At 34.3% G+C, this 72,089-nt stretch overlaps 1 pseudogene; it reads right to left on the bottom strand.

Moving 5' to 3' along the window:
* Positions 1–24,039: 24,039 nt before the first annotated feature.
* LOC124103739 (ubiquitin-conjugating enzyme E2 K-like) lies at positions 24,040–47,581 on the bottom strand (annotated as a pseudogene).
* Between the last annotated feature and the right edge of the window lie 24,508 nt (positions 47,582–72,089).

The following is a 72,089-nucleotide window of genomic DNA, read 5'->3' as shown; positions in this document are numbered from 1 at the left end:
TACTCAAGAATATATTTTTTTAAAAACTGAGAATGTGGACAAACAGCTTAAATTTCCTATTAAACACAGACTCTCTTAATTTAGCAAAGAGTTCTCAAGAGGGTGCTTAACTGAAAGGTAAATTGCTCTAAGGCTTTCAGGAAGACTGTGCAGATTTCACTGAGTATCTAGAAGATGGAGAATGGCTGTGGGGCCAGATGCCTTTGTTGACATTTTTCATCACTTGAGCCAGTTGCACAAGATTATAAGGTCCTATAGGAGAATGTCTCAATCTGAAAATATTTTCACTGTTTGGATTTGAGGGTGAAGAAGAATATCAGCAAGTCTCCTGTTTTGTTGAAACCCACCTGGAAGAAATTCAGGATAAAATTAAACTGTATTTTTCTTTTCTGTGAACACAAGTGCATGATCAGATGAAGGGCCCTCTGTATGCGTCTTCTACCAGTCTCATAATTTGACTTCGAGAAAAGAGTTAGTACTTCTTGAACTGGAGCCTGTTCAAGGTAGGATAAGAGTCATACTCTACCCTTAGTCAAGTTTTAGATTTCTATGAACGAAGAGTTCCTGGCAATGCAGGGGAAATTGGTGAGTGTTTTGATGCGGATTTCAACTTTCTACACATGTAAACAAGTGTTTTTAATCTTTTTTAACAAACAGCTGGAACAGTAAGAGAGAATGTGTTGTGTTTAGTGGAAAACTGACACCTGTGTAGGCTTAATTCATTAGACCCCAAATTAAATATTTACACAACAACAACAAAAAAAAACAAGGATAGCTTCACACTAAAATATTATTAAGAATTGTAATGCAAAAATAAATAAAATAAGTAAATGTTTAAAAAATTGCTTTTAAGATTGAGACTTTTGAATTCTACATTCATCCAAAGATATTATAACATAAGGAATAAATTTATCCTTTTATATAGAAAAGTGGGGGGGGGGGATATGAAAAATAGTTTTCAAGACACTGGGAAGTGATCAGTCAGTGATCCCTTAGGATGAAGAGACAAATGAAGTGGGATGTGATTTTTCTGGCTTTCCTAATTGAGAGAGTTCCAAGATCACACATCAAACAAGATGATTTAGAAGATAAAACACTGAATATGGTACCAAATTGACCCTCTAAGATAAAGAACTATAATGTGAAGTGAATTATAGAAAGATAAGATCTGCTCACCTAACTTCCAGCAGAGGATCCAAGGCCTTTAACCACTCTAGATGGTCTGGGAATAGTATGCAAGATGTTCTGCCTTACTAGTGGCAGTGGTTCTCATTGGAGAGGATCAGAGGTGAAACTTAAAAGATGGAGCACACTTAGCTATAACTAATCTAAGGAATAGAAAAGATGACTGGAGAATATATTCCACAATTTTCTTTCACCATTACTGGAATGTTTAATTGAAATTGATGTTATATATGGAAAAGACAGTTTTTCTTTCCCTCAGACATGTGGAATGGGAACCTTTGGATTGCCCAAACATTCTTCTGTAGGACAATTAAGCAGTACAGAATCCCAAAAGTACAAGAGAGTCCTATTCTATCAAAGTATGATTGTAGTGAGAATATAAAACCCCAAGCTCATGGAAACCCCACCCTCATAGTCCATTGGTCTTTGATGGGATCCAAAAGAGGATCTCCTTATAACTCAAACCATAGTCAACATAATAAAGACTATCTAAGAAGAATAACAGACAAAAGATAATTGGTAGGCCATAGTAGAGTAGCCTTATACTTTCTTTCTCATACATACCTATTTGAAATCCAATCTGACATCATCTGGATTTTTGTGAAATGACTTTCAGCATGTATTTATGGCTTTTCCACAGGTCATTTAAATTCATCTTCTGTTGTCATAACCTTATGCAGTGCCATCTAAACTTGATAGCAATCAGGAGTGTGCTGATGACACACAGCTGAGCCACACGACTGGCCCAGAGGAGTTATGCCACCTGGAGAAACTAGAGATAACTGTCAAACTGTGAGAAGTAAATTATCATCTTTTCCTGACCCTGACACTAAACCGGAAGTCCAAAGACAGCTGGATCTTTTGGGATTTTGTAAAAAAAACAACACATTTCCAACTTAAGGATTCTATTACTCTCAATTTACAAAGTAACTGGAAAGAAATGAAATTTGAAGGAAGCCCTGAGCTAAAACAAGCACTGAAAGACCCTCTTGAACCTTATAGCCCGACAGACAGATGACTTCAGTCACATCTGCAACAAGAATGTACTTGCTGGAGCCTTTGGCAGAAACTGAATACTGTACTTGGCATAGATCACTGGGGATTAGCACTTAAAAGCTGCCTGATATAAAAGCACTTTCTGTGCCTTTTGAAAAACAGTTGCTAGCTTGTTACTGGGGGAACTGGTGAAAATGACCTCAATAATGGATGACAGCACATACAGAGAAGGAGAGATAAGGAGCGGCTCTACAGAATTGACTGTAAAATGAAATTATATTGAATAGCAAATGACAAAAAGAAATTGAGTAGATGTAAACTACCTCTATGAGCAGCTGACTTCACTCCTTCCAAGGCTAATGACAGAATTATGTGGATCTATCACTGCTTCTACCTCTCTGCCTCATTTCCTGTTATTATATGCTTTCAGGCCAAAGGAGGAAAATTGGTTCATTGATTGAACTTCCTAAATCAAGGGTCGCATTGTAATTGGAAATAGGTCACAAAACACCTTACAGATGGCAAAGTGCTGATCATGAAGGAAAGGGCAAATAACTGGCTAGAACAGAGAGCAGTTTAGGAATAAAACAGTAGAAAATATTAGGTTTGGACCTGAGTAAGATATTTGGATATTTATACACTCTTTTGCCAAAGTCAATATCATTTTGGTATGGCCCTAGAAAATTGAGCAGTAACTGTAGCCCTCCTCTCCATATGGAATAGTTAGTTTTAGAAGTTTCCATTGGGTCTTTAATGGAGGTAGCCAAATAGCTACCCAACAAATTACCAGATGCTGATTCAAATGGGGATAGGAATACTAGGGCAGATGTCTTATAGCTAAGAAGCTGATTCTCTCAAATAATGAAGTAAGTTATCATGAGGCTTTCTCGTCATGACCAGTTCGGCTAAATAGAATATACTACCTATATATTAAGAAAGCAAATGATATAGGAAGAACCTCTACTCATCCTAATTGGGGAAACTTCAAGTAATCTTCAATTAGGCAGAATTATTGATTTGGCCTTGGATTTATGTAGCTAGAATTAGAGGGCTTCAAATGGGCATTGACTGGAACATACTCTGCTTTATTTTAGTCTTTGCTTATTCTGTAAAAGAAGCAACTGGAGAGAATAAAAGGAAAGTTTAGGGGGCTGGGGTTGTGGCTCAGCAGTAGAACACTCACCTAGCATGTGTGAGACCCTGGGTTCAATTCTCAGCACCACATAAAAATAAATAGATAAAATAAACGTATTGTGTACAACTACAACTAAAAATAAATATTTAAAAAATACTTAAACATAAATAAAAAAGAAATCTTAGAAAAAAATGATTAATTATTTTGGTCATGAATGTGTTTATTCTAGCAGAAGTTCATATTTCTACTAGTATTAATATCCAAAATTGGCCTAGGAAAAATACTGCTGTGTAGCCATAGCACATATCAGATATTCCTTAGAGCAGTATTCTTATTAGAAATTGAGTTATCAATGACAATATCTGATACTTAAAATTTAGAATGGAAATTTTGAGTAAGCTCTCAAATACCATTGATTGTACATTTGCACAACCACTTCAAAAATATTTGTATCTATAACTTTTAAAGTTAAATATAGAATAACTCTATTCTCTGACTCTGAGATTTTACTCCAACAGAAGTACAGACATGCAGTGTACAACCTGATATAATCAGGACAGCACTATTCATTCCAAATGGGAAACAGTTGAGATTTTCATTGAGGGTAGAATAGATAAATTAAATGGGATGGGTATTTGTAATTGAATACAATAAAACACTGAACCACAAACTGTAACTTTGCTGGACAAAAACTGATAAATCTCATAGATATAATATGGAATAGAGAAAAATTAGAATAAAATAATAAGCATTATATGATCTCTACTTTAGAAAATTCCCCAAAAATAGGCAAAAAAAAAAAAAAAAAAAGGAAAATCAGGAATAAGAATTACCTTGGGTGGATTCAAGGGACATCATCGGGAGAATTCATGAATGAACAAGTAGATATTAATTATAGTCTGTTTCTTATCCAATTTTACATAGTTGGTACCTGGAAGAACCAAGTTGACTTAGGCCAACTAATTCTAAATTCTATGTATTATTACCATACAACATTTTCACAAACTTAAAATCCCTTCATCATTTCATTACTGAATTTTAATTATCAAAATTGCCATATGTTTTTTTTTTTTTGAGAGAGAGAGAATTTTAATATTTATTTTTTAGTTTTCGGCAGACACAACATCTTTGTTTGTATGTGGTGCTGAGGATCGAACCCGGGCTGCACGCATGCCAGGCAGGCGCGCTACCACTTGAGCCACATCCCCAGCCCAACCATATGTTTTTAAGTAACCTAGTTTTAACTTTTGTGAACATTTTGGAGCATCTGCATATTACTATTAGTAGATGGCCAAGTGGTTCTCTATGTAGCCTCTCTTATGACTAACTTTTCCTCTCATCATGGCAATATTGTAAATAAGTATCAGGCTGGAATTCTGAATTTCTATTTTTAAAAATGGTGTAAAAATCTTCCCTGATTGAATATTTATTTATTTATTTTTGTTCTTTTTAGGTATATAAATAACTGTAGAGTGTATTTGGACATATTATACATACATGGAATATAACTTATTCATTAGGATCATAGCCTTGTGGTTGTACATGATGTGGAGATTCACTGTCATGTATTCATATATGTACATAAGAAATTTATGTCTGATTCTTTCCACTATCTTTCCTATCCCCCATCCCTTCCCTTCACTCCCCTTTGTCTAATCCACTGAACTTCCATTCTTCCCCTACCCATACTTGTTGTGTTTTAGCATTCACATACCAGAAAGAACATTTGACCTTTGGTATTTTTGGATTGGCTTATTTCACTTAGCATGGTACTCTCCAGATCCATCCATTTAACAGCAAATGTCGTAAAGTCATTCTTTTTCATGGCCAAGTAATATCCCATGGTATATATGTACCACATTTTCTTTATCCATTCATTAATCGAAGGGCACCTAGGTTGGTTCCATAATTTAGCTATTGTGAATTAAGATAGTATAAACTGTGTCATCATAGTATGCTGATTTTAAACCCTTTCAATATATATGGAGGAGTGGGATAACTGGGTCAAATTTAATTTTTGCTTCAGCTTTCATCTTTCAGTGCATGAAATATGTTCTGTTACATACTTCACCTACCATTTGTCAACATATTTCTATTTCCAAAATTTTGCAGCAAAAAACAAAACCAAAAAATTCTAATCATCTATTTTTGTTTAATAAACCATTTTAATGTAATGGCATGAAATAAAAATATGTTATTTTGTCTGATGATTTTGATTATTTGGATTCCCCTGTGCTGTGTTTTTTTCTTAGATTCTCCCAGTATTTGCAGACTGAAACTGTATGGAGTTAAAGTTATCTGAATGTCTGATGAGGTAGATTTTCTAAAGCTATCTCCTGTTACATGTCTTATGCTTGGGCTGGAATTTCTGCAACAACTGGCAGTAGGTTATTCATCTCACCAAAAATCTGTGCCACATGGCTAACTTGAGCTTCCTCATATCACAGAAGGCTTCTTATATATTGGCCAGCTTCCCTGAGAGAAAAATTTTAAGAGGTCACAGAAGAATCTTTAAGGCTTCTTTCTACTCAATTTCAGTCATATACTCCTGCTTCTATCACATTTTGTGTTGGTCTCCTCAGGTTTAAAGGGATATTGACAACTGCACACAGATGAGAATACATATACTAGATGTTATTTGGGGGCTGATTTTTGAAACTAGCTAACAGTACATCTTCCAGTTCACCAATAAATCATTTCTTTCCTACATTTCAAATATACTCACCACACTTGGGAGACCTCATTACATTATGTCATCGGGTTCAGGATTTAAGTTCAAGATGTCATTATCCAGACAGGCACAGTGGTGCAAGCCTGTAATCCCAGGAGCTTGGGAAGCTAAGGCCCGAGGATTGCAAGTTCAAAGCCAGCCTCTGCAATGTAGCAAGGCCCTAATGAACTTGGTGAGACTCTCTCTCAAAATAAATAAATAAATAAATAAATAAGAAAGAAAGAAAAGAAAAAAAGAAAAAAAAAAAAAGACTAGAGATGTGGCTTAGGAACACATGATCTAAAACCCAATTTCTCAACAATGTTCAATTTTGATACAAAGATAAGACAATCACAATAAACATTCCAATCCAAAAGTGCTGAAGGTGGGTAGGGGGAGGCACAGAATATTTTGCTCCCTCACAACAAATTAAAATCCAATCAGACACATACCACAAGTCTGTTGATTAGGGGCCAATCCTGCTTCTTAAGAATGATTTTTCTGTTGCTCAGAACTGCCTTCCTGGCTTTTGTTTCAATCTTCAGATTTATTTTTATTCAAGGAGCTGTAGCCCTCTGTTTATAGGTTGGTATTCTAAAATCCCCTTTCCATTTTGTCCTGTCTGTGACCTTATTAGTCAAGCTGCTGGTGCTTCTGTGAATATAATTCTCCTATAAACGCCATTGTTTTTGAAACATACACAGATTTACTTCATTAGATAAATGATACCCTAAAATATTTCTGATATGGCCTTTTTCTTTATGGATGCTGTAGGAGTTTGCTTTCTGACAATGCCTTTGGAATTCTCGAAACCTTCTTGTTTAATAGGGCTTCTTTGAAGCAAAATTTTAAGATTACTATACAGAAGGAGATAGCAGTGGAAATGGTGGATAAAAGCATCACCCAAAACTCTCTCTTCTCTAAAAGCAATAAGAAAACTGCGGCAATAAGATTTTTTTTTTTTTTAAGTCCAGAACTCTGGAAATTAACCAAAGACTTTCAGCAACCCAGAATATATTAATTCAAGAAAACTGGATGAATTTTGGTAAGAACAGAAAGATTTGTGGTATTTTAAGTGGCTCTTATTTCATTTCATTTTCTGCAATTCTGGAAACAATAGTCACTATTTGTTGAAAAACTCATGACCTGGCAGCAGTGGGGCTGGAGCTCTTTCAATGCCTCATTCCCAAATAATAGCCTTTTTTTTTTTTAACCTCTCTAGAAACCCGATTTTTGCAGCTGTCTGTTTTAACCTGATTCAGTCTTCCTAACAGTTTGAAAACCTTCATTCCCAATGGGCACTTGTGAAGTCAAATACATTGTTAAACAAATTGTTAACTTCATGACTGCCTGAAGCACTGGGTAAAAACTGGGAAAACAAATCACTAACTGGAGGGTCTCTGAAAAGCTCCAATGTGTTTCTGGGAATCCAGATGTTCTCATGAATGGGTAAGACAGTGTATATGCTTAGCAAGGATCAGAAAAGGTCCCAAGCTCTCATCTTTTCATGACCTTGGCTCTTTGGACAGCAAGAAGTGAAGAAAATTACCTGGCCGAGCATTGATGGCATGCCCCAGCTTTTACTCAGAGCCCCCTCAAAATGGCTGGAAGACTTAGATTCTAGACATTTAAAAAAGTCCCTGTTCAATGAGCTGACCACTAAGTTAACCATCAGAGGCTTAGAGGCCACCCACAACAAATAGAGAGACATCACAGTTCATTTAAGAAATGTCACTAAGTAAGTGAACAATTACTATAACAAATACAAGTACCAACAAACCCTAAAGAGGGGAGAATCTGATTTTAAGGAGTATAATAAATATTTTATATGCTCCTGGGTTTTCATTACAAGCCTTTGGTTGATGATATTTGCATGCATTCATAAGAAATATTGGTCTGTGGTTTCTTGTAGTATTTTTTTTCTGGTTTTGGTTTGAAGGTAATATTAACCTCAAAGAATGAACTGCAAAATGTTTAATTTTCTTCTGCATTTTGGAAGAGTTTTTGATAACTTCCACACTTAGGTATATATAGTCAGGAGAAATGTGACATATATACTGATGCAAAAACTTGTAGAAAAATGTTTTTAGCAGTACTATTCATAACAGCCTAAAAGAACTGACAACCCTAATGACCATCAAATAATGAGTGTATAAACACATGTTTTAATACTCGTGAAATGTGTTTGTTATTCACCCAAAACCATAAAAGAAGTATTGATACTTGCTAAAACACAGATGGGAATTGGGGAATATTATGTAAGGGAAAAAAGTCAGACAAAAAGACTAAATATGGCATTCTGAAATTGATACAAATTTCCAGAATAGGTGAATCCAAAAAAGAAACAATGTAGAATGATCATCTCCATAGCAAGTTATAAAAAGGTAAAGAGGGATTGCTAATGGGTATGGGATTTCTTTTTATTATGATGAAAATGTGGAATTAGGTAATGAAGAGAATTGGACAAGCTTTGACTATATTAAAATCAATTATATAATTTTTTGTGTGTACGGTACTGGGTTTTTATTTTAAACAATTTTTTAGTTGTAGATGGACACAATATCTTTATTTATTCTTATGTAGTACTGAGGATTGAACCCCGTACTTCACGGGTGCAAGGCAAGTGTTCTACCACTGAGCCCTGGTCCCAGGTTTTGAATCGAAGACCTAGTGAATGCTAGGCAACCATTCTACCACTGAGCTCCATCTCCTGTACAAATTTTATGATATACGTATTAGTTAGAAAACCCTCTGTCTAGTCACAATATTCTATGATGTACGTAGATCTTCTGAAGTAATAGCAAAGGTGAACATTATACTCTATTTGGGGTTCAATCTTTACCCTGAAGGTTTTTCTTCATTTGACAATATTTTGTGAAGAAATTGATGAAAAGAAGTCATCTTTTTTTTTAATTTGGTAAATAGTTTATTTATATTTACCTTAATATTTTTGGAACTGTACATTTCCTTATGGAATCCACTGTTTCTTTTCAATATTTCGTATTAGTCATATGGAAGAATCCAAATATCATGTTCTACACTTTGGGAAATCTCATCAGAGTGATCCAGGAATCCATGAGATACCCTTTCCATTTCCATGTTACTATAAGTAACTGTGCTTCTGATGCTTTCTGCTATTACCTGGAATACATTTCCCAGTCCCCAATAGCATTGTTTGTTTATGCTGTAAAGACCCATCTCCTCTTGGCCCATTTAGCTCTCAAGGAAAGTAAACTTGAGGCTCTTATGTCAGCCACTCAATTTGAAAGACGATGCCAAATACCTTGGGGTTTTCATATATTTACTCTTTACTTCCAGGTCCCAAGTTCTTTTCTGCTTATCTATTTTGATACAGCAATTTTCTCTAAAACTTAAAACACCAAGTCACCATTTTGTTATATCACCATTTTGTGTGTCAGGAATTCAGGTAGAGCTTGGCAGGGTGAATCTTTGTTCCACAAATGATAACAATCTGAGATCATCTACTGGTACTTTTTAGGCTAGTCTTCAGCTAGCGGAAAGTCTTGGCCATCAGGGTACCTCTTTATAATCATGTCTACCCATTTGCTAGCTTGGGCTTCTTGTTTTCTTTTTTTTATTGTTTTAGTTGTCATTGGATCTTTATTTATTATATGTGGTGCTAAGAATCGAACCCTGTGCCTCTCACATGCTAGGCAAGTGCTCTACCACTGAGCCGCGACTTCAGCCCCAAGCTTGGGCTTCTTGACAGCATGATAATCTCACAGGAACCAGACTTTGACCTTGAATGACATTCTGAGGCTAAAGCAGAAATCTTCTCAATATATTTTTCCTCATGGGATTTGTTTCTTTTTCATGGGCATCATAGTATTTCTAACATAGCATATTCTTTGCAAACCAGATTTAAGGATTAAAGATAATGAAAGTCTGTGACTATTGGGAAATACGTTTTACTTAAGGATATGAGCAGGTTTGTAGTGACTAGCAACCTCAGAATATTTTCGTCTAAGTACTTATATTTATATGTATATTTCAAATATTATTATCTTGTATACATGTACGCACAGGGACATATATCTTCCTAGAGTTATGTTCTCAGCCTCCTTTGTCCTTAGCAGCTGTCTTCAAGACTGACCATTGTTGGGCCTCATTGTAAAATCCACGCCCTACATCTTTTTTGGTGTCATCAGGATTAATCAACGAATTATGTAATCCAGATATCATTGTATCACACACAACTCAAGGCTATAGATTCTCTGTAACATCGAAAGAACACATCTTTCTCTTGGATCAAACAAACTTTAGGGGTAAAAATAATAGTTGACTTTCTTAACCATAACCAGAAAATCCTACAAAATATACATGCTCCATTTCAAGGATCCCTTTTACACCAGCTGTAAACGTTACAATTTATTTCCTTTATAAACATTGTAATAAAATATATTTGAGTGAAACAAATTCAATCAACTCACCTTATGTATTATAGTTTTGCTACAAAAGAAAACACAATATGTGACCATTTTTAGAAAAAGGTCACTTGTCTCAGAAGTAAATTTTCCATTTTTTGGACATTTTCTTATTTTGGAGATTTGTCATATCTGACCTTTACCTTAAAGGTAGCTTTTGGCCTTTTTCTGCTATGAGTTCACTAAATACTCACTTCTAAAAATAAAATAGAAAAACGTAGCTCAGTTTGCTTGCCTTGCATGTACCAGGCCCTGAGTTCAATCCCCAGCACCAAAAAAAAAAAAAAAAGACTGCTCAGTCGTTAAGCATATCTGGGTTCAATTCCTTGTACAAAATAACAAACAAACAAATAAAAAAAATATGGCATTTGAAGGTAAATGAATGGAGTTGGAGAATATTATGCTAAGGGAAATAAGCCAATCCCCAAAAACAAAAGGCCTAATGTTTTCTCTGATTACTCAATGCTGATCTATGATGGGGGAGCATGAGAAGAATGGAAGAACTTTGATCAGGCAAAAGGAAGGGTGGGGAGTGGTTATGAAGGTAGGAAAGATGGTGGAATGAGATGGACATCATTACCCTAGGTAAATGTAAGATGCATGAATGGTGCATCTCTACACCATGTACAACCAGAGAATTGAAATATTGTGTTCCATTTTGTATGAGCAAAATGTACAACTGCCATGTACAACTGAGTAGAACAAATAAAATAAATAAATAAATTATGCTAATTTCATATTCTGGAATTCCCTGATTCCAGAAAAATAAATAAATAAAAATAAAATAAAAATACTATAGAAAGTAGCATATTTAGGTATATGTAGCAATGAAAATGTAATGCAAAAAATATAAAAGTAAGTATAGGTAATTTTGTATACTGGTATACTGTCTAAATGATTCCTAAATGACACACACACACACACACATAAAACACAATTTAATGAATACTTCTTCCCAATCTTTGTGTTCATAGTTCTCTGTGTGTGTATGTGTGGTAATTTAATTGAAGTGTTTTAATATTCTTAATATGGAAAGAAAGTTGCAAGGAAATCTGTGTGTGAGCATATGACTCTTCATAAGTGTAGAGTCTCCTAAAAATACAGATGGACATATTTTTCAAAACTCAGTTTTTACAAAAGAGAAGAAAATCAGTGACTAGTGATTATCTAAGGAAGGATACTAGTATACATCCTGGGAGACTAGATGGATAATATTGAACATAATGTTTATTTCTTGAGTCACTTAAAAACTCTTTGAATCTGATAATGAGAAGTTTGACTTATGAATGAACAAACAAATAAAGCTTGGTGTGAAAAAGCAAATATATGTTATAAAAATTTTGAATGTTATAATATTACTATTAGGAATAAAGTGAATAACAACAGGAGCTAAATCTTAATTTATTTTCATCATCTCTAAGTCATTATGTCTTTACTTTCATGTGTTGAGACACCTATTGCTACATAACAAAATGCATCAAAATTGAGTGTCTTCAAGCAACTTTCACCATCTGTGTGTCAGAAAATTGGAAATGGCTTAGTCAAGTGCTTCTTCCATCAGTTATTAATAATAAAACTGTTGGAGACTGTGCAGTGGCACATATCTGTAGTCCAGTGACTCAGGGAGTCAGGCAGAGGAACACAAGTTCAAGCTCAGTCTCAGTAATTTAGTGAGACCCATCTGAAAAGAGTGAGGATATAGCTTAGTGTTAAAGCACTCAGGTTTTAACTTCAGTACTAGGGGGAGAAAAGAGAAAAGAGAGAAAGAAAGAAAGAGATGTAATGATGTTGATGATGATGGCTGCCATCACCCAAATGCTTGATTAGAGAGTGCAGAAACCATTTTCAATCTCAAGCATATGGCTATGGGCAAATGGCCTTGGTTCCTCTCTGCATGGGCCACTCCATGGACTTTCTCCAAAGTCAGTGATGAAATAGAGAGAACAAAAAAGAGGTTGCTGTGTCTTCTATAACCTCATTCGGAAGGGACACACTGTCACTTCTGCAATACTATTTTGGTGACACAATTCAGATCAACTAAGACATAATGTGGGAGAAGACGATCATAAGCTCTGAAGAGAAGGAGAGTGGGTCACTGAGAATCTGCTTGAAGTTGCTGTAATCTGAAGTAAAATATTTACAATGAATACATCTCATTTAGTTTTCCTAAAATATTTTACTCAATTTGTCTTTTTATAAACATAATAGAAATTTAAAGATGTGTTGTGACGGCAGATATAAATGTATATGTACATATTTAAACACAATTATAAAATTCTTATATATGCAATTGTGTATGTGTTTTTACTGTTGAATTTTTAAAATTTATTTTCATGTTTGTCCTTGTTTAAAAAAAAAGAAAAAAGGAAAGTTCATGTCATATAAGTTTTTATGTTCTAATAGGAAAATATAAACTATTGCTTGATCAATGTGTATATTTACTGAAAATCATTGCCACAAACTAGATAGTACCTTAATAATTATATCTGTATTTTATTTTGCTTTCTGAACAGACTAAAATGATAAATGGTGGCTGGCAATTTCTTCTGCCATGTGTCAAAGTGTACTAAAGCAATACCTTTGTTCTTTGAAAATAACATACATTTTAACCTGAAATCTCATATTAAGTGATAATCTTCTTACATTAAATCAGTAGTTCATGACATATCATTCAACATGGACAATTTTACACACAAACACACACACATATATGTTACTTTATTCTCTTTATTTGAGGTATTATACATTATATAATGCTTTCAGATTCTATAATTTGGTTCTGGAATGTTACCAAAGGCTGCTGTACTGAAATCTTGGTCCTCAATGCACGAACTTTTAGAGGTGGGGCTTTGGGGAAGTGATTGAATCATGAGGGCTCTGGTCTCATAAGTGGATTAATCCATGCATGAGTTTATAATTAAGGACTGTTGAAAATGAAAGAAACTTAGGAGATGAACCTATATGTAAGAAACAAAAAACTGGGAACATTCCTGGAACAATTTCCATGTATATTAGCTTCAACAAACTGTAGGAATTGTTACCTTATCGCACTGTAGCATTGACTCTGATGCCAGGGTTGTTTTTAATCAGTACTTTCTTTCTTAGAGTCCCTTGACATGACTTAGACACCAGTCTACTTTGTCTCCAAATTAAAAGATAGGCATTAAATCCTCCAGGTAATGAGAATCAAGCACTTAATTTTTTTTATTCATTCCTTTTAGTTATACATAACAGGAGGATTCCTTTAGATATGATTATGAATGCATGACATATAATTTGTACTAATTCAATCCTTAGTACTTCCCCCCACACCCAACTTCTCTCTCCCCCATTCCCTTCCCTCTGTTCTAAAGCACTTTACTTTTAAATTCTGTTTAGGATACATTGATTTATGACCCTTCCTCTTAGAGGTTGTAATTGTTAGAACTCTCTAGAAACAATTTTAAAAACTAACCAATCAGATTTCAGTTCCCTGAACCCTTTTATACCGTTTTGAGGGTGAGGGATTTTTTTTGATTTTTTAAATGTTTACTTTCTTTTGTATGTTTTGCTTTTCTATCTATTATTATAACTTAATTTACATCATTCCTCACCTAATATCTTCATTTTAGCATTTGGTTAGGATGAAAAACAACAGCAACAAAATCTGAATAAAAGAACACAATAAATTACTGAATTTATTTCTGAAAGCATCCTTTGTTGGATTCTTCCTTTTTTTGGTGTTATTTTATTCTCTTTATTTGAGGTATTAAATAAAAGAATTTTCTGTTAGTGATAATTATCTTCAGAATTTGCAATTTCCTTTTAGTTTGAGACAATAGCCATGGCAGCAAATTTTCAGGCGAGCACAGGAAGTGAACTTTGTAGTGGGGAGAATACAAGGGGTTGGAACCACCTATCATAAATTCAAGGATCCCTGAAATTACATGGGAAGGTACAGAATTTATATTTACAGTTGTCTAATATTCACAATCAACAGTTAACTATGAGATTAATATATTTTGAGGAAATTTTAAGTTTTATATTTTGATGAATAATTTTGTTACTGATATAGAATTTAATAAGATATGACCATTTCAGCTGTCTTTAGGAAACTAGGCAATTCACATCTATTTTTATTATTAAGATCATCATCATTGTTCCATTTTTAATTAGACATATAAATGATATAAAATAGTAGATGTAATAAGAGATAATTAAGATAAGGCACATCTGTTTATTTGGTTTTTCCTATAATGATAACATATTATAGAATGATACATTAAATGCTCCCATATATTTGGTCATTTAAAAAAAATGGTTTTAAACTACAATGATTTTAGGTCCATTGTTTAGAGGATATATCTATACATTTCAATACAAATAACAAAAGGAAAGACTTTCATTATTGATCTTGTGTTAGGAACTTGACAGAGCTTTGTTTATATTTTGTCATTTATTACCACAGCTCTATAAAGTGTTAAAAGTATTATTTCCATTTTCACATGAAAAAATTAAGATTTAGTGAAGCAAGAAATGACCAAAAATCACACATGTAGTTCAGTGGAGAAGCAGGATCTCACACTTGTTTCATACAAGGGCAAAGCATGCATTCCTACTGACAACATTTGCAAGTCAATAGATAAGCTCAAATTAATGGCAGGGTGTTTTAAGGATTTTTAAAAAGTTGAATTTATACTAATTTTATTAAATTATGCACATAATTATGCAGATAGTTCAAAGCATAACTTAAGTTATCAAATACACATAACAAATTATTGTTCAAAGATAACTTATGCTATCTATCTATAAATCTATACATATAAGTTAACACACCCTGACAAGGTATTATCTTATTCATTCATTTATTATTTTATTTATTCATTTTTAAAACAGTGATTTAGAAATGACAGAGCTCTTACTATTTGAAATTGGAATAAATATGTTGATTAGTCAATCTTCTTAATTTTTGTGCAATTATGTAACCTTAATACCATTAGCGTTAAGGAAAAATACACAACTAGGGAATGATGATTTAGTGAAGATTGTACAAATGAAAAATGAGATTCTGTTTCAATCATCTGAGCTAAAAGAATTACCAGAATTATAATGATACCTGCAACATTTACATATGATCTGAATCATTTTTTGTTCTGGTATATAAAGCAGGGAAACTAATGTGATATTGTAGGGGAAAATCCACATAACAAGCCTCTAAAGGGCTTCTATTATATGTCTTGGATTTCATTTCTGTGTAGCAATGAGGTGTGAAAATTGTTCTTCAGTTGTTTTAAGTATCAGTAAACTGCATCATACCACTTTTCTTTAGGACTTAATGGAAATGGGTGAAATTCACTTTACACTTAATTCCTGAATTGAAATGAAAAAGGTAATATCCAAAATGGTGTTGTACTTTCTGTTCAAGTGAGCTTTTCCAGTGAATGATTCATTAGCACTTTCAAGTCTAGTTAACAATAAGTTCTGTTTTGTAATACCTTTTATACACTGATGAGCTTTCCAAGTCACTACATCTTTGCACAAATTATATTCAATGAAAATTAAATTAGCACATGAAACATTTTTATTTGAGTTGAAGCTAGCCAGACCCTTATGAAGTGATAAAATTTTAAAGCTCCAGTTTAAGGACAATGTTAAATTCCTACAAAACAAGGATAAAAAAATACTATATATATATATATATATATATATATATATATATATATATATATATATATATATATTTTTTTTTTTTTTTTCTTTTTGAGACAGTGTCTTATTGTGTTGCCCAGGCTAGTATTGAAAGCCTGAGGTCAAACTATTCTCTTGCCTCACCCTTCTGAGCAGCTTGGGCTACAGACAAACGTCATCATGCCCCACACAAATGCAATATTTAGTAATTACTGAATATAAAGTTTTCTCTAATGTCTAGATCTGTAGAATTTGACTTGTGAAGTTGTTTGACCCAGTTCAAAAGACATTAGTTTAATATATATTTTCTTGTTTATTGAGTGCTTAGTCCAAAGGAAATTAGAATTTCAATCTTCTAACAATTTAGCTTTCTTTTACATCTGAAGTTAGATTGCTTTCTCACCCTTCTGTTGTATTGGTCAATGCATTTAATTAGACCTTAAGATTCTGAGCAATAGCCGTTCCTCAGCACATTTTTTTTTTCAAAAGCAATTCAAAGATGACAGTGTTTGGCAATATCACTGGACTTTCCAGAAAAAACATTTCTGGCAATTATTCACACAATAATCTTTTTGAGATCATAGTTAAGCCAGGTGCTACTTACTGTTTATGTCTGAGATACTAAACGAAGATTAAATTCTAACCAAAAAATAGTGAAATACTTATTGCTAAAAATAATGATATTAATAACTCCATTCCTTCCTTGCCCCTTCTATTTTTCATCATCTGCCTAAAGTGAAATGTTATGTATTATCTAGAATGATGCTCATCTGGACATATTTAGTACATAGATTTGCCACAGGCTGAAGAGGGCCTTTCCAGTAATCTGAACTTGAGAAGATAATCAGTAATGTTAATAGGCATCATAGTGAATAACTAGAAAGCTTACCAAAGTTCTGGAATTATGGCCTTTGTCCTTCCATGGCTTTAAAGCTTCTTGTGATTAGTTCTAAATTAGAACTGCTTTGTTTGAGAGAATGTTTTCCTTTTCAAAGAAGTGGGCTTCCTCAAGTGTCAAGGAAATGAAGTCTTTGTTAGAGGAATGAAATTCTTTTCTCTCCAGGATGTTGCAGTCACCTTATAATCTTAAATTTCATGAAATATTATTAATTGTTCTTTGAACCATGTGGAGTGTCACCTCTAAAAAAATCTGAGGACAGTAACAACAAACAAATACGTCTGAACCATCCTGGATGAAAGAAATCCATGATTTGTGAAATGATGTACTGGTTAAACAAAAAGTCTTTGTAAATCAACTCCAGTAAATAGGGGGCATTATACTAGAGACGACCGTTTGTGGCTAGAAATGTGAAACAGCAATAAAAAAAAATAATAACGTTTTTGAGTTGCACCAGGGGCAGTTTTTCTTTAATTTAGAATCAGAAACATTACATTTTAAAGTATTAAAAGCTATTTTGCACAAAGATTCTCAGATATAAATATCAACTCTCATCTTTGCCAAAATACATATTTATTGCAAACTCATTGTTCTTTTAGGAATCAGTCATAATAAAGATGCATTGCTCCTGTGGCTTATCAGGAAGAGAAAGAAAACCCTGAACATTCTCCTTAATATCCAAGACACAAGCATTGTTTATGCCAATACACAGAAATAATGGGGGAATAATAAAACATTAGTATGCATTCTACTGATTAGGTAAAGCAAGCTCTTTCTAAGACTTTCCATTTCTACATTTTCTTTTCTATCACAATTATAATATTTAGTTATCCTCTTTTGCCAGTCACCACAGTCACTTAAATATGTTGCTTTTATTCCCTGTACTTATGATTAATATTCTTTCCATGTGCTATTTCAACCTCACATAGATGATAGATTTAATATTCATCGTGCATCTATCCATGGGTGATAATGAAAGTTCATAACTTGTTGTTATATGTGGTTTTGCTGAAATCCCAGTTTGATTCATGTATTCTACAAATTGGTGTGATTGGGCAGGTCAATGGATTAATGTTGTTACCTAATGGAGTCCTTATAACTGAATCTCATGCAGGTTTTGGGTTATTTTCCCCTATTAAAAAAATCTTCTCAAATTCATGTACTTAAAGAGAAAAAAAACTTTTTTAATTAAATGGGTACAAAATGGTAACTAATATTTAGTTAATATTATACAATATATACATATTAAAAAAATTGAATCAAACTCTCATAAAATACTACATTTTATGGCTATTAGAATTTTCCACGATATACTACTTAGTTTAGTGACTTGATCCTTGTAAGAATAGAAACTTTTTCTTCTATTAGGAACATGACTTTATCTTCAATTTAGAATTTCTCCCTTCACAGATATCTGATAAACAAATCAGACCTGTGTACTCTGGGTTGTCTCCAAAAGAATCTGTGGAAGATCCTTTACTGTGATTCTGAGAAACCAGCTCATCAGTCACTTGCTTTCACATCTTTGTTCCTTTCTTTTTCCTGAAAAAAAGTTACTTTTCAATACATTTATTTTAATATTTAATTAATTTGTCTCATCATAAAATTATGTTTTGGTTTAAATTGATTCTAAGCATATTTTAAGCTGCATTAAGTGAAACCAAGGAATTACTTGACATAAAAATGGATCAGGAAGATAAAATGAGTCATTGCTTCTGGAAAATAAATTATTTTTCCTCTTGCTTTCATATAGTGACAATAAAAGTTTACCAGAAGATTTTGATGATGTAGTAAAGAGAGGTTTCTACCTGAGGACTTTCGTGAAGCATATCCCATTTTTATCCCTTCACAGATGAGTAAATTCAATAGTTATGGGGGGAAGTAAAAACAAATAAAAACTAACAATGACAGTGGTTGAATACATACACATAACATTTTCCATGGTTTTGGTAAAATTAGAGGTTTATGTTACTTGTGTAGTTTTCTATATGGATATAAAATGTATGAACCATTATTATCAGTTTATTTTTTTCCAAAAATTAGCAAAATTTCTTAATACAAGTGATAAATTCAATGCTGAGTGTCAGGGAAAATTAAATAGATATAATTGTCTTTATATTCAAACTAACTCAAAATAGGAGTACTAAAACATTTATGAGGTCTATTTTCTAAAGATTGTTACACAATAACCACAAACATTCTACAGATGAGAAAACCACAGGAATATACTAAAGAAAACAAATACTCAAATTACAGAAAGGTACTGTAGACACATGTAAATATTATTTTTGTCACAAAAGAAAGAGCAGGGAGGATCCCATGAAAACAGAAGTGAGATCAATGGAGTAGAGGAAGGGTTTTTAAAGGGCGGGAGGAAGGACAGGAAACGAGAGGAACAGTAGAATAAATCTGACCAAACTTTTCTGTGAATATATCGGACTAAATTTCACCTTTATGTATTTCCCCAATGTACTAATTGAAAAAAATGAATGAATAAAAAAAATATCAGTAGAGACAGGGAACATGGAGAGAAAGGAAGGAAGGGAGAGTGGAAGTACTAGGGACTGAATTGGAGCAAATTATATTCCATGCTTGTATAATTATGTTAAAATGAAGACTGGTATTATGTATACACATAATGAACTAATTTGAAAGGAAAGATTTTTGGAGCAGTTTTTGTTGTGAATCTTTTTTGTTCAACATAAAATTTTGCTTTTAAAGTCAACATGCTACTATAGGCAGAATTAATATTGTCAAATGGCCATACTACCAAAAGCACTACAGATTTAATGCCATTCCTACTAACATTCCAATGATGTTATTCGTGGAAATAGAAACAGCAGTCATTAAACACATTTGGAAAACTGAGAGGTCCAGAATAGTCAAAATAATCCTTAGTGCAAAAGTGAAGCAAGAGGCAACATAATACCAGACCTTAAATTATACTACAGAGCTATAGTAACAAAAATGTCATGATGTTGGCACCAAAACAGACACGTAGACACATGTTACAGAACAGAAGACACATAGACAAACCCACACAAATACAGTTACCTCATACTAGACAAAGACACCATAAACATAAATTGGAGAAAAGATAGCCTATTCAACAAATGGTGCTGTGAAAACTGGAAATCAACATGTAGCAAAATAAAATTAAACCTCTATCTCTCATCCTGTACAAAAATCAGCTCAAAGTGAATCAAAGACCTAAGCAGTAGACCAAGACCCTGTGCCTAATATAAGAAAAAGTAGGCGCAACACTCTGTCTTGTTTGGCCTGGAAACGGAATTCCTTAGGACTCCTAAAGCACAAAAACTCAGAAAACTTAACATCAAAAAAGCAAATAACCCAATCAAAAAATGGGCAAAGGAACTAAATAGACACTTCAAAGAAGAAGAAATACAAATGGTCAACAAATAATAATAAAAAAATGTTGAACATCTCTAGCAATTAGAGAAGTGCAAATTAAAACTACACTGAGATTTCATCTAATTCCAGTCAGAATGGCAATTATCAAGAATAAAAGTAACAATAAATGTTGGCAAGGATGTGAGGGGAAAGGTACACTTGTACACTGCTGGTAGGAATGCAAATTGGTACAACCACTCTGGAAAGCAGTATGGAGATTTCTGAGAAAACTTGGAATGGAACCACCATTTGACCCAGTTATCCCACTCCTCAGTATATACTCAAAGGACATAAAATCAGTATAGGATAGTGATTCAGGCACATCAATGTTTATAGGAGCTCAATTCACAATACCTAAGCTATGGAACCAACCTAGGTGCCCTTAACAAATGAATGAATAAAGAAAATATGGTATATATACACACAATGGAATATTATTCATTCATAAAGAAGAATGAAATTATGGCATTTGCAGGTAAATGGATGGAACTGGAGACTATCATGCTAAGTGAAATAAGCCAATCCCAAGAAACAAAGGCTGAATGTTTTGATATGCAGATGCTAACATACAATAACGAGGCTGGAGGAAGAATAGAAGTTCATTGGATTAGACAAAAGGGAATGAAGGAAAGTAATGAGGGATGACAATAGGAAAGATAATAGAGTGAATTGGACATAATTTTCCTAAGTTCATATATGACTACATGGCCAGTATAACTCCATATCATGTAAAATCAGAAGAATGAAAAGTTAAAACTCCATGTATATGTAATATAGCAAAACACACTCTACTGTTATGTATATCTAAAAAAACAAAGAAAAAATCCTTTCATGATAAAAATAATCAACATGCTAAGAGGAAAGCAATAAATATATTCAAATATTGCCTAGTCAATCTTCTCCTCTAACTTCCTCCTCAAAATGTCTCCCAAAAGGGCCTGGTTTGTGGCTCAGTGATAGAGCACTTGCCCTGCATGTGTGAGTCATCGGATTTAATTCTCAGCACTGCATTAAATACATAAAATAAAGGTCCATTGACAACTAAAAAATTAAAAAAATAAAAAAAAAGATGGCCCCCAAGGACCTCCTCAGAACCTTCAGGGCTAGAATTCAATTTCCATCTCCTCCGCAGGTACATACTTGAAAATATAATTGGTCACACCTACATTCTCTTAAAAATTTATTGATCCAAATCTCTACCAAGGTGAATTTCATTGTAAATATGTCCCAAAATGTGGGTACTTGAGTAAAATTTCTGATGGAGGAAAGAGAAACTTGCAAGTAAGTGAAACATCATTAATTAAATAGTTACAAATGAAAGTGGGCAGGTTTTACAGACCCCAGTTCTAATGAGATAACAGTGCCAAACAATGATGAGGATCAAGAGGCTGGGGTTCATTCCCCAGCACCAAATTAAAAAAGAAAAGAAAAAGAAAGTAAAAAGAATTTCTGATGCAATCAGATAATGGAAATCCTTGCAGGTCACACAGAATATTTTAGAGTTGGGGTGTCAGGAAATACAGAAACATTGGAAGTTTTTGCATAGTATGATGAAAGATGAATTTTACTGTAATTTCTAAAGATGCTGGTATGTAATTTGTATGTGCTGATGGATGTGAAAAACTAGCCTTCAAATAGTCAGCCAAATAGCATTAAAATTTATCTTCTGTCTGGCTTTTGTATTTTTATGGGCTTCTCAGTGCATTGCAGATGACATTTGTTTGTTCTACCTGTATCTATGCAAACCTGCTCTGAAGTAAGGTACCTAGCCCAGTAATGACATTGGGCAGTAGGCTGGTGGCTTTCACACTTTTTGAATAATCTTTTTATCGATGGTACATATTTACTGCATTTCTCTTTTGGCAGTCACCTGACATTCTTTTTATATTTTATTTTTCTACCCAGTGATTCTATAACCTATATCCCTTACATTTTGAACACTGACAACTGTTCATACTCTATATTTGAACCTTTTTAATAGTAGCTATCATATATACCTAACAAACCAAACAGAAAACAGACTTATTGTTTCACAGCCCAGTTGCTATAGGGACATACTATTTAAGGCACAAAGAAGGAATTCCCGCTTGTATGGCATTAGCTCCCTCCCTGAAATTGTCTTCTTTGGTGGGAAATAGAAACTAACTGCTAGAGAAATATCAGTTTGAGGCTTAAGCAGGGACTTTAACTCAGAGAAGAAGTCATAACTGCTAAAAAGAATATGGGTTTTGTGGTGTTCTTCATCATATTGAGCATAACATTTAACAATAGTTTTTTCAGAAATGGAAAAATTCTGGTTTCTTCTCTAATTAAAAATGACGAGTTCTTAAAGCCCTCTTCTCATGATGTAGTTCTAATATATATAGCATTACTTTAATTCAGTCTGATTTCATTACATTTTTGTTATCTTGCATTGGTCCTGAAAATTGAATAAGTCTTGTATTTCTGTGTGTAGAACTGCCTGCATAAATCTACTTCAACCTTCATAAAATGGTCAAATTACGTGTTTGAGTTTGCAAAATTAATAATTTTCAAACTTTTGAACTTAGAATGAAATATAATTTTAATGTGAATAGAAAGTCTGACTATGTACAAGATAAGGTAAGGTTTTCAATTCCCATATTATCAGAAACTTCATTAAGAAATCCAGATTTATAACACACTTCTATTTCTATGTGTATTTGAAGTATATACAATAAAACACCAACACAACTTTCATGTGTTAATATGGGGATGAGCAAGCAAGAGTGACTTTTAAAGTATCTGATAAAACAATCTCTATGAAGCCCAAGATTAGAAGAAAATTGCCAGCTCCATTTTTATATTCTTACTTACAAGAGTGTTTGAAAAACTGTGACAAAATATTTCAAATTTATGACCTAAAATTGGAGGAAGGGACATTGTCCCCAAGCACATTTTCCCACCAAGTACTGAGAAATTTAGCATCAGAATATTATCTGTATGTGGTAAGAGAGGGAAAATAGATATAGTGTCCCCAGTCTGTCAACAGGAACATAACAGCTCTGAATAAGTCACCATCTCCAATTCTGGATAAATCTAATATTTGAGAATTTTCTAATGGTGGTCTTTTCAGTTACCCATCCTAAGAAGTCAAGTACAAGAATGCAAGTCAAGTACAAGCATTCAAGTAAGTTCAGAGACACAGGGGATCCGTGTTAAAAGCAATGAAGGTAGCTGTGATGCAACACCAACAATTCAGTGGTCCTAACACAATCAAAATATTGTCTTCATTATTCAACAAAATCCTAAAGCAAACTCCTGCTACTCTCGTTACACTGCTAAACACTAAAGTAGCATGCGTTCTCGATGGTTTTAGCTTAGCTCGAAAATCTTTACACTATTAACGATAGGAAAAAAAATAAAGTATTTCCCCCTTTTAAATTTACACAGACGCTTTATTTACAGAGCAGGGAATTTTTTTTTTTTTTTTGTCTCCAGTGGTGCCAAGGTAACATCCTTATACAAGAGTGCCAGTTTAAAAGAGATCAATGCAGAATTCTAAAAGTAACAGATGTTGATGCTCCTCAAGAAGAGGCAAGTTTGCCTGTCAGCAGCTCTCTCCAGGCCTCAGTTATTCAGAAGCAATTCTATTAGTCACCACACCCCATGATTTTAAAGACAAGGCCACTATTACTGCATTCCTGTAGAAGCCCATAGCACATATGTTTTCTATTGTTTTGGTGTATTCTGGACTAGAAACTGTTGATCCAGCATGTATGTGTGCCCAAAGTCGAGCTGTTCGTTTGAGCATTTCAGGATTTTGTTTGTACTGATTTGCTACTACTGCATCTTGTGGATCATCCGGTTCTGCAGCTGCCAATAATGCTTGCATAGAATCACTGCTGCTGCCCATTGATCTTTCAGGATATACAAACAGCCCCTGTGATGGAACTAATATTAGGATGCCATAGTTTACTGATAAACCGGACCTTAGGGGGATTGCATGGATATGTTTCTAGTATTTTTTTTTAATTTATTTTTTTATTGGTTGTTCAAAACATTATAAAGCTATTGACATATCATATTTCATACATTAGATTCAAGTTGGTTATGAACTCCCAATTTTACCCCAAATACAGATTGCAGAATCACATCGGTTACACATCCACATTTTTACATAATGCCCTATTAGTAACTGTTGTATTCTGCTACCTTTCCTATCCTCTACTATCCCCCCTCCCTCCCCTCCCATCTTCTCTCACTACCCCATCCACTGTAATTCATTTCTCTCCTTGTTTATTTTCCCATTCCCCTCACAAACTCTTATATGTAATTTTGTATAACAATGAGGGTCTCCCTCCATTACCATGCAATTTCCCTTTCTCTCCCTTTCCATCCCACCTCATGTATCTGTTTAATGTTAATCTTTTCTTCCTGCTCTTCCTCCCTGCTCTGTTCTTAGTTGCTCTCATTATATCAAAGAAGACATTTGGTATTTGTTTTTTAGGGATTGGTTAGCTTCACTAAGCATAATCTGCTCTAGTGCCATCCATTTCCCTGCAAATTCTATGATTTTGTCATTTTTTAGTGCTGCGTAATACTCCATGGTGTATAAATGCCACATTTTTTTAATCCATTCATCTATTGAAGGGCATCTGGGTTGGTTCCACAGTCTAGCAATTGTGAATTGTGCTGCTATGAACATCGATGTAGCAGTATCCCTGTAGTACACTCTTTTAAGGTCTTCAGGGAATAGTCCAAGAAGGGCAATAGCTGGGTCAAATGGTGGTTCCATTCCCAGCTTTCCCAGGAATCTCCATACTGCTTTCCAGATTGGCCGCACCAGTTTGCAGTCCCACCAGCAATGTACAAGAGTACCCTTTTCCCCACATCCTCTCCAGCACTTGTTGTTGTTTGACTTCATAATGGCTGCCAATCTTACTGGAGTGAGATGGTATCTTAGGGTGGTTTTGATTTGCATTTCTCTGACTGCTAGAGATGGTGAGCATTTTTTCATGTACTTGTTGATTGATTGTATGTCCTCCTCTGAGAAGTGTCTGTTCAGGTCTTTGGCCCATTTGTTGATTGGGTTAGTATTTTTAACTCTAGTTGATTTCTTCCTCCTTCATATGATATGTCTGGAGTTCCTGCTATTTCTTCTCTTCTGTAAAATTCTCATCTACAAGATCAACTTTAATTTGATTTCCTCCTGGGCCTCCTCCCCCACCGCTAGGATCACTGCCTTGGCCTCTGCCCAGATTCAGACCCCAGCACAGGAAAAAAACGCTCCTGCTGCTGCGCCCCTTCCGCTGAGCTCTCCTCAGTGTGGAATCATCTCCGTGCCTGGAAACGAAAATCTGCTTTGGAATTTTTGAAAGCACTAACTAAACTAGGTCTTATTTACAATATCAAGATCCACTTAATTTAAACTCCCAAATACTTCTTGGAATTTTGGATTGACTCCCGTTGCTTATAAACCAATTTTCTAATTTGAACAGAGTGTAACAACTTCTTCAATGCAAAATATATTGTCAGAATATTTATTGATTGCTATGCTACACATTCTAAATACTACCATATTTAAAGTGAAGTGATGCACAAGAATAAAAGTCTCAAAAGGTATACTTTTTAGACTTTTTGTTTCTATTGAAGAACTCTCTTAAATGTAAAATATAAGATACATATTTTTAACTTCTGAATGGAACACAGTGAGCTTGAAAATTCAACAATTTTGTATCATTTTTAATGCAATGATTAAAAAAGGAAAGAAAAAAACAAAACAACAACAACAAAAATGTTCTTAGTGGGTAACAGATTTATTTCCCCAAACACTTTTTCTGTGAGCCTCTTAGACATGCAGAGAAGTTCTATGTCTCCTTTTTCTTCTTCTTCTCCTCCTCCTCCTCCTCCTCCTCCTTCTCCTCCTCCTAGCTGTAAATAGACACAACACCTTTAAATTGTTTATTTATCTCTATGTGGTGCTGAGGATATTGAGCCCAGGGTCTCACAGGCGTAACACAAGCACTCTACAGCCACACAACACCCACTATGTCTCCCCTTTTCTACTGTGTCAACCATGAAAAATGGAGGAACTTGCCAGTGATGGCTTTCCTGACAGGAAAACAATGCCTCATGGCAGTCAGAATGTTGTCTTTGGCAGACACACAAACTTCTGTTGTATGTGGAGATCCTTACTTTTTTAAGGCTGAGTAATATTCCATTGTGTATATTTACCACATTTTCTTTATCCATTCATCTGTTGAAGGGCACCTAGGTGATTCCATAGTCATAGTTTCACTATTTTGAGCTGAACTTCTATAAACATTGATGTGGATTTCACACTGTAATATGCTGATTTTAAGTCCTTTGAGACTTAAAATGGTCCATTCCATAGAAGGAGCTGGTGAATATCATGCTAAGTGAAATAAGTCAATCCCCCAAAACCAAAGACCAAATGTTTTCTCTGATATGCAGATGCAATTCACAGTAAGGGGTGGTTGTGCAACTAGGGAAGAATAGTTACTTTAGGTAGAAGGGGGTGAAGGGAGAGGAGGGGGTATGGGAGTACAAGAATAGTAGAACAAATCAGATATTATTACCCTATGTACGTATTTGACTATACCACCAGTGGCATTCTACATCATGTACAACCAGAAGAATAAAATATTATACTCCATTTATATATGATGTATCCAAGAACATTCTACTGTCATGTATAACTAATGAGAATAATTTTTTTAAAAAAGATCCTTAATTTTAAATGATAATTAGAGGATATAATGTATCTAAAGAACTTAGTATGGATCCCTGACAGTACATTTAAACAATGTTAGATAATTTTTAATTATAATTTTTTTATGACAGTTAGTAGCCTTTTATACTTTGAAGGATTTTGTTCCATCTGCAGGTCTGGTTCATGAATCAAAATCAATTACTTAATTTCCCAAATTATACTAGGTCTCAAAATCAGTATAAGACTAGTTCACAGAAAATTCTGATTTTTTTTTACATCTCATATAATAATACACAGTTTTTAAAGCCTAGGTATACTAATATCTTTTATTATACTCACATTACTCATTTGCAAGGATGTACCATATTTATATTGCAATGTTGCATTCTCCAAGGCAAATGATCACATATCTTCAGGGTGAAATATTCCATTTTGAGAGGTAAGAGTCAGAGTGACCAGATGATGAAAGTGTACTGAACCCCAGGAAGCTTCCTAAGGTGAGAGAGTGACCTTTCAGCTATGGCTCATGCACAGCTCTCCTTGGTTTTTCTGATTAAGTAGAAAGGGGTCAAATGTAATATTGCCTACAAGCAATTCTTTTATTGCCAGTTTTGATAAATGCAATTGATGTTCATTTTACATTATAATAAACTTTTTTCACTTTTATATGTACTTCAGTGATAGTGTTCCAAATAAAATTAGATTTTATTCATTTTTATTATTTTATTTATTTTTGTGTTGATAATGTGAAAAAATAGGTATTTTTGTGGTCCCTTTCATTTTAAGTTTGATTATAATGAGATCTAAAACAATACATGTTTGTAAAGAACTGATCATCATAGTGGATTACAACAAGGAACAAATTTACAAAACCAAGTTATATTCCATCAGTACAAAACTGGAATATTTGATAAGCTTGTAAAGAAAATTTTCATCAAGTTTTCCAAATTTGTCCTTAACTTAAAAAATCCTTGAAAAAAAATCTAAATTTACAAATAATTCCAAAAGACTAGATGAGAGAAATTTCTGTCATTTAAATAGAATTTAAATGTGAATGAATAGCATGAAAAATACTCAGTGATAATAAAAATTTGGTTATCTATTTCAAAATGCAAAGTATCACTAAATGAGATATAAATTTATTTTTGCCTATACTAAATAAATACTTCTCTTACAAAGTAATAGATTTTTAAAAAATTTTATAAGGACATAAATTTTGATTAAAGTTATAACAATTTGCAAGCTATGCAATATTTGAAATCACCATGTTATGCATTTCTGAATAATTTATTGAACACAATCATAAGACTTTTAAAGGTGTTATAGAGAATATAAGGATGAAATAGACATGCCATCTGTTCTTCAGTAATATACAATGTAAAATAAATAAATAATTATGGCACAATGCACAAAAGATGGAAAAGCAAAGTATCATTTAAGTTCATAGGAGAAAAAAAGCAAAATGTTATTCAGACTTTAATTTTAAATAAATCTTAAATTAAACATAAAACAGACTGTAAAGGATGAATGGATATTTCTCGCAAATAAACAGAAAAAAATAAAAGGTTTGGGAGTATGACTTGGGCATGGGGATTCATGAATATTTTAAGGATTAAAATGGAATTTTGAAGTCTATGATGAGAGCTTGATATTAAACTGCAGAAACTATTAAATTCTAGACCAAGGAATTGCACTATTTTGTTTCAATAGTAGTAGATTTAATAGTATTGGAAAGAAGTTTGGATTATAGAGTTTCCTCTGCTCCAACAATACACACACATTATGCAATATTTAGGACAAATACTAGGTAAACAACAACAGCAACAACAAAAACTCTAAAACAAAAGAATGAATTTCCTTTCATTTAGATCTCTAAGATCACGTATTATTATCATCTTCTTCAGGGCTCTATTAAAATTTTATTTTATCAAAGAGGACCTTGACCACTCTATTTAACACAATAGTGTCCACTTATGTCATACTGCTTAACCAATAACTTGCTTTATTTTTATTCATTTTAGTTATTACTAACAATATTTCTGCATTTGTAAAATTGGTTTGTTTCTTCTCATATTAATTGAGAAATCCAGAAGGATGGAGTCTTTTTATCATTCTTGTGTAGTCAAGGCTGATAAAGAGTATGGTAAGGAGGAGTTTGATAAATATTGTTGCATATGTGAAAATTGGATCATACTGCTCTTGTTGTTTAATTTTCTTGTCTATTACATATTTAGATGATTAGAACCATGTTATTCTAGGGTCAGCTTATTTAGTGATGAAAGCTAAAGTCTAAACTTCTAACTTCTTAGAAACCCATCTATTTTTTATTATTATATAATTCTCTAAAGCAGCACTTAAAATAGTTATAAAGTATTCCATTGAATAAATGCAATGCAATTTATCTACCAAACATCTTCTTTTATATGTTGTGGTAGCTTTAAACTGCAGACATTTATAAACAACATTGTGATGAATGAATTTGCAGGTAATACTATGTCTTTGTTGTAATCATTTCCTCAGGATAAATTCTGAAGTCAACATGAAAAATGTTATTGATCAAATACAGAGATCCTAAGGGCAACCTTGCCAGTTCAAATGAGACTTTAAGATACATTGTGTTTGAAGAAAAGACAGGAAACATTCTAAATCAGCAATTTTTTTTCCCTCTTGCTTTTTTTTTCTTGGTGAAAGATGATCTCTGCCTAAATTCCACTGTCACTTATAGTCAGCTATTATTTATTAATGGTCCTGCATTCAATTGTTGCTATACAAATTCCCTTTTTTATTAATATTCACTGTTATTCAGAGTCTCATAATCAATCTTTTGGTTTACTTTAGTTTGTCAACATATGTGTGGAGATAAAAATAATAACATACACTTAAATACAAAAATATATTAATCCATATTTAATATGAGAGCTATTCAATACCATCCTTGCAAACTCATTCACAACTAGCAAATATCAAAAAATTATAATATACACACACATATTGCATAGTGTATTCTCTTTTCTTATTGAATTTATAGGCCATACCTCCTCGTTAAGGGCTTTTAGAATTATAATTAGTTATTTATTACAACTGTCCTAACGATCATATTTATCTAGCGTTAACTTGTTTACAGAGAAACAGCATTATCTACATGATGGGAAAAGACTGAAAACAGAAAGGGTAAATACTAGAAATGCATTTGGGAATAAATTTCCTAAGTGTAAGGTAATTTAGTAGTATGGATTTGTCATTATTTATTCATATTTGTGCATTTCAACCTCTCCGTTATGAACTATAAAGATGATACGCTTTGTGACTCCTCCATTTGTATTTGTGATGTTGAAAGTTGGTCTAGTCCATCACAGTTCACTTGGTACTAAGGAAATGACAAATGGCTAGATTTTGTTCGTATGATATTTCCTCATCCTACATCCATACCAGAAGTGATATTACAATATTCTCCTCCTGAACACAGACCCAAAGTCAGTTACTCTTTATAACTCTTACATGTTTACCAGAATTGATACATGACCTGAAACTTATTATTCACTTTTTCTCTGGTTAAAAGTTATTCAATGATTTTGAGTACATGAGAGTTAAATTGTTTGATTTACTTTCCATTATCAACAGAGTCTATCCAAGATGAGTCATTTGTGTTAAGATCTGATCAAATAGTGTTAATTGAGAGGAAGGAATTTTAGACCAGTTAAAATATTATGAAATTATGATAGATTCTTTATGGCTTATGGGAAAAAGTTCCATATCTAGGATAATGTTATGGAGAAAATTGTAACCCTTTGGAACGGACATGGACTTCATATGTCATCTAGTATAATCTCTTTAGTCTTCATATGGAGGAGCAGAGATTTAGAGAGGTTCAAAGACTTTCTCAATGGTCTGCATCTAATGAGTGGCAGAGGCAAGATGACCAGTGTAGTGCTTCTCTTATGACCTTATATGATTCACGATAGTACCAAACAGGGGTCAACAACTCTGGTCTGCATTTCACAATTGTGCAATTCTTATTTTTGAATCACACTCTCAGGCTGTGACAAAAATTTTGATTAAAGACTTGGATTCAACCTACTTTGGGAACACATTGAATACACCTAGAAATATAGGTTCTGTTCAGAACTCCAAAAGTATCCGACAGGAATGTGATGAGTGCTGAGATTTTTAACTTTGAGTGCTCAGAAAGAAATGTCAGCCTGTTCTTTTAAAATCTGCTTCACATCTGAAGTGGCTAAAGTTTAGTTGAGTACTTATTAGCTTAATTCATGTTTATTTTCAAGGCATTCATTTTCTTTTTTGTTTTTCTTTTTCACACAATCCCTAATTGTAGTGCTTACCCTTTTATGGTTTTGTGCATTTGACACATCTTAGAATATTTCCTAGAACTCAATAAGTGTTTCAGAAGCTTTATAATGATTTAAAAACTATGTGTCAGTGTGTAATTAACACTAGTCAAATATGTCTTAGTCTAAGGAACTGCAATTTAAGAGAGCAGAATGTAAGAAGTGAGGGGGAAAGGGCATTTTTACATCACAGCATGTATTTTCCTCCCTTAAAATGTGTCCCCACATTGCAATCAACTATTTCATCACAAAGTGTTGACATGTTTAGTAGAAAAATAAATTGTAAATATCTGAAAATTATTCAAAGGTAAAGCATAACAAAAATCAACAAAAATATAAAAGACAGGTGACAATTCAGCTTTTTCTTTCGAACCATGTACAAAGTGTGAATTTTAAATCAGGATACAAAACTAACAAAGCTTTAAATTCTAAATGCAGAACTTTAAAATACGCCCCCAATCAGTCTATGCCCTCCATCTCCATTGCTATCACTGGACTGTTCACCTTTCTCGACACAATAATGCTTTAACTGATCTTGCTTTTTTCAAATTCATTTCAAACTCATCTTCGTCCACTTTTCTCTTCACATCCAGATTTACTTTTGACTCTTTCACTTAAAACTATCCCATTCTTGGTTTCCTGAGAATAAAATTCAGAATCTATTATAGCCGTCTCACAAGACCCAATATCAAGCAGCCTCTATTTACTTCTTTCACTTGGTTTGTTGCCCCCTCAAAACACATATTGTAAATGGAAATCATCTTGTGTAATTTTGTTAATTGTTAATTATATATCTGTCCTTGCTAGAATTAAAGTCCATGATGCAGGTATCTGTGTGCCTTCTTTTCTATTGTTTCCTTGGGATCCATATCAGTGCTTAATATATATTCAATACACAAGTGTTTAAAAACTATGTAAGGGGTATTCATTATTTCCCAGTAATTGAATTTTATACATTTGCTCTGTGAAGCAAATCTACATAGAACTGATAAAGCACTTAGTTTTAAAATGGTATTAAAACAATTATTTTAATATCACGTTATTAATAATTCTTCAAAATTGTTAAGCTAGATGAGGAGGGTATAAACATGTGAATACTGTCAGGTGGTTCCTTTTTTATTTTCAACATGTACACATAATATATACCAACTATGTTTTGGAACTTGCATTCACAGGGAACATAAGTGGTAGAGAAAGGGCAGGCCAACCAGATGACTAGGTTGAAAAGGGGAAAAAATAAAAATTTGAAATTTCTCCCATTATTCTAGTAGTTTTTTTTTTCTTTTAGGATTTTTTTCCTGCTGTATACTTTGTTTTGTTGGTCAAAGATACTATGTGAGTCACTATGCAAAGTTAGGAGCAATTTGACTCAAGCTTTTCAAGAAATGGAAAGTCATACTATTAGGTAATCTGAAATCATATAATGCTATCTTTGCACAAAATAAAACATTACTTTTCAAATGAAAATTATCCCAGTTTTCAAACAATGTTTCTTTTGTATTCTGTATTAAAGGTGCATAGTTTTATTTCAGCCTAAGATTACTAAATTGTTAGAACAAGGCCTTCTCTCACACAGACAACATTACATAATCAATTTTCCACTCTTTTATCTACTATTCCTAAGGACTGACTGTGCTACAACTAATAGTTGAATTAAAGCTTCTAACACTATCAAAGTTCTGCACGCATCAATTCAACTAAATGTCATAGTAGGAGCAATATCTTACTGTTTTAAAGTAGAAAAATATACTATGTTGATAAAAATATATCAATCAAATCATGAAAATGGAGATAATACCTAGAAAGTGATGTAAATGCAGTGAACATGACCTTTAAATTTTTAACCTTTATTTATTTATTTTTATGTGGTGCTAAGGATTAATCCCAGTTCCTCACACATGCTAAGAAAGCATTATACCACTGAGCTACAACTCCAGCCTGTGAACATGATCTTTTGCAAAGAAAACCCTATTGTTTTAAGGTTGAAAACATTTTTTTGAATATTATTTCTAGAGAAGTCAAGGAATTGTAGACTATGCAAATACTTGTCTAGGTGTTTCTGGAAAAGATAGTTTGAGAAGTGCTTTTTGTTTATTTTATTATTTATTTAATCAATTTAGTCTTAAATCATCTTAGCATTCCTTTCCTTTTCTGTCTTAGATCAGTAAGTGGCAAAAATGTCTTTGGGTATCTGCTGAGTACAAGAAACTGTGTTATAAAAAAGATGATTAGGACAATCAATTTTCTCTCATGACAAATTAGAGGTTATATTTAAACATGAAGTCAAAAAGTTATATTGTACAAATATTTAAAATTACAGAATGCTATGATAGGAGATAATAGTGGGTACAATAATGAAGTCTCTTAGATGGACAGAAAAATCTCTAAGAATTTTAAATTTAAGTTGAAGCTGGCATAAGGATAGAAGTCACTCTGTTTACATCTCAGTAAAGATTTCTATGCAAGGAACCAACAATTAAGTTCTTGTGATGGGAAAGCTTAGTACAGAACCAAGGAACTAAATGATGGCTAGGGTAACTAGACCATACAACATAGAGTAGAAAGACTTTTGGATGAAATCATGTAGATTAGCAGAGCCCTGAAAGATTTATCACAGAGTTTAATGTAGTGTTTATCAATAAGCCAACATTTTTAATGGCATAAGGAGATCATTTCAATATGATCCCATTTGCATTTTATCTTCTAGAAAGTTTATCTTACTAGATATGCAATCTATTCTACTTAATAAAATAATATAGAAAAAAATAACTATTTTTCACAGAAAGTGTCAGGCAATAAGAAATTGTGGTGGCTGGGGCTGTTGTTTAGTGGCAGAGTGCTTGCCTAGCTCAATTTGCAGTCCCACCAGCAGTGTATGAGTGTGCCTTTTCCCCCACATCCTCACCAACACTTATTGTTGTTTGTCTTCATAATAGCTGCCATTCTGACTGGAGTCAGATGAAATCTTAGAGTAGTTTTGATTTACAAATCAAATTTCTCAAATTGTTAGCAATGATGAACATTTTTTCATATATCTGTTGATTGTATATCATCTTCTAAGAAGTGTCTGTTCAGGTCCTTGGCCCATTTATTGGTTAGGCTTTTTTTTTTTTTTTTTTTTGGTGTTTAGCTTTTTGAGTTCTTTTTATACCCTAGAAATTAGTGCTCTATTTGATGTGTGATGGGTAAAAATTTGCTCCCAAGATGGAGGCTCTCTATTCACTTCACAGATTGTTGAAATGATAATTTGATGGCACTGTTTTTTCTTTTCCTATAGGACATTAGCTGACTCTGTATGCCATCAAGAGGTTGAGAACTGGGTCTTTTTTTCAAGGAGAAAAGAGCATATTTTGAAACTGTATGAATAAGCAGAATGTTGTTTTCATAGTCTTGTTTAGTAAGAGTGACAAAACTGGACTTGAGAGTCATTGTTTTGACTATTTTCTTCCTGAGAACATTTGCTAGTTATTGAAGCTTCCCAGGACAGAAAAGACTGTTAAAACACCACTCTACAAGTAGAATGGTGACGTAAGAGTCTCCCTGTCCTGTGGATTCAAGGAACAAGTTCAGGGTGTGCTTGGGAGTGGCGAACTGATGAGCACTTCAGGGAACCAACCCTGAAAGGCTAAGGCTTAGGTACAGTACTAGTTTCATCAGAAGTAGAAGGGCACTAATGAAAATCTTGAATTCAGCTTTGTGCTCGATTAGATGAAGAGAAATAAATCCTGCAGGAGAAGAAATGGTAAATCTTCCCTGGAAGAAGATACATCATTGGGTACTTCTTCAGATGTTTCCATACACTACAAATCTATGATGTTAGAAATCAGAAAAGAGTTTTGACTGTGGCTAGTGTCAGGATGGGCATTTCTGAATAATTATAAACTGGTTTTGGATATTGTACTTCTTATATATTTATCATTCAATTTATGAAATTTGATCAGCCTTTTTACTAAATATTTTTATACTTTTATATATGCTGTTATTTTTTTCAAAAGCTTACTTTCAAAATTACACACAGACATACACATACATATACATACACAATAATTTTAATTCTAAAGGTCCCTATGCTTGCAGCAAATACTGGGCTTTGTAAATAGTTGAAGTAATAAATTTCTGATACAATGATTATTTTGAGATTTTTCAAAATGTTTTCAGTTAAACATAATAGTGGGGCTCATTTTGACATAATCATATACACATGGAATATAATTTGTTTAATTTCAGGCCCTAGTATTTCCTGCTTTCCTCTTTTCTTGGCTTTCTCTGTTCCTCTTCCCTATTCTATTGGTATTCCTTCTATTTATGTATTGTTTTAATTGGTGCTTTATAGATATACATAAAGATGAAATGCACTGTGGTATATTCATACATGTACATAGCACATTTTGGCCAAATTTATTCTGCAGTTCTTTCTTTCTCTTAGTCACCAAGAATGAGTTTAAAATATACCTTACATAACAGAAATTGCAAAAATGTGCACTTTCCAGAGCCTGTGGAATGAACGAATCTTTGGCTCCTTTAAATACACAATTGAGCAGTCATTTGTTCAAAAGCATCATCAGAAAACTCTAGGAGATAAATGAACAGCAACAGCTTTAAGAAATGCACCTGATGTATCAAATTCTCATTTCACTCATGCGCAAGTTTCTCACAGTCCTGGAATAAAATAAAATAATTATCAAAATTTCCTTCTGTTGCTATCATTAAAAACTACCCCATACTTAGTGATGTGACAAATAAATACAACAGCTTAAAAATCAGTAGCTCAAAAGTCCTAAAGACTACCAGGCTGATACTAAGATGTCTGTAGGCTTTGTTTGCTTCTAAAGACTCTTATAGTTGTAGATTAAAGGGTTGAACCATAGAATTCAGCATGCTGAGGTTGTAAGAACATGGTCATCATTTTCGTGCTGGCTGTTGACTCATTCTTGGTGACTAAGTTAAAGCTAGACTGTAGCATACACTCAATATCCAACAACAATGAATATAAGGTAGTGGGGAAGGTTCAGGGTAAAACAATGTTTCTGATTTTTAATATTCAAAATTAATGGACGTAGGTTCATTTTGCATAAGTACAATGAATACTTTAACAATGCATTATTTTCATGTCTATTGGAAAAGCTGCACAAATAACATGATTTTAAGGAAAAGAAAGAGAAAGAAGGAAAAACTTCAAATTGAATACTTTTCATTTTGTACCACTACAACTAAAAAGGAAGTTAACAGTTCATCAACACAAATTTAGTGCCTATCATTTTAAGTCTGACTAGGCAGTTATTTTAATGACTGTCATTATCACAACATCTCTGTCAATATGAGCTCTGTAACAGGCAATACAACTCTCTCTTAATATGATGCTTCAAAGAGTGAATGTCTATATAGATTTAAACTTGGGATGAAATCCATTTAAATGATGGCTCACAGCATTTAATAATCAGTTTCTTTTGTATTTAACATGTACTAAAAAGCACCATTCTTACAAAAAAAGGTCATTTATTTCTGGCTCCATATATTTTACTTCTTGTCAAGCTATCTAGCATCCAAGCCTCTGTCTGGTGTATACATCTTTACAGTCCCTACACTTAGCAAACTAAATGATGCCTTAGTGGTTAGAAAGAGTTAACACAGCTTCCTACACATCTAATTTTATCTATGAGAGTGACTTGGGTACTGATGATGCGCTAGCTCAATATATATTATGGAGAATCAGTCATCTTGTGAAAGTAGCGGTTAAATACACTTTAATTGAGATTCTTGTTACAAGTGGGAAGTTTTAAAAGTGCTGATGAATTAAGAATTCCATTTAGAGTCAGAGTTAATGTTTGGCTATAGGGCTAATGTCTAGGGTATATTTAAAGCACCATGAGAGTGAATGTAGATATAAGTAGGAATAATTCATGCATCTGATGGATGGTTGAACTAGATGACTTTAAGGTCCTTTTAAACTCTGATAGTGCATGATTCTATGCATATTAGAAATCTAGCATTGGAACAAATATGTATGAGCAGTTACACTATAAAATCAAAGTATAAAGAAGAAACTATAAAAATAACTAGAGTGAGGGGGGAAAAGATGGACAGCTAAAATAAGAGCCATGCTTTGAATCAAGGATTTAAAATAACTTGGAAATATTTAGTCTAATGTCCTTTGACTGGTGGTTTCCAGATTTTAAGATGGGGAGTTGTTTTGCAGACAATTTTAGTATTTCCTGAGATGATTGCACTATTATTACTTGTTAAGACAAGGCATAATGAAAAAAAATCATGCTTTTAAATTATTTTAAATTCTGAAAATACTTATGTTTGTAATGCATTATTTATTTAGTCATCAATAGGCTAAGTATACTTATGGTTTTGGAGAAATATCCCTGGACACCCACAGGAGTCCAGAACACTGACTACAGACCATTTCTTTAAATTGTCATTTCTTAAGAATAGAGATCAGTTCCTCCATTGAAATTTAGTGAGTCTGAAGTTCCTAGGCACCTGGTAAGTCTTGAATATTGTTAGAAAACATACACACAAATCAAGAAAGTCACTGATATGATATGATAGCCATTTGCCACAAACAGTATCTAGAACTACATGCCAAATATTGCAAAGTCTTAATTAAACATCACAGAATCTTAATAATTATTTTCATGGTTCTTTTACAAATACCAAAACATGAAATAGGGATGTAAGATAATTCACTTAAAGATAAGCTGATTTTTACTGTAGTTTGTCTGTCTATTCTGTGTTCCTATTGCTACATGATGATAATGCATATATTTAAATGCATGATATATATTAAAGTATCACCAATATTAGAAAATCTACATGAATATATTATAAAATGCTGTCTTGTTTGCCAACAGACAAAAGTTTGATTTTACAAGTGTGCATGTCCTTTCAGTGATATGAGGCTTTGGACTTTGGACTTTTTCTCATTGATGCTATCACATGGAGTAGCAGATAGTGAGACATTTTCTTCTTTCTAATGATTCATATACTCCTTGTTCCACTGGATTTTTTTTACACATTTTAATATATTAAATTATTACAGTGACTTTTAAAATTAGTTTTATCTTTATTTTACACATGAAGGTTCAGAGACATAAAAAGGCTAAATGGTACCCCATAGTCTTAAAAGTAATAAGTAGCAGAATCATAATTTGAGCTTAGGTAGTCTAATTCTAAAGTTTTTTTCTTTACTTATTGCTTTTAGCTATTGTATGGAATGTTTGATTAAATACCAAAAATATGCAGAAGAATATACCTGGCAACCAATGGCACGACCTGGTTTGCAACAAACCCAATTTTTCATCATCAGGCTTCGCAATCAAGGACAAGAGGAATATCTTGCCTTGAACTAGACTTTTACAGTTTTGATCACAGTGAAAATCCGGGATTGTGTTTCTCCTGAGAATGTGTTCTTCAATAATAAATTTAGCAAAATAAATTATATATATGTATACATATATGTGTAGGTGTGTCAAGAATAAAATATATATTGAAGTTTAAGTTTCTGTAGATTTATTTGTTCCCTTCCCGTCACCCTGGATAATTTTACATGCACACGTGCCTTTTAGGGACTATTAGAGGAGTATACCTAGAGTTTTGAGTTAATGGGGCAATGAATGGAGATATGGAATTAGGGAAGCAGAGAGGTCAAAACCTATGCTGGAAAGAGTGTAAACACCTAGAAGCAGAGGACTTAAGACAGCAGAAGGTACACAGATGGTCACTAGGATTGGGAAAACAGGGATGTGAGGAGAGACTTTTGGCACACAGAAGAGGGAGACAAGAAGAGACCTGAGCACGTATTTTGAAGAATAATTTTGAGGAAAGAAAGGAGATTTACAGCTGTTTATCAATGGTTTGGGAGATAAATGTGTGTCTGTGTGTGTGAGTGTGCACAAGCAGGGTTTCAGGGTTTTTTTTTTTAATATGGGTTTATATACTTTTATAACATTTGGCATGTTTGAGCTCACCTTAAACCTAAAATCTAGAGGTTTTGTTTAATTCTGGTTAAAATATAATGGACATGGCAAGAGGTGTGTAAAGCCTTTTTCTAATTTGCTCTGCATTAGTGTCCACTGATTTCTTGGTGCTTTTGCTTCCCTACTAAGCAGCAAAATTGCCATCACTATCTATCTCGGTATACTGTGGAGATGAATAAATCCTCTTAAATGGCATTCTAACTCTCATAGTATATTGCTCTCTGATTAGATTACCCTTTCATATCCCCATTAAGCCCAATAATGCAACTTTTTACCGATCGTTACACAAGATGCTAACCTGATTTCAGCTATAGAACAGACATTTCTTTGTCTCCTTTGATAAGGAAGATGCAATATCTTGTGTATAGAGAACAAATTGACCTTGTGAGTACTATAGTTAATTAAGTGAAGACCATAATCGAATGCCAGTTTGCACTAAAAAATGGTCTGCCACCTTCTGAGATTCATCTAAGAGCAAGTAAGACAGCCAATGCAGAGGTGTTTATGGGCTGGACATTAGGTCATTGGAAGTGTTCTGCTGGCAATTATTGCCTTTATTATGCTGCTTATGAAGGGCATTAAGTTTTCTTCATGCTGGATGTGCATATTACCTAATATCATAAAAGTATGCTGAGTATTGAATTAAAAGTTACTTTGGGTTCAAGTGACCTATAACAACTAAGTGGTTGCGTTAGAAAGGATTATTTAAAAAAAAAACACTACAAGTTGGGACATGAACATTTATCATTAGCAATAAATTCTACTGATGAAAACAGGGAATATTTATAATGTAAGTATTTATCTTAAGGAAAATTTGCTAAAGTAGCTAGTTTCGTCTTCTAAGATGCTTGCTTACTAGCAGAGAATAAAGATGAATAATTATATCCATTTGTTTAGGAACCCTGCTATGTCTTCCTATGGAACATACATCTTTATGGTCAATTTGGAGAATAGATTGTCACTGACTAAAAGCGCATTGTGTTTTTGTTTATTTTAGGAGATTTTATCACCAGGAACATATAGTATCTTCCCAGCCATATCAAAGAAACATGAGAAAGGAAACAATCAATACTAAGTTTCTGGAGTGTTGAGGGCCATAGCCGAGTTGGGATGACGCATGGCATTTTTGCCAGAAGTAGTGGTTGAGAGGTGACACCAGCGAGTTCTCGCGGAGTTCTCATTGAGTTCCAGTTGAGCTTTCGCAGGGATTCCCGGGGAGTTCCATTGGTTGGGGAAGTGCCGGAGGAGGGATATTTCTGGTTACTGGTTCCTAGATGGGCGCGTGGTTCAGGAGGATTCCCAGGTAGCGTGTGTGGAGTGTGCTGGTGGAGTTCAGAAATAAAGTTTGTTCCTGCTTCAGTGGCTCATGATTTGTGCCCAGCCAGACTGTGGCACTGGAGTTAGTAATGAATGTTCACCTGTAGCCTAATAGTAAGAAAACTCTTCATCAAAGTTCCCATGTCAACATATAACTATCCTGAACATGAACAAGAAAGTTCCACTCTGTGTGCCATGTCCACTGAGCCAGAATCTACTGTTAACAGAGAAACAGAAGCAAAGTCAAATGTATTAAAGTAGAATTTGTGAATTATGGGAATGACAAAAGGATGTTTAAAGTACTTCGACCATTTCTATCATTTGATTTTCTAAATAATCGAGATGTAATTTGGCCTGTTATTAGTCAGATTAAACTAAGCCATTGTTAGCTATCAAATAAGCGCAGAAATAATAGTGGATAATAGTGATCTAAGTTGGTTTGTCTAAGGGAACTCCCTTCAAGTGATTTTTAAATATCCATCTAACAGTTTTGCAATGTAAGCCTGTGTTCAAGGGTCACTGCCATGGTTTGAGGAAGCTGGAGATTGGAACAAAGGTTTTCAGTGGGTCAGGCATGAATTGACACTTGGGATTTTGCTTATTTCTCTATTCATTGGAACTAGCCATACTACCTAAGTAATTGTAAGACTGGTGATTTTTTTTTCTTTTGGGTAAGTAGGAAGGAGAGGAGAAAGTAATAATAATGAGGGTTGGTAATTCCTACAACATCAGGAAGGACATCATACCTAATTGTGACCAGAACCCAATAAAATTGCATATGATCTTTTGCTTGTTATTGTTAAAGGTTATTGCTCTTTTGAGCCTGCAGATCTAAGTTCTCTAGAATTGGGACATCTTGGTTTCTCATGAACTTTTATAGGCAGTTTAGGTCCTATTAAATCCTAGTTATTGGAAAGTTGACTCAACAACTCAATCTCTAAAATTGCATCATTGGATACAGGAAATATGAATTGAATATTTTTGGCAGAAAATTTACATGACAGATAATTTAAAATTAGTACATGTGTAATGGGGAATAAAGTTGGAACAAATCACTTTATTGTGACAAACAAAGCTACAAAAACAAATAAATTAATAACAGTGAAAGTTTCACATAACACAGTTATCATTTCCTTTAAGTGGACTGGAAAGCATCTGTTTTGGAGTGAAGTTAGTAACTGTAATACTGAGTATAGGGCAATACAATTTTGTAGCATCTGTTCTCACTTGGTACCATATGAGCAATTTCTTTATATACAGAGGTAATTGGCCAAATAGCAAATGCTAGAATCTAATTTAAGACAGTGAGTAAGCAAAGGAAACAGGACAATGGACTATGATCATTCACCTTCAGAATCAAAATGAAGTCCTTCTAATTTATTGCTTTCCACTTCAACAGCCACAATGCTTCACCATGTTCAACTCTGCCAAGAAGCTTACAAAGGTTTTAGAAAAAAGAAAACATCATATTAGTTTTCATGTTATTTATTAGAAATTTACAATATTTAAAACTGTAGCAGTTGATTCATTTACTTATTAATAGCATTATTTATGAGATTATATAATCCCCATAGAAGTGCAATGGTATTAGATTGGAAGGATCCTGAAGGATGTGAAGGAACTATACAGCCATATGTATTGGATCATCTTCCCGTAAATTTATGGGGACGAGATGTCCTAGATCGATTAGGTTTGACATTAACAAATAACATCAACCAAAATGCACCCACTATTATGACTAGACAAGGTTTTAGGAAAGGAAAAAGATTAGAAAAACAAGAACAAGGTATAGCAGCACCAATACAAATAGATCAAGGAACAGACAGACATGGGTTGGATTTTCAGAAAGGGCCACTGAGACAATAAAAATTACTTGGAAATCAGAAAGACCAGTATGGGTTCCTCAGTGGCCCCTGACTAAAGAAAAGATACAAGCAGCCCATGACCTGGTCAAACAGCAATTAGCGGAAGGACATATACAACCTTCTGTATCTCCCCATAATACTCCCATTTTTGTCATCAAAAAGAAATCTGGTAAATGGAGATTATTGCAAGATTTAAGAGCCATTAATAATGAGATGGTTATTATGGGACCTGCTCAATCAGGGATTCCTCAGTTGTCTGCTTTGCCAAAAACCTGGTATGTTTTAGTTATAGATATTAAAGATTGTTTTTTTTCAATTCCAATTCATCCTGAGGATAGTCCACGTTTTGCATTTACTATCCCTGCACTGAATCATGAAGGACCTGATCAGAGATATGAATGGAAAGTACTCCCTCAAGGGATGGCTAACAGCCCAACTATGTGTCAAATTTATGTTAACAAAGTAATCCAGCCACTTAGAAATCAAAATCCTGAACTACAAATATTTCACTATATGGATGATGTATTATTAGCACACAAAGATAAAAACACATTGCTAGAATGTTATGCCACACTTACAAACTTATTAAAAAATTATAATCTAGAGATAGCAATAGATAAAGTACAATTAAATTTTCCAATTAATTATTTAGGAGTTCTATTATCCTCAACCATGGTCCGTCCACCAAAAATTCAAATACGAGTAGATCAACTCAAATCACTTAATGACTTTCAAAAGTTATTAGGAGACATAAATTGGATAAGGCCTTATCTAGGTATACCAACAGGAGAATTGGGACCTTTATTTGATATCCTAAAAGGTCCATCAGATCCAAATTCACCCCGCATGTTAACTCCTGAAGCAAGAAAGGCATTAAAAATCATTGAAACATATATGGAAAATATGCATTTGGATAGAATTGATATAAGTTTGCCTTTATTATTTATTGTACTACCAACAAAAAATATTCCTACAGGAGTATTTTGGCAAGAAGGTCCATTATTATGGATACATTTATCTTATTCTCCTAACACTATTCTTACTAGGTATCCTGAGGCTGTAGGACAATTAATACTCAAAGGAATAAAAGCAGCAAAGGGAGTGTTTGGAATTTCTCCCAATAAAATTATTACTCCATATACTATGAATCAAATTGATGAGTTAGCTAATGAGTTAAATACTTGGGCAATAATCATGTGCAAATCTAATGTTTCATTTGATAACCACTTACCATCTAATCCTTTATTGTCTTTTTGGTCATCACATCCTGTAATTTTTCCAAAAATGACAAGAAAAACACCTATCATGAATGCTCCAAATATATTCACTGATGGGTCAAATAATGGTACAGCAGCAGTAGTTACCCCTGATCAAACTTTTACATTTTTAGTACCCAAACAATCAGCTCAAAAGGTAGAGCTTAATGCAGTTTTACAAGCTTTTGTGATATTTAAAGATTCTGTATTTAATTTATTTTCTGATAGTCAGTATGTAGTTAATGCTATAGTATCTCTTGAAGATGCTGGTAGGATTTCCCCTTCTTCTACTGTTTTCTCTTTGCTTTCCACTATACAAAGTCTAATCTGGGACAGAAAAGATCCATTCTTTATAGGACATATCAGGGCACATACAGGATTGCCTGGAGCCCTTAGTGTGGGCAATGATTTAGCAGATAAAACTACACATGACATACATATTTTCTCTACACTAGAAGAAGCTATAAATTTTCATAAAAAGTTCCATGTCAATGCTAATACTTTACAAAAGCGTTTTAAAATAACTAAGGAACAAGCTAGACAAATAATAAAACAATGTCAAAATTGTGTGACTTTTTACCACAAGTTAATCTTGGAGTCAATCCTAGAGGATTGATACCTAACCATATTTGGCAGATGGACGTCACACACTTGCCAGAATTTGGAAAATTAAAATATTTGCATGTTACAGTTGATACTTCTTCTGGATTTTTGATGGGCTCCCTTCATGCCGGAGAAAAAACTAAAGATGTTATAGCTCATTGCTTACAAAATTTTGCCACTGTGGGTGTTCCAAAACAGTTAAAAACAGATAATGCCCCTGGTTATACTTCTACCTCTTTTAAACAATTTTGCTCAACATTTGGCATTACTCATATAACAGGAATCCCATACAATCCACAGGGACAAGGCATAGTTGAAAGAGCTCATCAAACTATTAAAATGTACTTATTAAAGCAAAAAGAAGGAATTGGGAAGGGGTATATATTCCCCAAAGATAAACTTAAAATAACCCTTTTTACTCAAAACTTTTTAAATTTGGATTCATCAGGACTTAGTGCTGCGGAAAAGCATATGTGTCCAAAAAATGTGCATAAGCCCAAGGTACTTTGGAAGGATATTCTAACAGGACAATGGAAAGGTCCTGACCCAGTAATTGTCTGGAGTCGGGGGTCTGTTTGTGTGTTTCCACAGGGAGAACAGCAGCCGATTTGGATTCCAGAAAGATTAACTAAAGCGATTTCTACAGACCAAAAAGAAGATGATTTGGCTCAAATCCGTAACAACTGATATCCAAAACTCCAGTTTGGCTATTCTTACATCTGCAACAGAACCAGGATGCTTTTTGCAATATCTATTTTATTATTGCCCTTTGCCATATCATGAAGTTCTATTTTGTTTTTTGAGCTCATACAGACCTAGGTTAATGTTTTGCTGATCAGTTCTATTTTTTGACTATAGAGTTTTTAAACATTGCAATGGAGATTTCACCTGTAAAAAGTTACAAGGCCTTTACTATAATGTTATGTGTTGTATGTATTATATTATGTGTGCACACTTGTGTTTTGTGTTATATGTTTGAATGTACGTATGTCCATATATCATATATGATGAGTGCTCATGATAAAATGGATCCAAATTTTTTTTTCATGTGATTTATATGGTTTAATTTAAATTGGGTAAACAACTGTTGAGGATTGTTTTAATATGTAAACAAAAAAGAAGGTTAACAGATCTGTTTGTTTACTTTCACCTTTCCTTTTCATTATATTTAATAATTCTCTTAAAGATAATGTAAATTGTTAAGAAAATTGTTTTCTTTTAGTGCCTTCTGTAATGTTACATAATTTTTTCTTTAGCCATTATTGCCAGAATTCCTATCTTCATCCCAGTGCCGGTGAAGATAATGTAAATTGTTAAAAAAATTGTTTTCTTTTAGTGCCTTCTGTAATGTTACATAATTTTTTCTTTAGCCATTATTGCCAGAATTCCTATCTTCATCCCAGTGCTGGTGAAGTCAAAGATAAAACCAATCTACAGCTTCTGCAATAGCCATCACTGAACTGCTTGCAGAACTTGCCTGGACACATTGTGAGCTCACCTGTATGCATTGTGAACTATCTGTTGGTGCAGCGACTTGTGGTAGTGTTGGGGTATTTTTGCTGATGATGTCATTGGTGGTACAATTTTTCCAAAAGGAGCCGTCAATTGGCTTGGTGTATCTTCCTCCCTTCTGCTTGTCATGATCGTCCAGCTAAAATTTGGGGGCCAACAGAGGTGCGGCAAAGAACCTCACCCCCCCGCTGGTACAAAGACCTCACCACAGGTGTGGCTGTATACTGGACAGGTAGTCAGTGACGGGTAAGATCCAATTGCAGTGGTACCAACCTAAGGACCATATGTACTGTTGGACAACCTAAGGCAGGCACGGTCCCTAAGCCACATGCTTATTGTTTAAACAGAGAGGGGGAGATGTTGAGAGCCACAGTCTGCGGGGCCCCAGCAAACTTCCAGCTGCCAGCAAACTTCCAGCTGCCGGCTGATGATTGGCTCACAGCGACCCCAGCAACATCTAGCTGATTGGCTCCTCTGCGGTGATGCTCATTGGGCTGTTTCCCTGCCCTTTCAGACCACGGAGCTGCTCATTGGGGGACTTTTTTGGCTCCGCCCATGTGACCCAGCCAATCGGCCTCAAGAGCAGTAGGATTGTGGGAGGTGGAGAGAAGCTTGTGTGGGAGAGAGAGGCTTGTGGAAAGCTGGTGGTGGCAGTTGAGGCTCTGAGGGTTTTTCCTGAGAGGCTGTTTTGTTTGGCGTGTGTGGTTCTAAAAATAAAGTTAGTTTCTTTTGACAAGTGGCTCCTGATTGTGCCCAGCCAGACTGCGGCAATATAGGTTCTGAGTGTGTATGGTTATTTCTTATTTGTTAAACTTTCCAACACAGAAATAGATAGATAGATAGATAGATAGATAGATACACATACACTTGTATATAATACATATGTATAATAGAAAAATAGTATTTGGTTAAAAGTCTCTAGGTTTCTGTATAAATATTAATGTTCTTTTTGTATTTGGGGGGAAAGTATGATTAAAAATCCATACTAACTTTTGTATATATTTTCCTCTTTCGATTATAAATTCTTTATCAGGAAAAAAAACAGATTTTTTCCCTTTGTAACTCTAGATACTGCTTGGCAGATAGTAGTTACTTAACTCATAAATTGTTTTAAATAGAATTTGATAAAACAAAGACTCCACACAAAAACATAACTCCTATTGCACAAACTATGGTTGCTGGCCATTCCTAGAGGTGAATACTATTGGAGGCTATCAGTAGCATCCCTGAAATCTCCTTATTGATCCTTGCCATAGTCCAGCTGGGTTAAATAACCAAGAGATGACAAGCAACTTGAAGGTTGAATCAGGAACTACTTTATTGCGAGTGAATTCAGCAGGAACTGAGCGAGAACTTAAAGTAGTGGGCACCAGAGATAGCAGGAGCCGCTTCTCTGCCGGACAGCAGAGGTATATATACTTAACTAATTACACACAGCTTAACTCAATTAACATAAACTAGATACAGCAGTCAACCAATAAGGAATCCTCATCATCTTAATGGCTCGCTGGCATTGCTTCACAGACCACTCCTCCTGGCAAAGTGCCAGACGTCATCTTGACTTGATTACAACCCTCAACAGATCCTCTCACATCTCATGGATTAAATGATTGTTTTATTTTATGACCCCCATGGATATAAGTGTCCTACAGGCATCTCAAATCTAGCATGTTTAATAATGACCTTCTCAATTATTCCCCAAAATGAATGTCAGAATCATTGTTTAATTCAGATCTCTGGCAATATTTGGATCATTCCCAATGTCCCACTGCTCATATCCAATTTCTAAGGACTCAGTCTACCAATCATCTTCTAAATCCAGTCACTTGTTTTCATTGTTTAGTCGTCTACCTGGTCTATTAACATTTCTTACCTAGGGTGCTTCAGCAGAATTTTCAATCTTGAAATATCTTCAAATGTTTTTTCAGCATGCAACCTGGGTTCCTATTGTTGATCCCCCAGGAAGGACCACTGGTGATCCTAGATGATGTGCTGTTGGGTCCTTTATTCAAAATTCTGCTGACTGAATAAATGTTTCAAGGGACATTGTAAATTTCCCTCTAGTTATATTTGACGGCCATGGAGCAATATGAGAACCATTTTCCTGATTGTTAATGATGTAGTGATGATCAAGTTTATTTGTTTGTTTTTTGTTATGGTGAGTATTATATGTGACTGAATCTTGCCCAGAGGTTAAATGAAAGCCTACTGGTTGCATTCCAACACAGATAAAAAGGAAATCCTTTTAAATAGTAATTTTCTATTAATATGTTTTTCTGTATTTCTTGTCTCTATTTCTAGCACAACCTCTTAAGATCAAGACAAATACAAAATAAAAATTGAATTTCTGAGGTAGCATGAGGATTTTAAAGTACTTGAAGGTATATTAAAAAACTATGAATTAATAAAAACGTTTGAACCAATAAAAATTGTGATTCTGAAAACAAAAGAGCAGTCTTACTTAGCTGTTATTGAAATGGAAACAAAAATTAAGTCAGTAATAATGATTTAAGATACATCTTAAGGATTTCATCCTTACCACTATGGTACAACAAGGAGCAACTCAGAAAACAGGGTCAAAGTAATGTGTAAATCTTAGGAGAAACATCAGTCAAATCCAAATTAATATAACAATTTAAAAAATAAATCCTATGCTGAATATTTCCATTCAGAATATTTACATTGATGTCATTCTAAATAGTGAAACATGATGCCCTGCACATCTATGTCAGAAAGAGCCTGATCTGCTGTTATTTTGAGATTGAGTACTTAGAAATAAAGAGCAAATTGAAGGAGAAACTTCTCAGAGATAAGCAGTGTGTCAGCATTCTACAGCCTAGTTGAGAACAAGAAAAAAAATTGAATTAGAAATACTATGTTATAAAATAGCTTGGATAAGATCCAATTTTGTTGTTGATTTCTTCCAAGGACAGCAAACTTGATTCTGCTAAATTGTTGCCTCCTTTGCCTTTAGCAGTCATATCTTTTCTAAGTCTTTGAAACACACACACACATACACATACACACACACAAAACCTAATCCAAGACAAACTGTGAATCTTTCACTTAAGATTTTTGCTGACATCATGACAGTAGGAAAGGAGTTTTTGAAAACTAATTTTTAAATTTACATTTCTATAGGTTTTATAAATCATGTTTTATTTTTACATAATACAAATTTTTATTTGTTCTTGAATAAATAATGCCTGAATAAATGATCAAATAGAAAAAGAAGTCAAAATAATTTTAGAAGATCTATATAAAGCAAATAAGGCCAAATGGAAAGAAAACATCTCAATATATATCCTGATCTATGATAGAAAACATAGTTTTGCTGATAATATCGACCATCCCTAAAACTCTGACTAATCAAATTTAACCTGAATTTAAAAAGAATTTTAAAAGGTTTTTTTTTTTTTTTAATTTCTAGCAATACTTTTTCTGGTAGAGGGTTTTTCTGAGTGGTTTTTTTTTTTTTCATTTTATCTAGTTTTGCAATTTCATTCCATATAGTTATTTAGAATAAAATTTTATTATTTTTAATTAGCTATAGGATCTGTAGACATGCAACATCTGTTTTTGGCTAATATTTTTTTTTTCAGATTTACAGGTTTATTTATTTTTGGTGCTATGCATCAAACCCAGGGCCTTGTACATGCTTGGCAAATGCTGTACATTTTAAAATTTTTAATTTGAAATAGGGTGTGATGGTGTACACTTTTTAAAATTTTTTTTTTAATTTTTATTGTTGGTTGTTCAAAACATTACATAGTTCTTGATATATCATATTTCACACTTTAAGTGGGTTATGAACTCCCATTTTCACCCTGTATACAGATTGCAGAATCACATCAGTTGGGGGTAGAGAGAGAAGAGGGGTGGGGAGGGGAGGGGAGGGGGGATAGTAGAGGATAGGAAAGGCAGCAGAATACAACAGACACTAGTATGTGTAACTGATGTTTTTGGCTAATATTAAGAAATACTTCTTTGTTTCATCATTATTCTTGGATTTTAGCTGGAGTTCGCATTCTATCCATGGAAGGGTATAGATAATCAAACTTTTGTGGTATTAAACCAGTCATCCCAACCAGGAAAATGGTTTATTCCTCAATTTACTTAGATGTTTTAAATTTCCAATATTTCACATATATCGATGGCTTGCATATGTTTTATTACAATATTTGTAAGGTTTTGGTATTCAATGCTTTAAATAGCATGGTTTTTAACATTTTATTTTCTCACTTTGGTCACAATAATATATACTGTTAATTTTTGTATAATTTACTTATTAATTATAATATTTTATCTTATTTTAAAGACTTTCAGCATATATGATTATTTTGATCATGAATAATGACGATTATTTTATTTCCACATTTTGTAGATACCATTCTACTGCCTCAAGCTTGACTTTGTGTCTGTTAAGAAATCAGCCATTAGTCTTAATGCGGCTTCTTGATAGTAACTGCAATTTTTATTGTTTATATGAACCCTGCTTACTTTATCTAGTGCTTATTAAATATATAGATCTTTCAATATTTAGACAATCTTTCCATTATTAAGCATTTTTATTTTTTCATTTTAAAATTGCTTTAAGCATTTCTTTATCACCAGTATGTCTTTTTCTAATGTCCAGTCAGTAAATGTTCAATGGTATCATATTTTCATAGTAAATGTCCTATACAATGTTCATGATCTTTCCTGTATTTTCTCTTTGTGCTTAGTTTTGTTATTTTATTCTTAGTCTCCATTTAGTGTTTATAACTACTAAATTATCTTCAGCTAATATAAAATTTAGAATGTTATTTTGTTAATCTACAGAAATTTTAAGTTTATTTATGCTTTTCAGTTTTAGAATTTACTTGATTTTAAAAAGGTTTGATAACTTTGAACATACACTATTGATACTTGTATTTTTGTAAGTTGTGTCTATTCTCTTTCTCTCTCTCTCTCTCTCTCTCTCTTTTTAAATATTTTTTTTAGTTGTAGTTGTACACAATGCCTTTATTTTATTTATTTATTTTTTATTTGGTGCTGAGTACCCAGCCCAGCGCCTCGCACGTGCTAGGTGAGCACTCTACCACTGAGCTACAACCCCAGACCCTATCTTTCTTTTTGACTCTGTGGTTTGATTTATTTTTCTTTTTTGGCATTCCTGAAAAATTATGAAGAATATTGGACATTTCTTATGACAATGAAATTAGAAGTAATATAAGTTCTAAGTGTTATATTACTAGGGAACTCACTTTTTCTCATGTCTAGAAATTAGGTAGCTATTGTTCACTGAAGTCAAGGGTTGAGCCAGTTCATAAGTCCTCTAAGTCTCATGGACAGACAGTTGCTCCATTGGGTTTATCCATAATCCAAAACCCAAGCCTCCCCATGCATCAACCACTTGAAAGTTTCTTGCCCCCACTCCCTCCATCCAGCTTTTCAGGGGAAAGCTCTGGTCAGTGTCCTGTCCCCTCGAACTCTGAAATCAAAAGGTGCCTCATTAAGAATCTTGAATCAGATTCACTTTTATGTACTCATTTCCTAGTTTTTTGGATTCTCAGAACCTTCCCTGAAATGGCTACATGTTATCTGTGTGTTATGTATTTTCCCAAAAGGCAAGATGGTCAGCAATAAGGTACTTTGGTGCCAGTGAAATAGAAAATGAAAAACTGGGTTTCAGAATCCATGATATAACCTAAAAGTTTTGATTTAAAAAAAAAATGGTGATTTTTACCCTACCAAGATAAAAGGTATTTCAACAAGTCCCAAGACAAAAAGAGGACATAAAAATATTTCTTATGAAAGAAAAATGCAGAGCATAAAAATGTTATTAATCACAATGTCAGCTATCTAATATAACAAAATGAGTTCCAGGTCTGCAGCTAGTTTAAAATCTACCAGCTAGATAGGTCCCACCTATTTCATTCTAATCAAGTTTTGTTTATTTTAAACTTACTAAATATCTACTACATGGAACAGTATGCTTTATTAGAAAATGTTAACTTAAAATCTATTCAATGTTTGTAAGAGCATAAGTATGCTTTATTAAGGAGAATTTATCAATGAAGTACATAGTTTAATTCATTAATAGACACCATTATTATAAAAATATAACAAAGTTACCAAAATATTCAGCAGGCTATTTTCATTAAGTATATTTCATTCTATGTTTCTTTTGTCTTTCATATATATGTGTATGTATATATCTGTGTGTGTGTATATATATACATATATATATATATATGCATATATATATACTTATATTAATCACAGAAAAATATAATATTATGTTTGTAGTTCATCTGATATAAAATTTCCCTGTTGCTATATATAGTTCATATGAAGAAGTATATACTTTATTTAACTATGAAGTATAATATTGTAATTATTCCACAATTTCCTAAATTATTCTGCCTTTTTTACACAAATTATTTTTTGTATTATCCTATTATTAAAAATATTTAAAAGAAGCTCTTAAATCACATAATTTTTATCTCTGATTTTATTCTGTAGCAAAATGGATAATTTCTATTATACGTCTTTCCATGAGAAGCATGCTTAATGGCTTAAGATCATGACCATTTTCATTTGGATTTTTACATATAATATATAAATTGTTGCTATCATTATAATTGAGTCTATTAATTTTACTATGATCCGGTAGCACCAGGCATTAGGGTTTATTCAGTGCATTATAATTCTTGTAATGATTTAATGGCATTTCTTAGATAATTATTACAGTTTATAAGATATATTGGAAAGTTAGATAATTGTTAGACTTTCAGAAATATCTACTAATATTAGCTACCAAATCAAGGAACAATAATAACATCTGCTATGAATACAGGGAATTAGAATGGCCAGCACAGGTAGAATCTGCTGGTTTGATGATCCCTGTGTTAGTACTCCACTCTTTAGAGTTCATGATATTAAGCAAGCACTAAAACCCCACTTATTCCTATTTTTAAATAATCTCATTTTTCTTGATTACCTTGAATATAAGTTTCTGTATAAATATATTTTTAAATACAAAAAGAAACATAAAATCTCAGAAAAGGTAAAATATATTAGTTATCAAATCAGTAATTTTAAAGTGGTGAAGGATTGCTTAGTAAAACTATTGAAACACTTTTATGGCCCCCTCTACATTGCATTAATCACACGCATCTTCTGTATGTAAGACCAAACTATTAATATTTGGAGTAACATTTCAATTTTTAAAATTTCCTTCAGAATGTGATTTTAACAGTGAATTCAGTCTCTACTTATTATTTTTAGCTTATTTTAATAAGTAATAGATTTGTTTCTAAAAGCTTGAACTATAAAAGTTGCATAAAGCAAAAAGTCTCTTTCATACTAATTCTCATCTCCAGTTCTCAGCATTCATCATAATGTCATTGGTTTTTCTGTATAATTTCTAGTTTTGTGACAAATGACTTTATCACTTTTACTGAAATATCGGAGTATCATTTAATGAAAAGTATCACGTCTTTCTCTCTTAAATATAAAAGGGATTTGTTGAAAAGATTAAACAATTATTTTTTTCAAAATCTTATATTGAAGAAAATTTTTAAAGCATGAATCAAGAGTTTTTAAAATTCTAACTTTTAAAGTAAAAATACATGCAGTTATCAAAATTCAACTCAGTACTATTTAGACAATAGACGTATTATCTTGCCTGATAGTAACTCTTGACATAGTAAAGTCCAATTATATTTAATTCAAAATACAGTAACACCCTCAGACTTCTAGATTTTTTTCATCTTTCTGCTATATAATCTCAGTAGGCCAGTTTCACTCCAAGTAAGTGCTTCTTATATTGGCAAGAAGCTAAAGCTGTCCCAGATGTATGTCTACAGATAATAATGGCAAGATAAGGAGTCCCTTTCATATTTTCCCCTTTGTAACTGAGAAGTCTTTTAATGATGCATTTTCCTCCATAGTACACTGATCATTACACATCATTGGTAAGAATATTTTATATGTCCAATAACAAACCACTCACAGTTGAAGGAATTATATTCATTAGTTTAAATCAAATGTACTTTAACCACAGAATTATGTTGTAGAAGAGCAAACACTAAAAATAAAAATAAAACTGAGGTCGCAGTTTTTAGCAAAAAAGGAGTAGAGGATGAAAACTAATAGTGTTTTCTATACTGGCTATGATCCCTCACAGAATTATACAGAAAAACAAGACAAAGAACACACACACACATGCACACAAAGAGAGAGACTTTAATTATTTAATAAAGGGGAAAAAGAGATAATAAGTATTTAAAATAGCATGGTAAAGTATGGGGAAAAAGTAAATGTGTAGAAATGGATATGCTTTTATAAACTGCTCATGAGATATATGCATTTGTCTGCTTGGGCTGTTTAACAAAATACCACAGGTGGAGTGCTTAATCAACAAAAATTGATTTCCTCACAGTTCTGATGCAGGGAGTCCAAGATAGATTTACTGGCCAGTTCTTGGTGAGGGCTGCTTTCTTGACTTGTCTTCTGATTGTATTCTCATATGGCTTTTCCCTTGTACCTGGGGTGGGAGTGGTGTGAGAGAGAGAGCACAAACAAGCAAGCATGTTCCCTTTGAAAAAGCTTTGGTGTTTCTTCTTATAGTGATACTAGTCCTATCAGATAAGCTCCTTACACTTATAACCTCTTTTAATTTTATCTCCTCTCAGGGCTTATATATTAGGATATATCCAAATGTAATCATATTAAGGGGTAGGACTTCAACATATGAATTGTTTGGGGGGACATGACTCATAGAAATATAATATTATTAACAAGTAAATTAATTTTAGCAAATAAATTATGAAATATGAAATGTGATGTGGAGAAAAACAATGATTTCAGGACCTCTTTCCAAAACTTAGGGGAAACAAAAATCCCCAGTGTTGAATGAATGCCTAAAAAGTGCCTTTGCAAACCTCTCATCAGCAAGCATTACCACAGCATCATTTTAAATTATGGTTTGGTGCTTCTGGCCACAGTAAATGATTTAGATAGTGAGTAACACTTCTGATTTACCCTCTGACTGGTTTTATCACCTAAACATAAACAGGGCATGCTGCCCCACAGCAGTGTTACTTGCTTTTGATTCTGTTGGCTTAAAGCTGTAATTCTTGGATATAAGGTCAAGAAAATGAGAGATCCCCTGAGCATTTCTAGATCATTGTCTTTTTCATCAGGAAGAGGGCTTTAATTTCTGATCAATTCAGTTCAGACTGTATCACCCCTTTGAGATGTAACTCATGAAATTCTTTGCCTTTTTTGAGTGTTTGGTTACTTTCATCTTTTAACCATGTTAGAGTCAAAATGATTCTGGCAAGGGCTGGGTCAATGATGTGGGGGGATAAAACCCCAGGATATTATTGATTTTGTGTGGCTAAAGAAGAGCTTCCAAATTTGAAGCACCAGGAAGGGAAGTTGGTAGATAGTATTGTTTCATGGCTATTTCACATTAAAATTCCTAGCAGAAATAATATAATTCTTCTGAATTTATATTCCATGAATTGTTATGAATGATTAAAATTATGCATAGCATTAGAAAGAAACAATTAAAAATAGTTGATGGAAAAAAAATCATACCATTGAAGACATCACTTTTATAATTCTCTACAACTAGAGACTGGTCATGAGATCTCTTGTCTATCAGAGATCACAATACTAAAGCTTTCCTATAGCAGAGGCATGCTTTACTTTTAAGAATATAGCCTGTTCAGAGGTTTCTAATTTTCATTTTTGGAGCTAACACATGATTCTGTTTCTTAACTTGGAAAAACTCTGAGTTTTTAGTTCTTTAAATTTTGTGTCTGTTTTTCTCTATCATCCCTAACCCTCTCACATCAGATAAATTTCTCAATATGAAGGGGAAAATGATATATGTACAGTATCAACTCTAACATATCATAGACTTTATATGAAAATCAACCTTAGTCACAAGTGGGTCGTGAATGGAACCAAAATAGGTCAACAAAAGTGTTACTTAGAATTCTGTAAAAACCTTTATTTATTAATATTATGGTTTTTATAAATAAAACTAAAACATTGATATAAAGAAAATAGGGTATCACTTGAAAATTAATGGACTATATTTGGGTTGCTTCTTTATGCACTGTAATAACAGGAAATTTGCCCATATTTTATATAATAAATATATTCTCATAAGCATTATTAAAAAATTTAATAAACCAGATATTTCTGCAAAGAATTATATATTATTATCATAGGTAGGTCTCATTACAGAGACTTCTTTAATTTTCATATTATGGTATACCTAGTCACAAATATTATCAATTTTAGTTTCAAAGAAAATAATAATAAAGATATTTAAAATATGTAGTATATAAATATGATGGATAATTTCTTGATTGTTTTGAGCTCATACAGTTTTTATTTAATGTTCTTTCACTTTTATAACATTTATCAAGGATACTGTTACATTGCTTTGTAATGTTTCCTTAGGCTCCTGTTGGCTGCTGCATTGTTTTTACTTGTTAGTATTTGATGACCCTGACAGTTCTGAGTACTGGTCTAGTATTTTGTAAGATGTCTCCACTAGAATTGTCTGACATTTTTCTCATATATACTGTGGTTACAGGTTTTTAGTCGGAATACTATGACAAGGTAAAGAGCCATGTTTATCACATTTTATCCATGTGCACACTGTGAACATGACTTATTATTATCGCTATTGACCTTGACCATCTGGTTGAAATATTTGTCAGGCTTCTCCAGTGTGAAGTGACTTTTTTGCTTAGTTTCCATAGTGCATTCATTGAAAGAACTCACTATGTGTAGCTTACATTTTAGCAGTGAATATTTATGTTCCCTTTTCATGAGGATGATGTATGTGTACATACATTATTTGGAATATTTTTGAAAGAGATATTTGTCTTTTCTCCCCCATTAATTAATTAACTTATAGTACTATGAATTTAAATCAGTTGCACTCTACTACTGAACTAAACTCTATCTCCTTTTAAGTTTTTAAATTTGCATCAGAATCTTTAGGTTGGCCTTGAAATTGTGATCATCCTACCTCAGCCTTCCAAGTAGCAGGAATTACAGACATGTGCACTGTGCCAGGCTCAAGCATGCATTAATGTCACTATGAACTCATAGATATTTGTTTTATACTTTGGATTAAAATTTAAAATGATGTTATTTAGTTTCTTACTTAAATATACACAGATTTAGCCATGGGGAGTTCACTCAGTTGCCTTCTTTGTTTCTTTAATATAACCCAATCAATGTAGGCTTTTTTTTTTTCTCTGCCTGTCCTTAATTTTTGTCACTATTAGAAATTTGAGGCTTATTCTATGTATTGCCTACTCCAGTTTTATATTTAGTCATTTCTCTGTGAATCTCTGATTCCTTTTTACTGAAGAACAGTATTAGAAACAAAGATCTGAGTGGTAGGTATGCTCTTTCCTAGTGGAGCATGGTTGCTTATAGGCCTTTGGAACTGGCCAAAGAAGTTAATATACTGACCAGTGTTTATGCACATACATATAACAATTTCCATTTTCAAACATATGTATTGATATTAAACTAATCATAAGTTTATATAAGTGCCCAATTCTAATCCTGTTACCACAATTTTCATTCTAATGTCTTCCTTTTATCTTACATTCTTACTCTAATCATGAAATCTTACTTGTATCACTTATTGTTCAATTCCAGTATTTTTAGTATAGCAGTGTCAGAATTTTTTTTCCATATCATCATGGGACATGATTTTCTGAACTAAAATACAGTGATTATGCACAGTTCCTTTTGTCTATAGTCTTACAGATTTTACTCATTTTTAAGTGCTTCTTTCTTAAGTGCTTTGGTAAGCTCCACTTCCTCCTACCCTTGTTACTGAGGTTACTCTGTACCTGTGTAATCATCACTCACTGCATTCCTCCCTGGGATCTGCCACCTACGAAATGAGCTTTTTCTTATTTTGCATACATTAAGTTTACTCTATGCTCTAAGTTTTATGGGTTTGAAGAATGTATAATGGCATTATCCACTATTACTATTTTATACAGAGTAGTTTCACTCCCCTAAAATTCTTTTGTGCTTTCCCTATCCAACACTCCTACACTCAAATCATCAGTGATCTTATTATGCCTCCATAGTTTTGTCTATTACGGAATATCATATAATTGAAATAATACCATCTGAAGCCTTTATAGACTAGTTTTTTTAACTTACCAATATTTCTTTGAGGTGTATCAATGTTTCTATTTTTTAATAGTAGCTCATTTCTGTTTTTTCCTAATGATATTCCGTTAGGAAATTATACTAGAATCCCTGCCTAGCAACTGCCCTGAGGCAGAACTCCCCTTGGTTCCTGATTGCCCTTTCTCTGCAGCCTCTGTCTGGGCAGGATGACTTGAAGATAGGATAGTCTTCACCCTCCTGAAGAGAGGAAATAGTGACAGGTGTTTATTCAACAATTGAAGGCATCTTTTTCCTAATTAAGTAATCATGAATTGTTTTTGTTTGAATATAATTTATTCTGTGGTCATAAATTTTCACATCAGTTGTGTAAAAACCTATTAGTGGAATTGTTATATTCTATGGTAAAACTGTCTAGACTTGTAAGACAATTGCCAACCCTTTTCCAATGTGTCTATCAGGTTTTATTCTATCCAGTACCAAATGAAAACTCTATTGCTCCACATCTTGCCAGCGACTGGTATAGTTAGACTTCAGCTACTCTAAAAATTCATAGTGGAATCCAATTGTTATTTTTTTAAAAATTCTAAAGACTATTGTTCTTAAACATCTTTTCTTGTGATTATTTGGCATCTTCATATCCTATTTTTGAGTTTTAAGATTTGTTTGAATAACTTGGATACAGATACTTTTCAGATATGTGTTTCACAAATAATTTATGCCAGTTGCTATTTGTCTTTTACTTCTCTTTACAGTGTTTTGGGTTTTTTTAACCAATTTTTAAAAAAATTTTTGATGCAGTTAAACTTATCACTATGCTTCTTTCTTGGTTTCTTTGCTGTTACATCTATAAACTCATTGCCCAAAGCCACCTAGATTTTCTTCTATATTATTTTCTAGAAGTTTTGTAGTTCTGCATTGCATGTTTAGATCCATGATCAATTTTCAGTCAATTTTTGCAAAAGGTGTAAGGTCTGTGACTAAATTCATTTGTGTATGAGTATGTTCAAAGTTTTTAAGCACCATTTTCTCAAAAAGATTATACTAGAATCCCTGCCTAGCAACTTCCCTGAGGCAGAGCTCCCTTGGTTCCTGATTGCCCTGTCTCTGCAGCCTCTACCTGGGCAGGATGACTTGAAGGTAGGATAGTCTTCACCCTCCTGAAGAGAGGAAATAGTGACAGGTGCACAGTCTGTATGTGGAGATTTCAATTGAATGAAAAACCAGCCTCCATCAGGACTGCAGCTGTCTGAACCTGGTGTGATACCCAGAGCATTAGCAAATACAGATACATTTGTGTCTTGTGTCCTGCCAACTCTAAGACAATAAAGTAAAACATTTCAAAGTTAAAAACAAAACATAACAAACAAATGAACATAAAAGCAAAACCATACACACCCACACAAACAAAAATAAAATAAAAGATTATTTTGCTTCTTTGTAAAAGTTTAGTTTAATATAGCCAAATGCTTGGATTTTCATTATGTTCCACTGAAACTTCATGTCCATTCTCTTGGTTAGTACTATCCTGTTTTGACTGGTGTAAGTTTGGTTTTATAGTTGAGTATAGAATTCATGCAGAATCATTAGTGTCATTCTTCCAACATTGTTCTTATTTACTACTGTGATCAATTGGTTTACATTCAAAATAGCTTGCTGCATTTGATTGAAATTGCATGGAATCTATATTAATCTTGAGAAGAGCTGACATTTTAGCCATCTTATGTCTTTCAATCTGTGAACACAGATATTTATTTGTTCATTTAATCTTCTATTTCTTTAATCAGAAAATTTTAGAATAAGGACTTTGTATATATTTAATTACCTTTATATTTAAGTATTAATTTTTTGGAGGAATGTCATTGTATGTGGTATTGTGATTTACATTTAAAAATCCAGTTGGTCCTTACTGGCATGTAGGAAAGCTGTTGAATCTTGTATGTTAACCTTATGTTCTTCAAACTTAAGTAAACACCTATTACTTCCAGAAGATTAAAAAAAAAATCTTTGGCATTTTATTTTTAAAGTTAAGTTTATTTTTAGGTGCTATTGGAAAACACAAAAATTTCACATATTAATGGGATGATGATATGTTTCAATATATGTTCACACTGTGTAATGTTTAAATCAGTCTACAACACATTTAAATCAATCATCTATAAATACAAAGAGTTATTTCTTGCTCCTAAATCTATACATATTTCCTATTCTTTTCTTATCTTATTTCAGTATCTGTAGTACTAGACTGAATATCAGTTATGAAAAGGGACATTCCTGCCTTACTTCTAAGTTTATGGGGAAATCATCTATCTACTTACTATTATGTAAATATGTTACATACATAATGTAATATTCTTTGTCAGTTGAGGTTGTTTCAACTGATAAATTCTTTATCAATTGGGTATTCCTCTGTTACAATTTTCTGATAATTATTTTTTTATCATGAATAATACTGGATTTTGTGTAGTATTTTTGTATAATTTGATAGGATCACTGTTTTTTTGTTTGTTGTTTTAATGGATTACTTAATTGCATTTTGAGTCTTAAACTTAATTGCATTTTGAGTCTTAAAATAATTTCTAAATTGTATATAAAACACTAATTTTTAGGAGAGAAATGTACTTCTGAGGAAATGGTATGCCTTGGTAGTGGTAGACTCTCATGGTGCATCTTTCTGGCTGCTTTGTGCAAATGTGATAAAACCAAGGGTCACCTGCACTGTTTTGGTGTCACTTAGTACACATTCTTTGATAACAGTCTTTAAATGTATTTTTGTTTTCAAAATACATTTCAAAATGTATTTTTTTGAAAATACATTTTTAAAAATGTGTTTCAAAATACTTTTAGAGAGTGCAAAAATAGAATGTTTTTCTCTTTTTTATAATATGAATATCCTTTCATAACAATTACCAAAAGATAACATACTATTTCAGTTGACAAAAATATTTTTAGGACTTCTTATAATTTTATGAAATTCTCTTTTTCCCCTTTATATTACAATCATTTATTCATTTGGGTGGCTAGTGTTGGTGATAATCATGAATATGCTTTTTTAAAAGTGAAATCAACAGACACAAGGAATAGACAAAAACATAGGAAAATGCTGCAGCCCGGCTGGCTGGGCAAAATAGCCGGGGGGTGATGAACAACTTGTGTACATTGATACAGCAGGAGTAGGAGCCCTTTATTGTAGGGCAACAGAGGTATTTATACATTCCACACAACTTATCTAATTAACATAAACTAGATACATCAGTCAACCAATAAGAAATCTCCACACTTAATGGCTCGCTGGTGTTACTTCACAAACCACTCCCTCTGGCATTTTGCCAGTCGCCATCCAGACTTGTTTACAGACCTTAACATTCCCCCCTTTTGTTTAATTTAAATAAGGACCATAGTGGTTTTTACACAAACACCATAAATAATCTGCTACAAGCAAAAAAATAAATGGTGAAAATATTCATCATTTTGACTAGATAAGGCTAATATAATGACAATGTAGTGAGTTAGACTAGACTACTAACAAAATTATGTTTGCATCACTAACCAGATATAGGTCACACAAGTGAAGTAAAGGGGAGTTTAAGGGATTTAGACAAATGAGGATGCTTAACTGAGCAGAGTTCATGAAAACTGCTTGAATCAGGTGAAGAATAAATGAATTACTATGTAAAGGAGCAAGTAGTAGTTTTCAGGAGAAAATCAATTTGAAATCTTAATTTCTGAACCACATATTAATGGTGGTAGTCTGTGTAATTAATTATTGAAAATCCCTAAAATTCAGTTGCTTAACAGAGTGAAATTTATTTCATGCTCATATTACAACACATTAATGGTAGGTGTCTACTTTTCATTGTTGTCCTCCATGCAGTGATACATGAAAAAGACTCCTCTTATTTTCTGGTAATATACTCTTCAACTTTACTGCATTTTTCATGCTGGAGAGAGGATAGAGGGCTACATAATAGTTTGAGTATCAGAACTGGGAGTGGTATAGTATCATCACTTCTGCTAATATCCCAGTGGCCAGATCCGATTAAAATTTCACCAATTAACCTGCATGAGAAGCTGGGAAATATATGCTTCTCTGTGTATGAAAAAAATTAAGTTTAGTGAATATATAGCTAGGCTTCTTCATTCAAGAAAATATTCATAGGACAACTATTGGTGGTAACTTAATTGGAATGACAACTTAAATCATTATTAGAAAGCAAACTTAGCAACATAGAGATTAGAAAATAAAATAAATTGCTCTGGGGTTTGTAGAAAAAGCCTCTGAGGGCTATAGAATAGGACATTCGGGAAAGGGAAATTGACCTAAATTTCTACTTGAATTTAATTAAAGTTGAATAGATCATTGGAGTGAGATCTAAGTGAAGAATGTCTTTCCTATACTAGTGAAAAGGTCATGACTCTCAGAATAATTGATTTTGAGCAAATACATTTTTATAATGAGGTCCTTAAAATTTCCTAGCATTATAATCTTATATTAATGTTATATTTCACCTTTATGGATACTGCTATTATATATGTGTGTATATATAGGTGCATATATATATATGTATATATATGCACCTATATATACACACATATATAGTGTGTATATATATGTGTGTATATATAGGTGTATATATATATATATATATATATATTGTGTGTGTGTGTATGCGCACACGCTATTTTATTTAAATATTGCTTTCCAAATGCCTAACATATACTAAGGAAGAACAAAGTTGTCTTTGAAGATAAATGCAATGAGATCCTTGCCCTCAAGGATTTAAAAATTAGTGTGGCATCAACACAGAAGTATAAAAACTAATATGTTATGATAAATCCTAAAATGGAGGTATGAACAGAATTCTGTGGCTATATTAGAGAAAGTACAAATAATAGATGGAAATGTATGGCAGTTAAAAAATGAGCTTCAAAGTTAGGCACACCAAGGCACAGCTCTTGCCTCTGTTACTTACTTTCCTGCTTGGTGTTGGGAGAGGCACTTAGCATTTCTGGATCTTCATCTTCAAGTGGAGAAAAAAATGATCACACCAATGAAATTGTGAATCTTTAATTAAACCATGTTGTGAATCTTTAATTATACCATGTATTTAACAAACATATTGTTTGGGTTTAAGCAGTTTGAAGGATACCAGGGATAAATGTTGTATAAAGTGCCTCATACAAAGATTTAGAGACCAGAAAACAAATCTAGACTTCACAGACAGATTGGAGAAGGTTTCCCCCTTAGTGGTTGTTAGAATAATGGGTTATAGGTAAAGGATTCCAAAGTTGTGGTGGGAAGAGGGATATTAAGTTACCTTTAAGGTAACCTATGTATGAGGGGTGAGTGCTGGAAAATAAATAAACACATGTCAGAAATTATAACAAACACAACTAAATGCTAATTCTTGAGGGAAAGAATTAGGGAAAATTAGAACTGTTACTTGTGACAAAGGCAGATTTTTGGACTCTACTGAAGATTCTATTGAGTTGCTCTGTCTAAGGTTAGGAAAATGGAGTTTTAAAAATCCAATAAATAATAAAAGGTTTCAAGATGGCGGCGAGGGGAGTGCATTACCCCCGTGTGCTGCTTCACTGTGTGGGAGTATGACAAGTCAGGACGGCTAAAGGATATCTTGTTAGGAATTTCCAGCAATAGTGGGGTGCGCCGGAACCTGGAGGAAGGATTTCCATCGCACGCGGATCGGCTACGGGGACTCAAACGCGAGAGGTTTGTCGCACGGAGGGTAAAACTGCTTATTCAGCAAATCGCCCCGCGGCTAGAGTCTGCAACGCGCGCTGGGATAGAGATGCAGGGTTACAGTGCTGCAGTTTCTGCCAGCCGCGCAAGCACCGCACTCAGGGCTGAATTCTGGGTTCGAGACGGGGGAAGGAAGCGGTCCATCTCGGTTCTCCACACCGGTCAGACCACAGAGGAGGCCAGCAGCCACCATGTTGGTAAACTGACGTCACCATACCTGTTTTCGACTGACCGCAGCTCATTCAGCCATAGAACAGGTAATTTCAGGCTGCAATTCGCCTGCGGCTTGCAGACAGATTGCTAGGGTTCAGCGCCTGGGTGCTTCTTAAAATCTGATCTTATCGGAGTGAACACCGAGCACGGAGCGGCCGAGTTCCGGCTCCCGGAACCGTCCCGGAACCGCCCTGGCTCAGGGCTGCGGAGTCTGCGGAGGCTGCTTCTTGGACCCTGCTACTATCAGAGCATACACCAAGCACTAAGCAGCCGAATTCCGGCTCCCGGAACTGAGCCCGCGGGGGCTGCTTCTTGGAGCTTACACTTATAGGAGCTTACACCGAGCACGGAGCGGCCGAGTTCCGGCTCCCGGAACTTCCCTGGACCGGGGCTAGGAGCCCGCGGAAACTGCGTCTCGGTCCGGGTCCTGCTGAGGGCCGGTCAGGACTCACCCGTTGCTTGGGTTGCCCGGCAAGGGGAACGAAATGCTGCCATTCGCATAGGATACCAACATGGCAGAGATCTGATGTCAGCAGAAAGCGGTGGAGGAGAGATCTTCATCAATACCAGCGGTGACATAAGCAGTTGGTCTCCTGGTAAGGGGGGTGAGGCTCAGTCACCCGAGTCTCCCCAATTTGTCCTCGAGCCAGAGGGAAGGAGCCGGGCCGCCGCCAGCCCCCGGAGCAGGCCCAGCGGCTCGCCAGCGTGGTGACCGCGTGACCCCAATTGGAGAGGGGGCGGAGCGGAGCCGCCACCCACACCCGCCAGGTGGGCAGACCCACGACCCAGTAGTACATGGGCGTGGTAGGAGGGGCAGGGCAGAGCCGCCCTTCGCGCTTGCAAGGTAAACAGACCTGTGACAGCCTGGCGGGTCAGGCCCAGTGGCCTGCCAGTGTGGTACACACGTCACCCCAACTCGAGTAGGGGCAGAGCAGATCCTTCTCCCACGCCCGGATCAGGCCCTGCCGGTGTGGTGGTCACGTGACCCCAATTGGAGTGGGGGCGGAGCGGAACCGCCACCCGTGCCCGCAGGGTGAGCAGACCAGTGATCAACCTGCAGATCAGGCCCAGGGGTCCGCAGGCGTGGTAGGAGGGGCAGGGCAGATCCGCCGCCCGCGCCTTCAAGGTAGGCAGACCTACAACAGACCGGCGGATCAGGCCCAGGAGCCTGCCGGCATGGTACAAACACCACCCTAATTGGAGTAGTGACAGAGCAGAGTCGCCTCCCTTGCCAGGAACAGGCCCAGCGTCCTGCAGGCGGGGTAGTCACGACACCCCAATTGGAGTAGGGGCAGAGCAGAGCCTCCACCCGTGCCCGAAAGGTGGGCAGATCTGCGACCGACCAGCGGGACAGGCCCAGTGGCCTGCCGGTACGACAGACACGTCACCCCATTTGGAGTAGGGGCAGAGTAGAGCTACCACCCACGCCTGCAGGGTAGGCAAACCAGCAACTGACCGGCGGATCAGGCCCGGTGGCCTGCCGGCGTGGTACACTCGTCACCCCAATTGGAGTAGGGGCAGAACAGAGCCACCACCAGCTCCCAGAACAGGCCCAGTGACCTGCTGGCATGGTAGCCACGACACCACAATTGGAATAAGGAGAGAGCAGAGCCGCCGCCCGCACCTGCAGGAAAGATACGCAAGCAGTATGAAAAGACAAGGAAAGAAAGGACCACAAGCAATGCAGGTCAACGCAACTTTAGAAGAGGTAACAGCTGCAGCAGATGGAATGTCAGATAAAGAATTCAGGATATACATGCTTCAGATGATCTGGAGTATCAAGGAAGACATTAAACAGCAAAATCAGACAATGAAAGATCACTTCGACAACGAATTACGCAAACAAATCCAGGAAGCAAAGGATCAACTATACAGGGAGATAGAGGTTATAAAAAACAAGCAATCAGAAATCCTAGAAATGCAGGAAGCAATAAACCAACTTAAAAACTCAATGGAGAATACTACCAGCAGAGTAGAACACTTAGAAGATAGAACATCAGACAATGAAGACAAAGTATTTCAACTGGAAAAGAACATAGACAGCTCAGCAAGACTGTTAAGAAACCATGAGCAGAACATCCAAGAAATATGGGATAACATTAAGAGACCAAACTTAAGAATCATTGGGATACAGGAAGGTACAGAGCTCCAAACCAAAGGAATGAGCAGTCTATTCAATGAAATAATACAAGAAAACTTCCCAGACTTGAAGAATGAGACAGAATCCCAAATCCTAGAAGCCTACAGGACGCCGAATGTGCAAAATCATAAGAGATCCACACCTAGACACATTATAATGAAGATGCCCAACATACAGAATAAGGAGAGAATTTTAAAAGCTACAAGAGAAAGGAAGCAGATTACATTTAGGGGTAAGCCAATCAGGATAACAGCTGATCTTTCAACACAGACTCTGAAAGCTAGAAGATCCTGGAATAACATATTTCAAACACTGAAAGAAAATGGGTTCCAACCAAGAATTGTGTATCCAGCGAAATTAAGCTTCAGGATGGAGGATGAAATTAAAACCTTCCACGATAAACAAAAGTTTAAAGAATTCGCAGCTAGAAAACCATCTCTTCAAAACATCCTCGCCAAAGCATTACAGGAAGAGGAAATGGAAAATAACAATGAAAACCAACAGTGGGAGGTAGGACAGTAAAGGGGGGGGGAAATAATCAAAGAGGAAAACAAACAATGTTTAGTAACAGAAATAAACAAATATGGCTGGAAGAACAACCCATATCTCAATAATAACCCTAAATGTTAATGGCTTAAACTCACCAATTAAGAGACACAGGCTAGTAGAATGGATCACAAAACAAGACCCAACAATATGCTGCCTACAGGAGACGCATTTGATAGGAAAAGACATACAAAATCGACAGACCCTTAGCCATGCTAGCGAAGAGAAAAAGAGAGAGAACTCAAATTACTAGCATAGGGATCAAAAAGGCAATATCACAACAGACACTTCAGAAATACAGAAGATAATCAAAAACTATTTTGAATCCTTATACTCCAATAAATTAGAAGATAGTGAAGGCATAGATAAATTTCTTAAGTCATATGATCTGCCCAGATTGAGTCAGGAGGATATAGAAAACCTAAACAGACCAATATCAACTGAGGAAATAGAAGAAACCATAAAAAGACTACCAACTAACAAAAGCCCAGGTCCGGATGGGTATACAGCAGAATTTTACAAAACCTTTAAAGAAGAACTAATACCAATACTTTTCAAACTACTTCAGGAAATAGAAAAGGAGGGAGAACTTCCAAATTCATTCTATGAGGCCAACATCACCCTGATACCTAAACCAGACAAAGACACTTCAAAGAAAGAAAACTACAGACCAATATCTCTAATGAACCTAGATGCAAAAATCCTCAATAAAATTCTGGCGAATCGGATACAAAAACATATCAAAAAAATTGTACACCATGATCAAGTAGGATTCATCCCTGGGATGCAAGGCTGGTTCAATATACGGAAGTCAATAAATGTTATTCACCACATCAATAGACTTAAAAATAAGAACCATATGATCATCTCGATAGATGCGGAAAAAGCATTCGACAAAGTACAGCATCCCTTTATGTTCAAAACTCTAGAAAAACTAGGGATAACAGGAACATACCTCAATATTGTAAAAGCAATCTATGCTAAGCCTCAGGCTAGCATCATTCTGAATGGAGAAAAACTGAAGGCATTCCCTCTAAAATCTGGAACAAGACAGGGATGCCCTCTCTCTCCACTTCTCTTCAACATAGTTCTCGAAACACTGGCCAGAGCAATTAGACAGACGAAAGAAATTAAAGGCATCAAAATAGGAAAAGAAGAACTTAAATTATCACTATTTGCAGATGATATGATTCTATACCTAGCAGACCCAAAAGGCTCTACAAAGAAACTATTAGAGCTAATAAATGAATTCAGCAAAGTGGCAGGATTTAAAATCAACACGCATAAATCAAAGGCATTCCTGTATATCAGCGACATATCCTCTGAAATGGAAATGAGGACAACCACTCCATTCAATATATCTTCAAAAAAAATAAAATACTTGGGAATCAACCTAACAAAAGAGGTGAAAGACTTATACAATGAGAACTACAGAACCCTAAAGAGAGAAATAGAAGAAGATCTTAGAAGATGGAAAAATATACCCTGTTCATGGATAGGCAGAACTAACATCATCAAAATGGCGATATTACCAAAAGTTCTCTATAGGTTTAATGCAATGCCAATCAAAATCCCAACAGCATTTCTTGTAGAAATAGAGAAAGCAATCATGAAATTCATATGGAAAAATACAAGACCCAGAATAGCAAAAACAATGCTAAGCAAGAAGTGTGAATCAGGCGGTATAGCGATACCAGACTTCAAACTATACTACAGAGCAATAGTAACAAAAACAGCATGGTACTGGTACCAAAACAGGCGGGTGGACCAATGGTACAGAATAGAGGACACAGAAACCAATCCACAAAACTACAACTACCTTATATTTGATAAAGGGGCTAAAAGCATGCAATGGAGGAAGGATAGCATCTTCAACAAATGGTGCTGGGAAAACTGGAAATCCATATGCAACAAAATGAAACTGAATCCCTTTCTCTCGCCATGCACAAAAGTGAATTCAAAATGGATCAAGGAGCTTGATATCAAATCAGAGACGCGCCGTCTGATAGAAGAAAAAGTTGGCTACGATCTACAGTCGGTGGGGTCGGGCTCCAAATTCCTCAATAGGACACCCATAGCACAAAAGTTAATAACTAGAATCAACAAATGGGACTTACTCAAACTAAGAAGTTTTTTCTCAGCAAAAGAAACAATAAGAGAGGTAAATAGGGAGCCTACACCCTGGGAACAAATCTTTACTCCTCACACTTCAGATAGAGCCCTAATATCCAGAGTATACAAAGAACTCAAAAAATTAGACAATAAGAGAACAAACAACCCAATCAACAAATGGGCCAAGGACCTGAACAGACACTTCTCAGAGGAGGACATACAGTCAATCAACAAGTACATGAAAAAATGCTCACCATCTCTAGCTGTCAGAGAAATGCAAATCAAAACCACCCTAAGATACCATCTCACTCCAGTAAGATTGGCAGCCATTAGGAAGTCAAACAACAACAAGTGCTGGCGAGGATGTGGGGAAAAGGGTACACTTGTACATTGCTGGTGGGACTGCAGATTGGTGCAGCCAATTTGGAAAGCAGTATGGAGATTTCTTGGAAAGCTGGGAATGGAGCCACCATTTGACCCAGCTATTCCCCTTCTTGGTCTATTCCCTAAAGACCTAAAAAGAGCATGCTACAGGGACACTGCTACATCGATGTTCATAGCAGCACAGTTCACAATAGCAAGACTGTGGAACCAACCTAGATGCCCTTCAATAGACGAATGGATAAAAAAAGTGTGGCATTTATACACAATGGAGTATTACTCTGCATTAAAAAATGACAAAATCATAGAATTTACAGGGAAATGGATGGCATTAGAGCAGATTATGCTAAGTGAAGCTAGCCAATCCCTAAAAAACAAATGCCAAATGTCTTCTTTGATATAAGGAGAGTAACTAAGAACAGAGTAGGGACGAAGAGCATGAGAAGAAGATTAACATTTAACAGGGATGAGAGGTGGGAGGGAAAGGGAGAGAGAAGGGAAATTGCACGGTAATGGAAGGAGACCCTCAGGGTTATACAGTGGAGGGGGTAGAGAGAGAGGAGGGGAGGGGAGGGGAGAGGTGGGGAGGGGGGAGGGTGGAGTATGGGAAAGGCAGCGGAGCACAACAGACACTAGTATGGCAATTTGTAAATCAATGGATGTGTAACTGATGTGAATCTGCAATCTGTGTATGGGGTGAAGGTGGGAGTTCATAACCCACTTGAATCAAAGTGTGGAATATGATATGTCAAGAAATTTGTAATGTTTTGAACAACCCACAATAAAAAATTAAAAAAAAAAAATCCAATAAATATAGTCTATACTGTGAAAGACGATTGAAAGTAAATACTATATGGTAATGAATTTAAAGTGTGTGATAGATGAGGAAAGGAAGACAGTAAAATTTACATATATATCTTTTTTTTAGGATTTGGCAGTGGAAGACAGGAGACAAGTAGAAATTAAAGAATGAGAAGGTAATAAATATGTTGATCTTGAAGAGATAAAGATGGGAGGAAATGATGGAAAGATTTTGCTCTGTTAATGAACAACTGTGACATCTTGAGTAAGTTACCTCTTCTGTTTTTCTCAGTGTTTTCATCTATATGATGCAAGTAATGCTTATGCCTACTTCCTGGGGATATTAGTAAAATGAAATAATTTATAAAGGCTTGATGTATGCTTGAACTTATTTATTACATAAATAAAAACCAAGGAAAAGTTAGGTGCTTTATATTTCTTCTGTTTTTATGGTCTAAATCAGAGTACAAAATCCAAAACTCAACACCTATTCATCGTGTATCTCAAATTTACTCTCACTAGAAAGAAGACAAACTTACAAATAAGTAAATCTGTGTTTTGTCCTTCTTTCAACAGAAAGCCAATTCTTGGTAATACAGTAAAGCTCTTGAGAACAACAAATCCATCCGACATCTCTCAGCTAGCATTCCCAGAAGAAAATCCCTATGAGCAATAGCTCCAGTTCTTAAACTTAGAGGAAGAGGTTTTCTCATATTTGGGGAAAACATATTCTTTCTGTGTGCTCCAAACATACTTTGTTGACAGAAATGTCAGTATTCAACAGATAGAATTTCAGATTTCAGTTGATTTCTAGGAATGTAAAAGTTTTCACACTTAGATTTGCATTGTCCTATTTGACAAACAAATCTGTAAACAAACTTCTGAGGAGAAACTCAGAAAATTTGTTATTTCTAATTAAGGCCAAGCATGTAAGAGTGGTTACCTCTGCTAGTGAATCCAGGTAACAGGATCTAACCCTGAGTGAATAACTCAGAAGATTGTACTTAGAGATTAGTGAACTTTGGCTAGCAAAAGTGTTGCAAATTGTTTATGTTTTTTTTTTTTCACTGCTGTATCATTTTTTAACATCTTTCTAGTAGGGATACAATTATAAGTGCACAGTATGTGCTTAATATCCAGGGGTAGGGACATATCTCTGGTTCTCACCATTGAGCACTACAAATAAGCACATATGCTAATTTATACTTAGGTTTGATCTTCAGTTTGGTGAACAGCCATGTTTACTCTCTCATAAATAGTATTTAATGACTTCCTGTGTAAATAAAATGTTCCTTTTTACCAAATGATTCAGTGACATGATGTTTACTTAAACTCTTAGATGATTTTATAGTAGTATTTTACATTATTTGCATGATTGCATGCACTTTTAACTACAATATAACAGCATGGTATTTTTAAAAATGTAATCATACAATTGTAAAACAATTACTTGAGACTTAAATTTACCAACATCAAAAACAAGCCAAATTTTTTTCCCACAGTGAACTATTACAATAACATATTAAGCATGTAAATATTCTAAAATGTCTTTTTGATCCCTAATATTTTTTATTGGTTGTTCAAAACGTTACAATGCTCTTGACATATCATATTTCATACATTTGATTCAAGTGAGAACGTATACATTTTAAAGAAAGAAATGCAACAAGTAACTTTTCTAAATTAAATAGTCACATTAGAATTTAAGACTAAGATGTAGCTGCCTAATAAAATGATACCTATTTTTAAAGACAAAAGCAGGTTGGATTCAATTTTGTCTATGGTATTTGGATGTTATTTATTTTTTCATCCAGTTGGAATATCTTATACACATGATATTCCATAATTTTAAATAACAAATAAGGACTTAATTCTTTCCTACATCCAAGTAGGCTCAAATCAGTTATTTGCTAAGTGTTTTCATAGAAACTATTTC

Source organism: Marmota monax, unplaced genomic scaffold, assembly GCF_021218885.2.
Source record: "Marmota monax isolate L192 unplaced genomic scaffold, Marmota_monax_Labrador192_F-V1.1 WCK01_AAM20220418_F8-fsc00006, whole genome shotgun sequence".
Lineage (NCBI taxonomy): Eukaryota > Metazoa > Chordata > Mammalia > Rodentia > Sciuridae > Marmota > Marmota monax.
Note: the sequence above shows the minus strand (reverse complement) of the source record. Positions and strands in the feature narration are given on the sequence as shown.